Below are 72,089 nucleotides of genomic sequence, written 5' to 3' on the forward strand. Positions count from 1 at the left end.
TGCAACTAGGGGTTCAGCTGATCCGTGCTTGTCAATTTGCCAAAATTTTCGGCTATCTCTGATTGAGAGGGCAGCAGTCATTTCTGACCAATTTTCCTCATCCTACTCTATTTTAGCAGTACGTAAGATGGAATTATAGGCAAGCCGTTTTTCCCTGATCCTGGTTAGACTATCCCTTATTTTAAGTGACTCTAGTAGGGCAGCCTTTGCTCTCCTGCAGGAAGCATTGAACCACGAGGCTCTTTTCTTCCTAGATTTCTTCGTCCTAGCCACCGGGTTCAATACTTCTGCTAGGTCAGAGCATAACTCAGAGTGGATAACCCCAAGCGCAGAAAACTCAGCAGGGGTGGTTAGGGTGGTATTGGGTACCTCGGCTTCTTCTGGAGCTAACTGCGGGGTAAGAACCTCAACCTTTTGTAGCGCGAGGACCACTGCTGGATTACAGCTTTGTACGTGCTGTAAATGTAATCAAAGGTTGGGAAGGTATTAGCAAATGTAGCCCCTTAGACATGAAAGAATCCATGGTCCCAGGGAGCCTAACACGTGTTAGCACAGTTACTCAGTATATATCTTGTTAATGGAAGAAATGGTGAGTCTCAACTACTCAAAAGTTCCAGGATAGAATTAAACGCAAAACGATCTATTGAACACAAAAATATGTAATGGGCCTCAAGCGCTCCTCAAAATATAAAATGGAAATATTCAAGGACAATTACAGGGGCTAAGCGAAAGCATACCTTCAAGCTCGATCAAAGTCACCGGACCTCTGGCGGATCTCTGAGCATTTACTGCATTGGTTAACGAAGGGCCAGTCACCCCATCCATAAGCTAGTCCAGGCATAAAGGTGTCTTCCCTGGCACCAGATTCAGAACACTTTTTGGACCAGAGAAAGAATAGAAGAAGACTGGGCCTGCTGTATGTGAACTAAGAGGAGCCCTGGGGAATGGACTTGCTCACTCTCATTCCTAGGACAAAGACATTGATTCAAATGATCATGAGACTGACCTACACAAGCTACAGGAATACAACCAGATACAAAAGGCATTGTCTGCAATTACCCAACTGATTAGTTCCAACTGTACCTTTTTTGGACCCTGCTCTTGCCTCTACGGGAACAGGTCCTGACCCCCCTCATGTGCTGTTTCTGGGGTTCTGGAACCTTTGCCTGTGTCTGAATGCATTTCTCCTACCTCTAATGAAATCGCCTCAGCAGGACCTCACGAAGGTGGTATCCAGCCTTGTGGAGTCCTCCTTGGCTATAGCCTTTAGCCTTGTCCTACTGACGGATTCTGAGCTCCGGAAAAGTGACTACGTTCAAATATAGAAATGTTGACTGGATGAAAGCACCAAAGGTATCTGGCCAGTGAGGAACTTTCTTTGGGCACAAAATTAGAATCTCCCTCACTCTGAGCTTTAACACCAAACACCAATGACTTCACTGGAACCACGTTCAACAACTATTTGAAATTGTGGGGCCTTCATCCGCTATGGTGTTCTGCCTTGACCCGCTGAAGATTTGTTACTTCTATTTTTGAGTCTAAGTCACGCAGTAAAACTTCTGATTTGGTCTACCCTGATTCCTGTTTCCAACCCTCGCTCTATTGCAGCCGGCTTCAAAAGATGCTTAAATCACAGTCTCCCACAACAAGTTGACCACAGTTGGTGTTTAAAGCTTTTTGGCACAATTTTTATTTAAAACTTCAATAACTCATATATCTGGTTTCCCTTATAATTTTTTGTTGTGTTTATGTCATTTTATTTATTAAAATGTACTACATTTTTCTAATTCTCTTTGTGAATTTTATTGTATTCTGTTTTCACTTCATCACTGCTTTGATACGGCATAAATGATTAGCACCTTGCCCTAAGTTAAGTTTGAATGCTCTGTGATGTAGCTAGCTGGTGTTTGGGATTAGGTTAATTTAGTGACTTTGAGGGCTCACCATCAGAAGGACTGTGATTAATACTTGAGGTGGGTAGTCACTCCCCTTGACAAATATCCCAATCTTTACATTCACTATATCATTATTAGGTTATGCTGATCAACAATATAGATGCATGGCTTAGCAGCACCCCCAGCAATACATCTCCCTTGCATGTCCAAGTATTAAAACACTAACTGGCCCTCTGCCACACCCTTCCACCAATCTTGGTAATTCCTCCCTCATCTGACCCAGATATTAAAATAATACATTCCTCAGACATCTTCCAACTTCCCACAGAGCCATAACTTTCCTCCCTTTGCAGGCCATACCTAATGCTGCCAACCTAAGAACAGACAGGTGACACTATTTTGTCAAGGACTCTCACTGACTCCTGACAGCATGGATTGAAATCTGCTTGCAGCCATGGGGCTGACACTGATACACACCAGCATGAATTGAATATCCCTTGCCTCATGTGTATTTGTGAAATCCTGAGTATAACATGATAATTGACTGCTGGCGACTCCAGAGCACCGCACTCATTACTTGGTCACCCTCATATTTGCTGAGACCCAAGAGAGGTGGGTGAGTGGGTGGCCCTCCATCTGTCATTCCTCTGCTTCACTCGAATCTCTGTAGACCCAGGTGAGGTAGAGTGAAGGCCAAGGAACAGATTGCTTTTCCATGCTTCTTCGTGTTTTCAGACATGTGGAAAAAAACTTGTTTTTAATGTTGTGATGTAATATCGGTGAATAACCAGTTTTTGAATCTTGGTGAACATATCAATGACCATGAAAAACAAAGGTTTATACTAATGCAAATTTCAAATTTCTCTTTGGCTCATTTATTGTCATCATTGGTGTCCTCAATACATTTTGGTTGCCACACTCAGTGGTTTAACAAAACGTCAGGGTCCCCCCACAAGATGTACTGAAGGGGCCCATCACACACACATCAGTAGGGGCTGAAGGGGTTCCCTTCAGTATGGGTAAGCATGTGGGCCCACCGCATCGCGAGGGCTGCGGAGGCCTTTCTTACACCCTGACCACACTGCAGCCAAATGTGTGGACTCATAGTGCTGTGATCTTGTTAAATTAAATCCCTCACTATGAATATAGCCCCAGGTAAACATTTAAATGATATTCCTTGATATGATATGATATAGATTATAATTATTATTGTATAATTGTAATATTTTCGAACGGATGGATGTTCAGAACTGGAAATTGAGTTGCTGGTCACTGTTTTGTGTTACTGCTCACTGGGTATACCTAAACAGCAGTCATGGTCCCTTTCTATGGGCAAGGTCAGTGTTGGTCGCTTTGAAAATCAATACTGTCTGGCAAATACTTGAACCTAACTGAACCTGTTTTATTACGCTGCATTGGATGCATATATTCAGGCCTTGATGGCTTCTCTCCATGTTTGATAGAAAGCATGAATATACATGGATTCAGTTAAATAATTCCTAATTCCAGACTAAACGAGTTTTAATACATAACCTGTGTTTCAAAACATAGCCTTATTGGTACACAATTCCCTAACCTCTTTAGCAGACGGAGGCTAATTACTTTTAAAAGTCCCTGAACATTTGCACTTCAGTTTGCCTGGTTAGAGCTCGTCAGCGTGCATCCTCCCGCGGCTGCCCTCCTACCTCCACACAGTTCCTCCTGCATGGCATAACACGTTGTTTATGTTTCCATAATTGGTTTTCTTGTCCTCTAGTCATGAAAAATGTAGATTAATTTTGATTGCTTTAGTACCTTTTCAGTTCTTATGTTTGAACACGACAACAGAGTGAGCATTTAACCTTTTTATCAAACATGCCCGTTTCCAAATTACAACGCTTTGGGTGTTTCATTGTATCCATTTTGTATAAATTGAATGTCTTTATTTATTTATAAGCTTTTCTATGTGGACTATTGAACATAGTACAAACGGACATTAATAGTATGAGTGGTACAACCTAATGTTGAGTAACTTATTGGAATACACAGCCAGCAAATGTAATGCTACACACAGTACACAATATGAAGAATGGATCATACCCCACTATTATTACGGACAGGTTTTGGTCCACATAGCCTAATCTGAGAGTTAACATGCAGCTTAATATTAACCCCTTCGCTGCGGGGGTTATTCCCCCGCTGTGCTGGGGGGAGGGGGGCGAGGACAGCGCCTGCAAGCTCGTCATGAGGCACGGCGCTCCTGTGCTCATGACGAGCTCAGCTCGTCACAGGTGCATTGGCTCAGTGGAACGTGCAGCACAGGAGAAAAATTCTCCCAGCACCTGAGCGTTCCATGGCTCGCTCGTCATGAGCACCGGAGCGCCGTGGCTCATGATGAGCTCATCATGAGCATGGGAGGGGTTAAGGGCCTCATTGATGAGGTTTTGCCGTAGGGAAGCGCAGCAGGCCTGCTGCGCTTCCCTACGGTAAAAGAAAAGGGCAGGAATGCACCCTATCTATAAGATAGGGCGCATTCCTGTCCTCTTCCCCTGCGTCGGCACACAATGGGCTGCCTGCGCCAGTGCAGGCACCTTTGCACAATGGTGCAAGGGTGCCGATGTTGCGTGGATGATTATTTTTGTGCAGGAAGCGAAACCTCTCTGTATAAAAATAATCACAAGAGGCTTTTCCGTCTTTCTATGTGTGCTGCAGAATGGCATCTGCCAGCCACCAAAAAGCTGGGTCACACTGTTAGATTTTTGTTTTCAAGTAACAAATGCCCGCTTTTGGAGTTTGCTTCTTGAAATGAACAAGCTTTACAGAGTGGGTGTTTAAACAAGGAACCAACTACGCAAGGCAGGCAGGAAGCTCCAAATAGGGCAGGTGGTCTGCCAACACGGGAAGAATAAGTCAACTCTACTGATGGCCTAGCGGGGTTGCAGGCCACCCATCAAGAGCAAATAAAGTCAAAAGAGCCTAATTACAAGTTGAGTGGTTAATTCAGTATCGTGCATAATTTCATGTGTAAACCCAAGTGGGCCGTAAATACCTCAACTTGTAATCAGGCCCTAAGTCTTTGAACTGTACATTAATGTTTTGTAGAGCAAGCAGAGGTCTGTCTGTTGAATTTAGAGAACCCCCACAACGAAAGCAGGAATGATTTAACAAAGTCATCAGTGTGGCTGCTCCACTGAATGACTTACTTACTTTTGCCTACTACCCGTCCTGGGGTATAGACTATCAACCAGAACTTTCCAGCCACCCCTGTCCTGGGCTTTTCTTTCAGTCTGACTACAGGTGTAACACATCTTCTTGCAGTCAGATTCGAGACATTTATTTATTTAATGTGTTTTTATATAGCGCGGACTTTACCCAAAGGTGTCAGAGCGCTTCACAATAGGAACAGTAGTGATGCATGAGGAACAATAACAAGTCAGCATGTTACAAAAGCAAACGTTACGTTACATAAGGCAATAGTGACAATTGTGCATGTATCAAGAGCAAACAAAATACAAGAGGTAGCAAACGATACACTACAGGAGGAAAAAAGTAACATGTGTGTATGTTACAAAATCGTACAAAGTACAAGTAGAGGTATAAATCTGCACAAACTGGCAGATACTCAAAACACAAGAACAAACGGTACGTTACCTGATGCAATGGTGGCACTTGTGCATGTATCAAAAGCAAACAAAATAAAATACAAGAGGTAGCAAATGATACATTACACAAGGGAAAGTGACGTGTGCGTGTTACAAAGGAGTACACAATGCAAGTCGAAGTATAACACTGCAATAAGTGGCAGACACTCAAACCATAAGAACACATTAGTAAGGCACTTCTATAGTCATGTAGAACAGAATTTCCAATAATGAAAGGGCTTCCTTCGATAATAGAGAGGGCGTGAATTAAATTTAGAAGTGTCATTGAAGGAGGAGAGCTTTGAGGTCAGTTTTGAAGGCCTGGAAGAGGTGGTGGTCCAAGGCTGAGGCTGAAAAGGATTGGGCCATCGATCTTTCCTTCTTGAAAGTGGGAGGTTCAAGCAAAAGATTTTCCGCATTACGTGATGGACTTGAGCATCCAGAGAGTTTCAGTTCATTCGCCAGGTAGCGAGGAGAGGAGGAGTGAAAGGCTTTGTGGGTGATACAGGCAGTCTTGTACATAGATCTTGCCTCGATGGGAAGCCAACAAAGGGTGGATAAAATGGGTGTGATGTGACCGCTTCTTTTGGCCCTATGTATGAAACGAGCTGCTGAATGGAGAACAGATTTAAGGGGGGACAGGTGGGATTTGGGGAGGCCAGTAAGAAGAGTTGCAGTAGTCCAGTCTGGAGGGAACCAGCGATTGGACCATGGTTTTAAGGTCATGCTGCGGGAAGAAGCTAAGAATCCCCCAAAGAAGGCACAGTTGGTATCGAACAGACTTTTCAATGGAATTAATGTGGGAGAGTAGATTGAGTTTTATGTCGAGTATGACACCAAGGGATTTTGCGCTGTCGACAATGATGGGTTTATTGTTAAGTAGATTCATCTGATCCATCCATGATTGAACCGGGGGAGGAGAAAGTGAGGAGGAGAGGAGGAGGAATTCCGTTTTAGAGGGATTCAGAATCAGTTGATGAGTTAACATCCAGTTCTGAATGGAGTCGAGAGTAGAGCTTAGGATGGAAAGATCGTGAGTGGATGCCACCTTGAGGTAGATTTGAGTGTCGTCCACAAAGAGATGATAGTGGATCCCGGATTTACTTAGGAGATTTCCCAATGGTTCTGAATAGAGATTGAACAATGTGGGTGCAAGTATAGACCCTTGAGGAACACTTTGACCTACCGCCAAAGGAGATGAAAGACTATTCGCTATTTTGATCATTTGGGATCTATCAGAGATGAAGGAAGCAAACCATTTAAGCACAGAGCCCTACAAGCCCATTCTCTGTTGAAGAGTCGTAAGGAGAGTGTTGTGACTAACAGTGTCAAAGGCTGCAGAAAGTTCAAGGAGAATAAGAAGACAAGATCCCCTGAATCGAGTATCCGCAGCGCGTCATCAATCACTTGCAGCAGGGCTGTTTCAGTGCTGTAGTTTTGAATGAAGCCGGACTGGAAATTGTCAAGAAGAACATTGTCCTTGATATGAAGAGAGAGCTTTTTCGCTACACATCTGTCTGTGATTTTCACAAGAAAAGGTAGGTTAGTGATGGGGTGGAATTTGTTGAGCTCGTTCGCCTGCCCAGTTTTGAAGGAAACAGGAAGGGAGCCTTGACAGAGGGAGAGGTTAACCAGAGTGGTCCAATAGGACAGAGAATGGGTATAGAAGTCAATGGCAATGACACTAGGGATGGAGTCAAGAGAATGGTTTGAGGGCTTTGTTTCGAGGATGCATTTGAGGAGGACATCTTCTGAGATGGGGTCAAAGTTTTTGCGCTCCTCTGGGGGGGGGGTGGTAGGGGGGGTAGGATGACTGACCTGATCCACAAGTGATTTCACTTTTTCATCAGAGAATAAAGCAAATTCCGCTGCATTTTTTTTAGAATCCCCAAGTTGGAGGTTGGGGCGATAGCCGTTTGGATACTTGATGAGATCGAAGTATTTTGGGTCTATTTTTGGCAGAGTCAAGGATGGCTTTGAAGTGCGCCCCTTTTCCAATGAAGATGTGCTTGTGGTACTCGGATCTAGCTGAACGCAGCGTGGCCAAAGTATCAGTGGAGGGCGCTTGTCTCCATTGTTTCTCCAGGAGTCTTAAGTGCTTCCTTTCTTCAAAGAGGGATTTGTTAAACCAAGGTGCTGAGGGAGTGAGCCTTTTCTTTTTGCTTTGGAGTGGAGCAACGGTTTTGATTTCTACTGCAAGGACTGTGAGGCATTGGGAGGTGAGTTTGTTAACATCTAGGTTCTGGTCTATCCTTGGAAGTGGTAGCAAAGCTGATTCACAGAGGGTACCGAGGTCAATATTTTTAGTGTCACGGAACCAGGACGTAGCCCTCTTAGGTTGGCCGAGAGTTATAGAGTGTGACAGGTGAAGAGAGAATGGGATGAGGAGGTGGTCAGACGAGTCTACATGAATAGGGGTAGTGGTAGTAAGCATGCCTGTTTTCGAAATACCAGGTATATATTGTGAAAAAAGAGTACAGTGAGTGTTACTGGTCCTTGTAATTGGCAAGGGGCAAGCACTATGTGTTTTTAAAATACCCCTCACACACTATGATTCCCATAGTGCCATGCTTCATCATAGGGGTCTTCCCGTCCCTATACGGGGCGGGGCGTGCTGCGACCTACGAACTACGTGGGAGCACTTGTTGTTTTGAAGATAGGCTATGTGTGCTGCAAAAATCGTGTGAGTGGTAGGGGGTAGAAGGATTAAGTGCAGAATATGAGATGTTAAAAATTCCCTGGCTAGTAGAAAAAATTATTTATTCACTTCTCTAGCTGGAAATGTTAAAAAGGGGTTATGGTAGGGCTATTTATTATGCCCTACTTGGTCAACATGTTTCATAAGCAGTGCCCCCCTGCTTTACTCATCAGGACCTATGTTGATGCTTACTACACTAAAAAAACTAACAAAGGCTGGTCTATTTGATCCAGGGCTTGAGTTGACCCTTTGAAGAAAAAATTAAAAATGATGACCAAGTTTGGTCTATTTTTTAATGTTTATTGTGCCCCATGAGCATGGCATCAAAGGTGTATTCCTATGGTCATTTACCGCTGGAAATACCTCTCTATTATGCCTCTGTGCCGCTCCGTGGCATACTATACCTAAGTTCGTTTTTGATTAAATTGTTATACACCTGATTAGCATTTTTAACTTACCTATATTTCCCTAATATATGGTAGAAAGTGTAAACAGGGCCTGGAATGTAAATGTCACCAGTGGCGTGCAGCGTCTGTTGTGCCATCCAATACAGTGGCAAGTAAAATTTGCCTCAGGGCTACAAGTGAAGTCTGACTGTTGCACTGTAAAAACTGCAATTGGACTTGTCAAAATAAAACCTTTTGACAGGTCAGAATCTCCCTTCTAAATATTAATAAGTCACCCCTTTGTATGTCTTGTTGCTCAAAAGACAGGTTGCATGGTATTTAAAGTAAGACATGAAGACATTTAACTGTCCTTACATATGTTCTTACAGTGACTAGCACCCAAAAGCTATTTTCACTGTGGCAGGCCTATCTGTCCTGTGTAGAAAATCAGAATGCAAACTGAAATCCTAATACAGTGACTCAGGAATGGGAATAGCTAGAAAAATAATTATACAACCATTTGTCATACTATTAAAAATCCAATTCAACAGTGAAGTCAGATTTGTAATAAATAATTAAGGAAAAGTAAATTTTAGAAAGTTACCTTTTCCCTGCGTGAAATTCATAGATGCTAAATTTATATTTGCTCTCCTACACCAGCCAACCAATAATTGGCATTTTGAATAGATGTAAAAAAGGTCCTAATAGCTTTCCAGGAGAAAACAATATGCTGACCTGATTAGGCTGAAGTCACTCCTCTGAATCTGAAAGAATATGGAGGATTGAGCCATGAGTGTCCTTTTTAACATTACAGTGCCAAATCCTGCTTCCATGTTGAATGCTGCTTGATAGAGCAGCTGCATGTAAGTTGCACACACAAATGTATTGGAAAACAGGACGACAGGACCGTTCTTGTGTATTCACTGCCTGTTTCCTGAAAACGCAACTTTTTTGTTCTACCTCACCTATGTCTCTAGGCTTTGCATGTAACACTGAGGACACTTGAGAGGAAGAGAAACAGGAAGCCGAACAGTTCTTGTGAATGGGCCCTCTGGTTGCCATAACATACTCCCCACATATACCCCAGCCCTCAGAGCCCAAGTTTAGTGTGGCCGAAGACCTTCACTGTCTGACCCAGAGTGAATAAGGTTTGCCCCAGGAACGTTTATCCAATTGGTCACTGCCAGACCCAGAGCGAATAAGGTTTGCCGCATGAATGTTTATCCAATTGGTCCCCAATAGCATTTTCTACCCACTATCTCAAGTAAGCATGGGCGGATCTAGCGGATCTCGCGTACGCGAATTTGCGTATTTACGGATTCGCAATACGCAAGATCCGCGAACTCTCACGGATTTGCGGATTTTTACGTTTTTTGTGTTGGCGAGCGTTCGCGAGGATTTGTGGACCATTTCGCAATTGCAAACTTACTTTTCGGCTCGCAACGGCCGCGACTATGTTGTTTCTACGTCTGGTTTATGATCACAGGTTCACAGCACCCTCTGTTTCACCACTGCCACCCTCTGGTACACCCATGCCACCCTCTGGTACATCCTCACTGCCACCCATTAGGTTTGTTTATCACTGTAGATTATGGGGGTGAAAAAAAGCAAGCACACCTGCCCTGCTTCAACTGCCATGAATTAATTTGGGGTTGATTAATGTGTTAGTGATTTTGAAAATTCCAGTCTGGCTGGCACCTGCTTCCTTCCTTATCTGTAATTTGCTTTCTGTTGCAGTGAAAGCAAGCACACCTGCCCTTCTTCAACTGCAATGAATTAATTTGGGGGTGATTAATGTGTCAGTAATTTTGAAACTTCCAGTCTGGCTGGCACCTGCTTCCTTCCTTATCTGTAATTTGCTTTCTGTTGCAGTGCAATTGTTTTTCACAGGACCTTTATGGTCTACTTGTAGCTATTCTATGAGCCTGCTGTTTGGGTCATAGCAGGGTCATGGAATAGTTGCAAATAGGCAACTGAACTCTGGAGGGGCCCCTCAGGAAGCACTAGAGTGAATGGTTACTAATGTTAAGTTTGAACTTTTGCACCTGCTGATTGCTTTCAGTTTAGCAAAAATCGTTTTTCTGCAATTTCGCGCGATTTGCGGGCCGCGAATCCGCGCGAGATCGATTTCGGAAGCCGCGAATACAATTTTTTTTTGCGGCGTGTATGTTCGCGTGATTTTTTGCGTGTTCGCAAGGCGCTTGTAGCTATACGTTTGCGAAGATACCCTAGCGGTCGGACACGGGCGCGGCCATCTTGTTTGCGTGACGTAATTCCGTTTCCGGCCGCTATGTGTAATCTCGCAAAGTGTGCTGCTCGCTAGTACAATTTCGCGCGTGATCGCAAAGAAAATCTCGCGCGAACTTACCCACGCGGTCGTGAATGGGCGCGGCCATTTTGTTTCTCATTCATTGCTATGGTTCTGGGCATGCTTTCTGTATCCTCTCTGAATCTCTGCCATCCTTTGCTTTTTTTGAAGTTTATTTGATCTATTTTACTTATTATCTATCCCTCTATTTTTCTAGCTCTATATTTTTGTGTTTTCTGCTACTTTTTGTTAATTTTAAACTACTTTTTTAAACTCTTTTATTTTCTTCTTCCCTATTCTATTTCTTCTTTATTATTTAACTCATTTCTGCCCAGACCATGGTAAAGGGAGCCGGGAAGCACCCTGAGAAGGGGAAGGGTCCCGCACCCCGTGCCCGGCTCCCATGCGGGCGTTTGAGGGGGGAGCAAGTGATGCCACGGGAGATCTTTAGCGCGGAGGAGGTGGCCGCACTCATCTTCCACGTCCAGCGCCGCCTCCCCAAGACGATCCTGGGAGGCGGCAAGATCGCAACCGGCTATGGCATCCGGGAGCGCCGGAAGCGGTGGGAGAAGGTGTGCCGGGCCATGTTTAAGCTCTCTGGGGTCCGGCGCACCTATAACCAGGCCACCCAGCGCTGGACGGATGTCATGGACCGGGAACGGGACTTGCTGGACGCGCTCGGCGTAGAGGTCCCCGGGCTTGGTGAGTATTAGTAGCCATTTCTAGCTATTTCATCACTAATCTGTTTTATCCGGCTCTGTTATTTGCAAATCTTTGTTCTTTACCAAGAGCAATAATGCTGCCGATTACATTAGGTAAATTATATTTCAAAATCTTCTATGCATTTCAGGTGCACTGCTCTCCTTCTCAGTAGCCTTGCTTGCTACTATGCCTATTTGTTTTGTATTTTGTGTTCATTTCATTGGCCTGAGAAATTATGTATGAGTGTAGTGTAAAGAACTGCGTAATGCTAGACACTAAGGGTCATATTTTCAATTACCGGCGCATCCCTGCAAAGTAGCAGGGATGCGGCAGTAATTGTGCGCCATGCCACCACCACCCATTGGCCCAAAACGTCACAGAAGCCTTACGCATCTGTGGCGTAAAGGCGGCGCATTGCTGCAGTTGAGTGCCAACGATGGCGCAGCTCCAGCAATGCTCTGGGGTGCCCTATCTCCCCAATGCTGCATCAAGCCGCACGTCGGCTTCAAGCAGGCGCAGGGTTTGAGTCACGCATCATTGTCCTAAAAGTGACTGATTGACATCTTGTAGATTTCCCTCACCCACTTTTAGGATTCATTCCTGCGCAGGAACGCCCTCCCTTGCGCCGGAACGCCCCCTGATGGTGCAGGGCTTTACAACGTGATGCATCTCCCATATGCATTTTTTTCTAATATATACGTCGCACCATGGCGACTCTTTTGTTCTGCCGCTGCGTCACAAAAGTCACGCAACAATGGAGGAAAATGAGCCGCAAGGGACTTCTAAATCAGCCCCAACAGACTGAAGTCCAGTCCTTCCTTTAGACACATGGCTATAAGAAGAAATAGTGGTGGTGGTCGGTGGATTGATAGTTTGAGTATTCACTGATCTGAAAGCAGGATGGACTTTGTCTGTCACTTTGCGTGCTGCGGACTGCTGCCTGCCAGGCCTAGGCAAACCTTTTTAGTAGTCTGTTTATTGAGTTACATAGGAACTTTGAAAGTCAACGGTCCGCAAATCAGGCAAAACGAATAACGTAGTATACCACATGAGATAGGTCAATATATCCCGTGGAATAGTTGTCTATCTATTTGCTATTTCTCAAAAATATTTTGTTATAGTTCTTTTGAAATGTTTGATTTGGTTGACAAATCTCATCCATGTTTTCTGGTCTTTCTTTCTTTCATGTTGTACATCAGCTCCCCCCAAGGGCAATAGGACACAGGAGGAGGGTGCTGTTCAGGAGGATGCAGGCCAGGATCGGGCAGGCGAGGGCTCCTTTGCTGGCCCCAGTAAGTTTTAATTTTAATAAAGAGTACCTATTTTTTCCTAGCGTTCCTCATTCGATTTTTTCTAAATCGTCTTTGATCTTCTTGTAGAATGGATCTAAATTCTTATCCTGCCTCGACTATGACTCCCTGTGGTATTACTAGATTATTCTTATTAGTCTGTGTATGTAGCTAACTAAGATTGCACATTTGGCAATTCCATTGGACTCCCATTCTAGTCAGCAATAGCTCTATGCACTGAGTGCAGTCCTCTGGGATTGTCCATAATGTCTTTTCAAGTCTTCTAAATGTTTATGCTTTGACAATTGCCAACAATAAAAAGGTGAATGACCACCAAGAAAGAATAAGATACTACTTTACTTTTGTTTTGGATAGGAGGACAATCCATTCTACTACTGTTGCAGGGACAAATCTGCACAAACCGAACTATGAACACTAAATAGTGCATTGTTTATCAATTATAATAGGCGCAGGTAGACTTTCTTTCCACATACCTCAGTGATATCAGACTTTGAAGAACCCCCAATCTCCTTACTGACTAGATAGTGTGGCAGAGTCATTTAGCTCCCTAAGTCACTGATGATTGATCCCCAATGATCATTAGATTATCCTACGCAGGGCAAGAGTACGGAGTCACAGTCAAGAAGTGTCAGAGGCACTCATGCTTGCAACAATTCCAAAACCTTTAGCTCATCCACTCTAGTCTGGAGGACCAAAAACCACAGAGTCTATTTAAGTTTAAAAGCTTTATTAAAACTAAACACATTTATTAAAATCAACGTTGTCATAAAAGTAACCGTTTAACTGAAAATGGAAAAGTGCTTAGTGCTAACGATTAATTGGACACATTTCTTGTGGTCGAGCTGAGCTCTCACCTGGTTTGAACTTGAGCTTGACCCTGATCGTGTTCTTAGAAGTCAAGCTTCTGTTAGGAGAAAAAGTGTTGTGTGTTAAAAATAAAAAGCAAGCATTCATCAGTTGTGCCAAAAAGTGCAGCAATACAACAGCCTTCCCTGGAAAAAGGGACATTTTTACTGTAGAGTATAAGTTACAAATTATTGCATTGTATTTAGTTTATTTTTAACTTTCTTTATTCCTCCTAGACCAAATATTATATAGTAGTGAGTGGTGTTTTCTAACATTCTTAAATGTACTTTGTAGGTGGAACATCTGGTGGCGGGGCCAGCGCGGAGGTGGTGGATGAGGAGGAGAACACTTCTGGGGAGGAGGCGGTGCGAGTGCCGGACGACACCAATGTGCCTGTGAGGGTTGACACGGTGGTGGCGGGCACAGGTAAGCTATATATTCGAAAAGCGAAAGAAGGGTGTAAGTAAGTGTGGAAGGACGAGAAATTTTATGATGGCTGGCAAAGAAGAATGATATGTGTTTGCTTGGCCCCCGAGGTGGCTGGGAAGGAAAGAATATGGTATGGTGCATGGCTGGGTCAATGATGAAGCAAGGATGGGTGGAAGGACAACAGCCTGGGTGGGTGAAACATAAACTGTATGTGTGCATATACTTTGAATGGATGGATGCCTGGAGCATGGTATTATCTGACTCTTAGATAGCACATGTGTATCTAGAGAGAGTAGATGGTCACTGGATGAACTAAGTGTTACCTTGAAGAGCATGTAACACCGCACCCGCACGTCCGTTCCAGTGTAGGGAAGGCAAGGAAAAGAAATTGTAAATTTGTCCAATACTACCATGAATAGTAGCAATAGTTTGTATTGCAACTGCAAGCACAGCATATATCCGGTTATTACGGTGGACACTCCGTACCTCTCTTAATAACTTTAGTTTAGTAGTAGTACGTCATTCATGTGTGGGTGTATCACTGTTCACTCAATAATAAGCAAAGCACCTAATGTCATCCCATATGTCATCAAATAAATCCCATGTGAAGTGATAGATAATCTAATTATTTAGCTTCTTCATTTTCCTTTTCTAGTACTCATTTGCAATGTAGGGTGAAAGGTAAATTAATTAAGCAGTAGCCCTTGTAACAGAGTATTCTCAGTGCCACCCGTAATAGAAAAGTAATAGCTTCACCACCTGCATGTACTCGACCGGTACAGTAACGCAAGTCTGTCTCACTCATCATGGTGTGCGTCTTTTTTTCTCGGGTGCAAGTTCACTGCGCTGTCATTCTGCCGGCTTGCATAAGATAACGTACCAATTTTCCGAAACAAGAGAGAAGAAGAAGAATAAGACTGGTGTACTGTCATAGTCGACTGTAATGGAAGTCCATAGTGGTCGTAGAATTTGTTCATTAAACTACCACTAATGTTAGAGCAAGGATGCAGAAGTGGGAGGTTAGATAGATACTGTCCTCAATAGTTATGTACTGTGCTTTCAATTTGCTACTTGTACTGTGACACAACTTTCGGCTCAATCACTTTGTGTTATTAATGTTAAGGAGCATTGGTTACAGACTATGTCTTTCTTTCTTCATATAGTTGCTCCTTCCAAATCGACATCACGGAGGGAGCAGGCTCGAATGGCCCGGCAACGGAGGCTGGATGCCACTGTCGCGGAATATCGGCGGCTGGTGGCCCTGGAGGAGTCGGAGGACACGCAGTCGACCAGTGCAACCACAACATCCTCGACTGGGACAGCTGCATCCTCCTCCGTGACCCCACGGGCTGCCAGCCAGCGCAGTGCTCCAGCGGTACGGAGCCGGGCTAACAAAGCCAACCGCCACCGCCAAGCAGCAAAAAGACCAGCTGCCCCCCACAGGAGCTGCAAGGCACGCCAGCGCCGCCTAGGAGTGAGAATTTCCTACCTGGAGCAGGAGGTCCATAGGTACAAAAACTTGGTGGAGGGCCTCCGCTTCGAGCATGCCACCCTCCGCAAGGAGTATGATGCCCTGGCCGCAAAATTCACCAGCACCCTCCAGTAGTGGAGTGTCCCTTGCCCTTTTTTTAGAGACTTTTGGGGGGTGGGATTTGGGAGTTGGGTGCTTTTTGGGACTTTTCAAAGACAATCGTTGGGGTTAGGGAGGGTCTTGAGGGAGATTATTTTGTTAGGGCTACATAAATATACTTTTTTAAACTTTATCTGACCATACCTGTTTTTTACTGCTTTTCAGTCTGGTGGGTGGGGGTGTAACAGGAAGTTTGTTTTCCTGAAGAGTCCTAGGACTTTAGTAGTACTACCGTCAATCTCTCGTCTAGTCCTAATACTCCATTATACTACCTCCCACCAAACGCTTATCTTACCTGTAATTTGTGTTAGAAATTAGGGCTAGGCCCAGGGCTGGCTCCACGTGAAATGGGGATTAAGGTTGGCAATCCTGGGCGGATGAAATTTCCTCATTGCGGTGGTACTAGTGGTGTGACACAGTGGCAGTTGCATGCCTATGGAAAAAAAGAAAACGAAACCTGGTTTGTCCTTACTGTAGCATTACAACGGTTACGGTACGCTCGAGAATATAGCAGGTGACAGTACACTAGAACAGTGCCACAATGTAGCCTAACAAATGGTAAAGTATTGCAAGTATAACTAGTACTTGCATTGAATTTATTTGACATTGGCTCCTACTACTACAAGAAATAGTACTGAAGCTGAGTAAGTCTAGAATATATCCTCGTATTCCTTCACCAGCCTGTTGCTATGACCTTATCCTCCCCGGCAAGTGTGTGGAATTATTGATGTCATTTAGTCAGACATCAAGCAAAACCACACAGCCCGGGGGAAGAGGGTTAGGGTTTGGAAAATGGATGGGAATGGGGGTTTCTTTTTGGGTAGGTTTTGTTGAGAGAAGAAAAAAAAAGAACATCATGGACAAACAATAATTGAAGATAAAGAAATCTTTGGGTACAAACTAAAGCTAACCACATGCAGTCACACTCATAGAAGAAAACAATGGATACTGTATCTGTATTCTGTATGTTGTTGGAGTTGTCCTGTTGAATTTAGTAAGTAAGTTGCATGCAGCAAACAATTCCTCTTATTAGCGGCACTCCTCCATTCCAGCTGACGCTTCGTCCATCAATGTTGGTGACCACTGACAGAAGACACCCTGTCCACTGCCTGCCTGGCGGATATTGACTGAAACCCGGCCTGTAATTATTGAACGGAAAACAGGAAGTGCTATTACAATACCACTGCTAAATAAATATAAGGTATGTACGCTGTGTGGTGCAAAAAGTCACACTTTGATTTCCCTAATAGACAGTACAATATTTTTTAAATTGCGTACTCTGTCTGAGTCACCTTTTTAAGGATAAATAAGTATGGCCAAAATATTATAGCGGATCTTTCCCCTCAAGGTAGGTGTACTGTAAACTGTGTTTTAGAACAAAATTTGACCTTCCCAGCAATGCTCCCACCAAGACCCTTACTAAAGCCAGTCGCAAATGTAGAAGACCCCCAATCAGATCTCAAAAAACGAGGCCTAGCAGAAAAATGGTGACAAAACGTACTTTAAAAGTAAAAGTAGGCCCAAATACACCCTTACCCACCGTGGATTGTATTCAAACCACTTGCAAGCAAGCAAAAGTATCCATAGCCAGCATCGCTCCAAGAGTGTTCTAAAACCCCAGAACTGAGTTGCAATAGAACACTCCGAAACACATGCAATCCTGCTGCTAGGGCTAACCCTAACGAACCCTAAGTTACAAAAAGTGCCAAAAGGTTTTGCCTTATGGATTTTGTCCAAAACACTTCTATCCGGAATTAGACCTTCCCAGGAATGCCCCAAGACCCGCCAACCCACCCGCAAAAAAGCACGCGACAACACCCCCAAACAGCAAAAAAGCAAAATCTCATACTTACAATATCTCTCGGCCTTCTGTCCAAACGCGCTGTGCAGCTAGGTCATCATCATAACTCTTGTTTTCCACCACGGATTTCCTGAAAAGCAAATGCAATCAAGATTAGACTGTCGCAGCAGTGCTTCGACAGAGACCCCGCAACCCACCCACAAACACCAGGAAGCCCCCCAAAACGCTACATTGAGCAAGATGTCAGAAGAAATAGCAAAAAAAAGGCTTTTCCTTATGGATTTTGTCCAAAACACTTCTATCCGGTATTAGACCTTCCCAGGAATGCCCCAAGACCCGCCAACCCACCCGCAAAAAAGCACGCGACAACACCCCCAAACAGCAAAAAAGCAAAATCTCATACTTACAATATTTCTCGGCCTTCGGTCCAAACACGCTGTGCAGCTAGGTCATCATCATAACTCCTGTTTTCCACCACAGATTTCCTGAAAAGCAAATGCAATCAACATTAGACTGTTGCAGCAGTGCTCCCAGACCCCAAAACTCACCCACAAACACCCGGAACCCCGCCAAAGAGCACCTCAAAGGCAAGCAAGTCAGCAAAAACGGCAAGAAATTTCCGCCTCATATTTGGTCCAAAACACTTTTATCCGTTATTAGAGCTTCACAGCAAATGGCCCAGAGCCGTCAACTCACCCGCAAAGAAGTAGAACACCCCCACAAGTGCTGAGTCTTTCTTCATTGGGCGTAATCCAGCCCTCTGCTTTGAGGGAAATCGGAGTCTGGAGGAGGAGGATAGAGGAGCATGTTCTTCAGAACTTGTGAACATGAGGAATGTAGACTGCGGCACCTTCAAATCAATAAGCAAACAAGTGAAGACAGTTCTGCTGATGGGCTTGTTTTTGGGATTAGGTGATTAAAGTTTGAATTAAATTAACTGTGCAAAACAAAGAAAGACAGACACACAGGAATAAAAGTGAATAAGGACGAAAAAGAAAGTTATTGATTCATTGTCTAATTTTCAGGGCTCGGTGTCAGGGAATAAGAAGAAGATTTCGTCATCATACTCTGCGAATTCAGGCAGGATGAGGTCAGTGTCACCGAACAGAGAACAAATCCCCTCATCTACGTTGCCGTCCTCCTCGTCTTCATGCGGCGTGCTTTCTCGTACTTTGTAATCTGGTGGTATGAGGTGCTGATTCATCTTGATCATTATCAGCCGCTCCACATTTTTGGGCGAGAGGCGGCTCCGTTTGGGAGTTACAATGCCACCAGCAGCACTGAAAATACGTTCAGAAGACACACTTGCGAGTGGGCAAGACAAATAGTTTATAGCCAGGTTGGAGAGCTGTGGCCACAATTGTTTTTTCCCATGCCAATACTGCAATGGCTCATCATTAAGAAAGACCTCTGTTGAGTCATTCAGATAGTCCTGCACCATCGACTCAAGGTCCTCAACGGTTCCTCCACTTTGCTTACTTTTTGCTGTGCCTGTGACATTTTTTCGAGAACCATACCCAAGCAAAGTTAGCCAATCCTCTACAGCAGCCACTGTTACTGTTGTGTGTGGTGCAGATGATCCGGTTGCCGGTGTCTTTAACGGCTGAGAGGTCACTTGTGCCACAGCCACAGGTGCAGAAGTGGATTTTTTTGACTGGGGATGGCCTGCTGATGCTGATGCTGATGTACTGCCTTCTCCTTCAATATCCTGCCATTCTTTTTCAAACCTCTTGGCTGACCATGCTAGCCAACGTTTGTACTTTTTAACATCTTCATCAGCAAAAGGAAAGAATGCTTGGCCTGCCAGCGCCTTTTTGTAGCGTGGATCCAGAATAGTAGCACAAATGTAATGCTGTTCTGAGTTGATCTTTTTAAGACGTTCATCACCACGTAGGCGCTCTAATAATTTCTCCGACAAAATAAAAGGGTCTTTTTTTTTTCATCTTTTTCAAACTCAGAAGACACCGCCTTCAGTTGGTGCTCCAGCATGCACAACAATGGGATAGCTTTTCCCAAATTACAGTCCTCCTGGCTGACTGCACGCTTGAAGAACTCAAAAGGACGAAGCATGTCTGTCAGGCTTTTAACTATGTCCCATTGCGCCGCACCCATCCGCAGGTCCTTCTGAGCTGTACCCTCTGTTAAGAAATAGTGATCGAGTACCGTATACTGCTCATACAGACGCTCAAGCATGTAGAAGGTTGAGTTCCAACGTGTTGCCACCTCCTGGATGAGTGCTTTCACTGGCATTCGACGTTCAAGTAGCAGGCTCCTCAGATGCTTCCGGGCCTTAAAAGAATGGCTGAAATGGTTGCACATTTTGCGGCAGGTGGCCATTACCTCGAACGCTGTACTGTCTCTATCACTCAAGAATTTTTGAACTACCAGGTTGATACAGTGCACCAAACACGGCACTCTGAAATATGCACCAAGCGCCATGGCCTTAACTACATTGGCGCCATTATCCGTGGAAACATAACCAATCTGGCGTTTTTTTGGGGACAGCCAGTGAAAGACCTTTTTGTTAAACTCGTCCAAAATGTTTTCTGCTGTGTGATTTTTCTCCAAGCCAAACATGGCTAGTGTTGCATGTTTCCGAGCAGCTTTAAAAACTTGGTCCGGGTCAACACCTTCATTTAGCTGTGCTTTAACACCTGAAAAAGAGACCCAGTGTGCAGTGATGCACATGTAATCAGCGCCTGCGCCACTGCTCCACATGTCTGTTGTCAGATGTTTAGTGTGAACAGCACTCTTCTGCAAAGCTGCCCCAATCGCCTCCAGCACACCTTCATGTAGTGCTGGAACCGCAACTCTGGCAAAATAGAACCGGCTAGGAACCTTCCATTTAGGGCAGAGCGTTGCCACTAATTCTAGAAAACCTACCGCTTCTACAAAAGAAAAAGGGAGAAGGTCCACAGCTAGCATTTTAGCTAGCTTAGTGTTATACAGACGCGTCAGTGGGTGGTTGCGTTCATATGGCGCGTCTGAAGAAAACATGGTTCTAATGTTGCCCTGGACCAAGCATTTACGGGATGATAATGACTTCGTTGACCCAATTATGCTCGCTGGTGAACTTTTGCGCGTTGGTGTCTCAGTCGCTCCAACACTCTTAGTGTGCCTCACACGGGGTGTGCTGCTGACAGGGGTACTGGGTGTAAGTGAAGTGTTTGACACGTCTTCTTCCTCCTCGTCATCATCAGATGCAACATCAACGTTTTCTTGACTTCCAATTCGGGCTTCCTTGATCGCATCTAGGTGCGCAAACCATTGGACAGTGTGCTGTCTCTCAAGATGACCTCTCTGGCCTCCGGTACCATAGTTGGTACCTGACTTACCACGACTAACTGCAAGCTTACAAAGGGTACAAATGGCGAACTTTTCCCTTATTGGGCAAACAGTAAAGAAGTCCCAAACTGGGGACTTGAAGTGTCTGTGGGGCCTGGAGGAGGCGGCGATACTGGTGGTGGTGGTCATGCTGCTAATGCCAGATGAAGTGGAGGATCTGGATTGCCCAACTTTTGTACGTTGTGCACTTTCACCGCCACTAATTAAGGTCGAGGTGGATGGAGGTCCCTTCTTGCCAGAAAGAAATATGGAAGCGGTACGAGTTGGTGTACTACTTAACTCCAATGATTGTGGTGGTGTTTCCACTTCCTCCTCGTCGACAACATCATCATCATCACGCTCAGCAGCTTTTCGGGCTAGGGTCAAAATGTCTGTTTGCTGCATGCCCGCTGGGGCTGCAGTGACCTTTATGATGACTGGGTCGTCGTTGTCAGAGTCTTCATCAGCAGCAGTATCCGCCACTTCTTGTTGAGCCTCATCATCACACTCCCTAAGTCTGAGACTTTGGACGAGCTTCCTTTTACGCTTAACTACCTTTGTCAGATCATGGTGTGCCTCACTCTCAGACGGCAGTGGTGCTGGTTCCCAATTTTGATCCGTATCATCAGAAGGAGGTGTGCTTGAAGAAGATGTAGACACCACCCTTGATTTCTTCCTTGCTAGGGGTGTGGAAGACAATGAATGATCATCAGGAGGAGTGTATTCCTCAAATGATACCTCGCCTTGATTGTCGATTTCCTGATGTGCCCCTACTTCGGGAGGAACAACTATTGTGGGCACTTGTGACCCTCCATGCACCTCTGCTTGCGCATCTCCTTGCGCTGCCTCTCCTTCCACATGTACTTGGGCTTGTACTTGCACATGTGATAGTTGTTGCGGCTGTGGTTGTTCAACACTCGTCAGATGAGCTACAACAACCTGTGTTGATTTAGGGACATTGCTGCTGCTTTCTAGCGATGAGCCAACATCACTGGTTGATGGTGATTGAACAACTATACTGGCTGCCTCTGCAGCACTCAAGGGCTTGGACTTAAGTTGGCGTGGTGGTGGTGGTGGCACTGAGCCCAATGGAGCGGGGGTGCTGCTCCCAGCTTGGTCCCCAGCAGATCCCGCTGCTGCTGCAGGCATACTTTTTTCTTTACTCCCAAAAAAAGGGGCGGCCGGCACACCAGTCTCCTTGGTAACTTGCTTCTACTGCTCCTTACTGGCACCTTTCTTGCTAGAGGAGCTACGAGTAACTTTTTTTGGGGCCATCTTCTTCAGAGCAGGTCAGAACAGCAGGCAGCAGTTGCACGAGTTGCAGAGTTGTCTGTGTCCAGACGTGACGTCGCGTGACGTTATGCTGCACACACACACCGCTGCAGGACTTCTTCCTGGCACTGGTGGTTCTCTTGAGTCTTGTGCACCTAAAAGCAATGGAAGACATAGGAACATCAGTTCAGTTATACACCCCAAAAAATCGACAAAACACAGAAAAATCAGCACAATCCCATGCCATCCATGATGTTTACATTGAAGACACCCCACAGAAAGACTAGGGCCATGCAAGTATGCAACACTCACTACCCCTGGGCATAATGGATGAAAAGTAGGCAAAATAAGTGCAGGCCTCAGACGCTGCCTCTCTTCAAAATGGCCCCTGACACCCCAAGCCAGTCCACATCAACAGTACACCCCAAAAAAACTGAAAAACAGCCAAAAATCACCACAATCCAATGCCATCCAGGATGTTTACATTAAAGAGAGTGAGACCACACTACAGGCACACTCAGTCCATGCACCACTACCCCTGGGCAAAAGGCCACACCAGCAGCCCCAAAAAAACGACAAAAACAACAAAAAACAGCACAATCCCAGCCCATCCATGCCTCAATGGTGTTTAAATTCAAGAGGACACCCCACAGAAAGACAAGGCCCATGCAACACTCACCACCCCTGGTCAAAGGGCCCCACCAGCAGCCCCAAAAAACGACAAAAACGACAAAATTCAGCACAATCCCAGCCCATCCATGCCCTCAATGGTGTTTAAATTCAAAAAGACACCCCACAGAAAGACTAGGCCCATGCAACACTCACTACCCCTGGGCATAATGGATGAAAAGTAGGCAAAATAAGTGCAGGCCTCAGACACTGCCTCTCTTCAAAATGGCCCCTTACACCCCAAGCCAGTCCACATCAACAGTACACCCCAAAAAAACAGAAAAACAGCTAAAAATCACCACAATCCAATGCCATCCAGGATGTTTACATTAAAGAGAGTGAGACCACACTACAGGCACACTCAGTCCATGCACCACTACCCCTAGGCAAAAGGCCACACCAGCAGCCCCAAAAAACCGCCAAAAACAACAAAAAACAGCACAATCCCAGCCCATCCATGGCCTCAATAGTGTTTAAATTCAAGAGGACACCCAACAGAAAGACTAGGCCCATGCAACACTCACCACCCCTGGGCAAAGGGCCCCACCAGCAGCCCCAAAAAACCGACAAAAAACAATAAAATCAGCACAATCCCAGCCCATCCATGGCTTCAATGGTGTTTAAATTCAAGAAGACACCCCTCAGAAACACTAGGCCCATGCAACACTCACTACCCCTGGGCATAATGGATGAAAAGTAGGCAAAATAAGTGCAGGCCTCAGACACTGCCTCTCTTCAAAATGGCCCCTTGCACCCCAAGCACATGTTGCCTGTACCAGCCAGCACTCAAGATGGCCACCACCACCACCCACATGGCCAGTCCACATCAACAGTACACCCCCAAAAAACAGAAAAACAGCCAGAAATCACCACAATCCAATGCCATCCATGATGTTTACATTAAAGAGAGTGAGACCACACCACAGGCACACTCAGTCCATGCACCACCACCCCTGGGCAAAAGGCCACACCAGCAGCCCCCAAAAAACGACAAAAAACAATAAAATAAGCACAATCCCAGCCCATCCATGGCCTCAATGATGTTTAAATTCAAGAAGACACCCTACAGAAAGACTAGGCCCATGCAACACTCACCACCCCTGGGCAAAGGGCACCACCAGCAGCCCCAAAAAAACGACAAAAACAACAAAAATCAGCACAATCCCAGCCCATCCATGGCCTCAATGGTGTTTACATTCAACAAAACAGTTGTATCATGCACCCATAACCAACCCTGGTCCTACTGGATACTGTGGCTACCCACAATATAATTTATTTAATGTTCTGAAAAAGTTCAAAAATTGTAGTTGCAGCAACTGTAATGCCCCAAACAAACTTACTTGTGAAAGTTGATTTCTAATCCAAAAGTGATCCAAAGAAAGTCAAAAAGGCCTCAAATCCAAATATCCAGCAGCACCCACAAAAAGTAATCCCTCCAGCTCCAGATCCAAATGAAAGTGACCAGGAGATGGACAAAGCACTGGGAGGAGCCTGCTGGACAGGAACAGGAAGTTGGAGACTGTGGGGCACTTCCTTCCCTCCCCCCCCAAAAAAATGGACTCCTTGCAAAAAAAAAGGCCATGCAAATGTCAACCTGAGGAGTGATTCTGATAAAAATCATCATTTTATGAAGGTTTATCCTGTTTGCTGGTGGATTTCTTGTGCAGAATTGCAAAATCTCTATTTCGCGAGTGCGAGATTGTTCCTTTCCGCCGCAACTACGTGTTCGCAATTGCGAACTCTCGCGAGGTGTGCTGTGCAAGGTGGCAAGCCGCGATTACGTATTCGCGGGCGCCAAACTCCCGCGGGATCACGCAGCAAGATCCAAAATGGCGCGGCACTCGCAAAATATGATCGAGAAAAACAACTCGGCAAACGCTTAATGACGGAAAGTGAACGCCGTGCAACACGCCACGCGCCGCAACCAAGCAAAAAATCCGCCGCGACCGGATTCACGGATTTTCGACAAATTCGCGAGAGTTCGCGGATTGCGAATTTGCCGAAAATCCGAAAAATACGCGAGCGGAGCGGATTTTACGCCCATGCTTAATCTCAAGCCAGGCATACATTTGGCACCTCCAGGCAACCACTCAAAACACTCCCGAACCCAAGGAAGTTTCGAAGAGGACTAAACCTGCTGTCTACAACCTGAAAAGAGCACTGGAGGCCTGGCCATGCTCTTTCTTGTACCCTGAATGGCCATGTGGACATAAAGGGTCATAAGGCTGACCTATTCAAGCTACAGGGTCACAACAAGCTAGAAGAGGCCTTAGCCTGAACATATCCACCTGCCCATTGGCAACTGGAGCTAGGCTGGACCCTGCTGTTTGGCTCTGCCTGACACCCCCAGAATTTCTAGGTATATCAATCTGAGGTCCTGGGGTATTTAGAAGTGTACTCCTATGTAGGCCTGGGCGGAGTTCGGCGGAGTGACAAAAAAAATCCACGGAGTTCTGCAAGCGGCAGAGCACAGGATGAACTGCCAGTCATGCTGATCTTCCTGCTACTCTGAAATTCCACCCAAGTGGCAGTTCGTGCTCTCCAACCGTTGGTGAGCGCAAGTGGGGAAAACATTTTCTGCACTTCGCCAGCTCCGCAGCGCATGGAGTGCAGCAAACTCTGAAAGCTCTGCGAACGGAGCAGAGTTCACCACCCAGGCCTACTCCCATGGTGGATTGTGATTTAAATGACTAAAGTCAGAAGGAAAAGGATGAACCAGGTTGGTGTGTCCGATTTGCGCGCCATAACAGTCAGCGTAAAATTGCATGTAGGTCCCAAGTCTCCCATGATCATTGTCTATTATTGTCACTTTGGGCTACTTACTGCTATTTCTACTTAAAACTCAGAACATTTATATCTCTGGTTTCACTTTTTTGATTTTTGCTATTTTTTGTGTCATTATATTTATAAAAATAACTTTCTTTTTCTTGTTTGGTTTGGGATTTGTCTCATTTAGCATTCCAACTTTATTGCACATTTGGTACTGCATAATTAATTTACACATTGCCTTATATTAGCCTGTCTGCCCTGTGCCATAGCTACCAGTTGCTTCAGCTCAGGTTAATTTAGAGACTTTAAGGGTTCACACTGACAAGAGATGTGATTATTCCATGAGGTGGTTAGTCACCCACCCCAAACAAAATCACACCTGCTTTTGCTACAGCTGCTTAATACATTAAGGAAGAGTTAAACTTGAATTATTTTCTGCCTACAAAAGAGAAGAAAATTGAGACATTATAGGATTTGAGCATAAAGACAAGGACCAAGAGCTACACAATATATGTTAAAACACTCTAGGGTTGTTTTCCATGTCTTAGCTGCGTTTCATGCAGCTAAATAGTGAAATAGGGCTAAGTGTTCTAGCCCTATACACACAGTATTAGACACTGCTTAATGTATAACTCTGAGGAGTCTATTTAACGCCCTGTTTGCATCACAAAAGTGACGCAAAATGACCTACATTTTTTTTTACTAAATTGCTTTCCAGCACTAAACTTTTTTAGCACTGGAAAATGCTTGAAAGTAGCATTTGCATTACTTAGCACCAAGGGGACATATCATGGGTGGTGCATGGGCATTCCAATGAAACCACCCGAAGTTTCTGATGCTGAACCCCAGCTTCTTAAAAAAGTAGACAGGGTTTAGCATGAGAAAATAACATCCCATTCAAATAGGCGTATGAAGGAGAAATGCTTTATTTCTCCTTTCTTTTCTGACTTTGTATGTGTGCTGCACTGTACAGCACACATACAAAGTGGGGAAAGGTTTCATGTTAGTCTAAGCATGACATTTTGTACTTGAAGGAAAACCTATGCTAGACTCATGGAGACACATTTGCGGTGTGTCTGTGGTGAACAGCAGCATATTTCTGCGCTGGCGCTAGGGAGCGGGGAGGAGAGAGACATATTTCTGTATATATGGAGCTAGCCTGCTCTCACCTTCTCATCCAGCGCTGCATTTGCGGCTGCGCCATGTGCTACATGACAAACCAGTAAATATTCCCCTAAATATGTTACCTTCTCAATTTGTTTATTCTGTGGTAGCTGTTATGCTGAACAGACAACCTGACAAACCAAACCAAGATTTAATGAACTGATTTCATATATTAGAACAAAAGCTAAAGTCAAAAGGAACTTTATTGTAAAGACACTTAATGTACCTCGAAATTACAGACTACATTCCAAAATTTAGCAGAGGTGAATATGAAGATAAATTACGGCAAGTAATAATTCATTCTGGATTGAAACATTAGACAGCCTTAATCAGAAAGGGATGAACTAGATTATTGATCATCTGTGTATCCTTTTAAATATAATCACTATTGTAATATAATCATCATTACAATCATTTGCATGGAAGTCAAAAGAGACTTCAATAATTGTTGGGGTAACATTAAATCATGATACTTTCTAAATAGCCAACAAACAAGTTCTACGGGGCATATTTACCAATGTGTGAGTTGCCCTTGCCCAAAAAAAGGGTGCCACAAGGGCGACACAACAATAAAGTTGTAAACAGCTGAGTTGCGTTACTCTGCCCCAGGGAGGCATTCCATGGGCAGAGCTTGTGTATTCCCGCACATCCACACATGGATTTTGGGGCATTCCCAGATTGACAATTACTGGTAGAAGTGTGAATGTGTCAATATGCCACGCCTCCTAGAAGAATCATAGCTAGGAGTTATACCTTTATTTCTCCTGGTTTTTCCTATTTCTTTGTGTGCTGCATTATGCTGCACACACTAAAAGAGGGAAATGCCTCACAGGATTGTTTTTGTACAGGAAGGTATCCCTTACTGCACATAAACAATGCTATTTACAGCACAGGCACCCTTGCACCAGAGCAGAGAAAGGACAGGAATGTACCGTATGATGTTAAACACAGCATATTCCTTCCCTTTCTCTTTTATGCAGCAGAGCAAGTTGACTTGCTGTGTTGTGCTGTGTGAAATATTGACAAATGTGCCCCTAACCATGATGTCCCAAATGGACCCCTTCCCTTTTGTGAATGCATTACAATCCCAACTCAGGAGTCAATAGTTGCTCAATATTTTGTGATGTGATTTCAGTTTCTAAACCTTATTACTCCACATAATAGTTCACAGTTTGAAGGGATGCCTTCAAAATGGCCCTTCCAAAAGGAGACTTAGGGGCCCATTAGGATGTATGGCGGATCGCCACCGCCATGCGGGCGGTGGCGATCCGCCAGACATTCTTACCCACCCGCCACCCATTTCCCCCCACCATATTACTATGGTGGGGGGGACCGCGGTGGACGGAAATGGATATGGTGCCGTTGTCTATCGGACACCACCAGCCATATTAGCATAGGCTAAAACAGATGCCTTTCCGTGGCGGCAGGCGGTCTCCACTTCGGGGGCCCCCTGCAAGCCCCCATGGTGAAGGCGAGGTGGCGGGTGCACATGGGGGTACCTGTGGTACCCCCCTGCATTTGCATACGCAATGGGGCAGGCACCGCGAGGTGCCTGCCGCTTTGTGTATGCAAATGCATACATGCATATTTAGTATTGTGGCGGGCGATGCTGAGAGAACCACCCGCCACAATGTTAAAAATGCAGGATGCGCCCGCCACTGTGGCCCCACGAGGGACCCCCGCCCTTATGGCGGGCGGTCTCATTATCCGATAGGATGGCGGGCAGACTAAGTCCGTCTGTCATCCTAATGACCCCCAAAGTATCCATTTGCAAACCCTTTTTAGGAGTAGGTAAATGTTTTCTGACTCTGAAATTGCTTTAGTGCATTCAAACTTGTATTTACATAGTCACAAACACCAATTAGAAGCGTTTGCAACCATTACTTGGAGACATATTCATGAATTAGTGGCACAGTGCAGTGCAGCAAGTCATCTTGCTGTGCTGCGTCACTGGGAAAGAGCAGGAGTGTGCAGTATTTCAGGCACCACAAACTCACAAGGGAGTTACCCTAATTGAAAGAAAAGGGACAAAGTATATGTATGAACAAGAAAAAAGGATCCCTTTTCACCTTGGGTGTTAACCAATTAAAGTAATATGTTTTACAAAACGACAGCATAGATGGCTGAACCGTTGTTATTGAGATGTGGGATCCCAAAGGCAAACAATTATTTAACTATAAATAAAATATAAAACAAATGAACATTAAGTTGCAAAATGTCACAATACTCTCAACGAAAAAGCTAATAATCACATAAAACTATAAGTATGTAATTGTACGTCTGAATGTTTTGTTTTTCAACAGCAGTTAAAAATCTATGTTGTTTACGAACACAGAATACATATCATGAAAATAGATTTTCGAAAGTGCTGGTGCAAGTGATACAAATCTCCTGAAGGACATCACTCTTACACATAATCATATACATTGGTGCAGATAAAAAACTTCAATCATCAATATCACACCTATTTTAAAAACTATTTAAATAACAGCTTTAAAACTGTCTGTATAAAAAACTGTAGAAAACTGTTGATGCAGCCTTTCAGTGAAAGATCAACTATTCTTCAGAACAATCACAAAATATTTAAAAATCTCACTTATTATGATTGAAACAGAAAGAAAAAGTGTATTACATCTCTCTTTGTTCAAGGATCAACTTTCCGTACAAAGACGCTGAACGATTTCTACCTAATCAATTGATAATAGGTGGGTTATAATTTGGAAATATAGATTGATAAAATCAAGTGTCCATCCAAAACGTTTCTTGTTAACCCGAGGTGTATTATTAACACAAGTCTGGGTGTCCCTTAGGTGACAGCAATATCTGGAGTATCTACAATGCTCTCAGTTGACTACACTCCAATATGTATCCAATTGTTTCAATCGACTAGATACTTGCATAAAAAGGAAACAAAGCTGGTTCGCCTTACGATGGTCCGTATCGCAACCCACTTACTCAGTTCAAAAACTGTGATTGAAACATTTTATTTATACTCTTCCAAGGGTCCTGTAAAGAATGGGAAGATTGGCTTTTAAAACACTGAATCAGTATTTTGTTCATGATCCCTGAAATTGTATCCACCCCTACCATACTCCTACCATCGAGGAAATCCAGCCCTAGCTTTCTGTTTTGTGTCTGTTTTTTGTGCTTTTTCTTTTACTGAAACCTAACACTCATTTTTAGTTTTGAGTTGCAGTTGTGGGGCATAAGTACCTAATGTATATTGGCCTAGAGAAGTATATACTGCCAAAATACTTTTAGGATGTTCACATACTTGAATGGGAACAGCTGCCATCGCTGACACACTGAAAAAACCTCCACTTTTGAAATGTTAATGAGAAGTATTGAAGAGAAAGTTTGAAAATTACACTTTCATACCCAGCTCCACAGCCAGCCTAACTCCACGCTTATTTTGTATTCCTTGTAATACCTCCAGTAACATCGCCGGTGAGGCTGTGCTTTCATAGTAGTGTAAATACTAGCGGAAATTATCCCACATGTAATTGAATTCTTTATGGAGGGTGCTACACCAACGGAAATACACATAGTTAACATTCTATTATTGTTGTGGGGTGTAGTATGAGGAATTGCTCCCTCCAATTGATTAGTTTTTTAGCATTCTTATCTTGCTTTGTGTACTTTATCCATTATTGCATAATTAGTCTGTGTACTTACAGTTTAAACTGTAGCATGCAGTTGTGCAGCAGGAATAACCAAAATACAATCCCTTATGGTCTTTAGAAGATAGATACTGTTGAATCCGTCTATATGTTGCCACTAACTGATATAGTACATTTCTTTATTCTGGAGTGGTTAGATTTCCTGCATCAAGATGTGGAGTATAATCAGCCAACATGTTGCTCTTGGATTCCCTAAGACACCCATTCTAACATTCTGCACTACATGTGGTAAATGTCCTCCAAACCATGTTTGATGCTCATGATATCCTTACTGGATTTTTGGGTTTTACCAAGGTTCATGTTAAATAGAAATATTTGCAGCTCTAAAGGTGTGAAAATGCCTAGTTTTTGAGCATATAGGATCCAACTCCACACATGAGAAAAATATGTGAAAGTGGTATGCTGCGTGTGGATTTACAACAAAAGTTACTTCACCTCCCCTTCAGGAAGTTATTTTCTTGTTTGGTGTTGTGTCAATGGTGTCCTAACGTTTACCCTTATCACAACAGGTGCCATCATTGTAGGACATGTAGGACAGAATCAAAATGAGATTTAAAAAGGCTGTCAAATTGGGGAAACCTTTTACTAGTCAAGTACCTAACAAACCCTTCAGCAGATTGCACGCTGAAGGGTTTGTTACGTTTTACAATGGGTGCTTCTGATATTAGTAACTATTGGTATATTGTTCTGTGTGCTCCCCTGGGTTACTTAAATCTCCATCCTGTGAGGAGCGCCATGAAGTATTTTTTACACATTTGCAAAATATGGCTCAGTTGTTAGAAACTCCAGTCTGTGTGGCCAAAGCACAGGTACAAAGCAAACTTACTAACTTGAGTCTGGTGGACTGTAACCCATTGACCAACAATGGATCACGAGAGGCTCTTTTTTCTGCGCAACGATAATTCCTATGAGACTTCAGGATTATTTCAAAAAATTGTGCTAGGGAACACTAACGGTCCCATTACAATGCCACCATTACGGAAAATGGGACCAACCACCATCGGTGCGGCGGTCCCGTGGGGCAATGAGGATGTGACTGCCATGCTGGCAGTTGCATCCTGCATCTTTTACATTGCGGCGGGCAGTGCTGCAAGCAGCACCCACAGCAATGTAAAAGTGGCATGTTGTGCATTGATATGCTCAACGTGACAGTCACTGCGTGGTGCCTACCACCTTGTGAATGCCAATGTAGGGGGGTAACATGGGTACTCCCCAAGTGCACCCCCACACCCCCAACACCCCAGGGGCCCCCAATGCAAAAGACTGCATGCCTTTCCATGGCGGCATCGCTTGCCATGGAAAGGCCATAATCCGCCCACATCATAATTTGGAGGGTGGTGCCTACTAGGCACCACCACCATATTATGGGCCAGAACCGCACAGCAGGCAATCGTAATGATTGCCAGCCTGCGGTGAAGCGGCGGACAATATTCCAGTCCGCCGCTGTACCCCGCCATTGTAATATGGCGGGGGTAATTGAAGGGCGGGCGGGGAAAAATGTCGGGCGGATCGCCCGACATTTTAATGGCCCCATTAATCTCTCTCATGGCCTTTCAAGCTCTCATTTCTGGAGCTTCACAGGAAAAAAAATCCCACCACACAGCGATTGGTGGAATTTAACCAGAACTATATATTACAAAGAGTAACACAGAGTCACCAACTTCTGACAATTCTGTGGGCAGAATGAAAAATTCACTGCATCCCTAATTATTTGTTGTATGGAAGGACACTCACAAGAAATCCACAATATATATTTTTTAATAATTTGTTCAAATTATTGTCTTAATCTAGTTCAAGTGATATGTATAGATGTAACTATAAAGATGAACACAATAGTGGTGATGGAAGCAATTAATAAGCAAAATTATAAAAAGAATTCAGCATTGTGGTTGTGTATCCTTAATTTATTGCATCAAGTGATGGAACCAGTCTTTGGTAACCAACCACTTCCTTCTAGTCCCTACCTAAGGTGTCTTAGAACCACAAATGCCCTTCCAAGTTACTTTGTGTGGCTTCTTGCATGCATACCTTCGCTTAAAAAAAGGTTTGTTGTTTAGAGAGCTTTTGTGCTTGAAGAGGGAAACTAACTGTCTCAGTTATGGTTTTCCAGATCTGATTAGGACCTCCTGGCTCTGAGGAGCTGGTGGTCTTTGCTAGGGATGTTTTCTGCTCAGATTGCACAAGCCAGTCTCCCCAGAACCTGAAGATTCCTCTCAGCCTGGTACTTGTCTGTATCCTACTTAAATACACGTTTCTAATTATTTTGAAAAGAGCAGACCAAGTGATGAATGATGTACAATGCACCAATTAACATATGCATTCTACTGCCCTTTCACTAGATTCAATCACACATTATAATTCATCATGATACATAGATTAGCATAATTGATAAGCTATCAAACTATAATAACATCCACTGTATATGTTGTACATGTGCAATCAACTCTGGATGGAGCGCAATTCTATAAATAAAAAATGGGCACCCAGATTAATGAATAGACAAATATGTGAAATGCAATTGGTGCACATAGGCAGAAAACACATCAATGGCGCGTCCACCCAGACAGAGTCATCAGTCTACCTCAACTGCACATGAATCAGTAAGCCTCTCAGAGATCTTGTTGTAAGGTTTGGTGGGCTCAGCAGAGGTCTGCCAATAATGAAAGGCATCAAGGCTTGTAACAACTTATAATCCTAGAGCAGGGTAGTTACCAAAGGACGGCCAGTGAATCCTCTCAGTTGAAATATCCAACCAGTCAGGTTGATTCGATCAGTCTTGCCCTCCTCAGAGATTATTGGAGGGAGATTTGTAAATTTTATCAGTTGTATTATTTTTGGGTTGGGTGACGTGGGAGTAGTAAATGTTTTATATATTTATTTTAGCACTACATGTATTACATTTTATAATTTATTTTATGCTGTTATCATTTATATCATTATGATTTTGTTTATTTAAAATTATAATATTTGTAATTATTAATATTTTTAATATGTAAAATACTTTTTGCTAAATTTAAAGAATGTTAAGTTGTTCACATTTTTTATTCCATTTTATCAGTTTGTTTTTTAAAGATTTATGTTAATGTTATATGTAAATATATATATTTATTTGTTTTTATATTATTTTTTAATTATAATATAAATCAAAATTATTAGTTTAATACATTTTTTGTAAGTAGATGTATGTAAATATGTATATATATTAAGTATTATATATGTGCTTACATTTTTAAAAATGACGTTTATTTGTTATATTTTTTAAGATATATAAATTCAGGAGCCAATTACGATCTCATCGGAGTTGCCTCTTACCGACACCGTCTCGGACTCGGGATCCCCCGACCTCAGGTAAGAGGTTCCAACCGCCTGATTATGATGCGACCAAACACAGTTTAGTCAGATACTCACTTTTCTCTATGGGAGCTTATGTCACGGCCGTAAACCGGCCGTAGTTCAGGCTCCTATAGAGAAATGGGTGTGTGTGTAAAACCCTGCACCCTGTGGTAGGCACACCATGATGCCTGCCACATAGTGCAGGGTTTTACAAGCTGGCTGGTTTACGTTTCGACCGCCGACATGGTGATTGGGCGGTCTGACCACAAACCAACCGCGCCAGCTGGAACGTTTCCGACTAGTGGTCAGAGGCTTTCCAACAGGCATTGACATCGCCCCCTACATTTTTTTTCAATTAATGTTACTATTTAATATATTAAATATTTATTAATGTATTTTATATATATTTAAAATCGATATTTAATACAACTATATTGATGACATCAATATTTTTTTCAATATTTTGGTCATGACATTTTGGTATGGAGATATTTTGAGGGTTGATATTTTGTCAGTGAACCATGTAGCTCATTTTGGAACTATGGAATTTCTAGTTTATTCTTCTGAAACTCAATGGTTACTAGGTATGTTTACATGACTGCTGTTCAAAAAAACAAAGAGGAGAATGAATAATGTTTGCATCCTTAATAGAACTGAAACATCCTGGCCTTAATTGTTATACATTTTTTAAATTCTTTAGAGACTAATAGCGTTACTTGCATCTTGATCTACTAGCAGATAATAAAGAAAGAACTCTGAAGCATCTGATCAACCTGGAACTCTGGTGCTGATGAGGCTTAAGAATGAAGCACTTTAGGACCAAGGGATAGGCTGGTGTTTATGCTGATCTGGAGTCTGTAGAGATTGACCCTGAAGAGATACTGCTGCTTCTTGTTCAGAAGCTGAAAAGGCAAGCGGTGGAATCCAGACTGGGTGAAACTTTTATACTGAACCACACCCAAGAGCTGGTGCCACAGGAAGTCTCACAAGCGAAGAGAAAATTCTAGATCTGAACAGCTTTCAAATACAGGTCCACACAGAAATGGACATGGCATTTACTGACTTCACTCCTACCTATCTAGCCAACACCAATAAATTCCCATGGGTATCTCCACTTTCCCCAAGATGCTTATTACTTAGTACTCTTTACAATACAACATTGGGCCTGTTTACGATCAGTCAGTCATCGTTTGGGAACTGGGACCAAACGATCTCCTGTCATCGGTCTCAACACAGCAATTAGGATGCGACCAAAAACTGTTTGGTCGCATTTCTATTCTTTACAATAGGAGCATGCATTTCGACCGGAATGCATGCTCTTATTGTAAAGAGCTGAGGTGTAGTTCATCCCTTCACCCTGTGGCGGCCCCGAGTGTAGGGTTCACAACAGGGCCACCATCCAGAGGCTTTGCACCATGGGGGCCATGCCTGGGGCCCCAAAAGTTGGATTTCCACAACCTTTCTGTGTCTGAAAGGCCAGCACAGAAATGCTGTTGGAATCTGCCATTGCAATCCCTCGGGCGGAAAGTGCCGCCCGAGGGATTACTGAAGGCTTTCTGAATGGCAGACGGGCTCTCTGAGCCTGTTGTCAGCCATTTGGAAATCTGGTTTGGAATACTTTCTGACACCCCATCAAAATCGGACAGTCAGAAACGAATCGGAATGGGACATTTCAATGCGGTTAGAACGGCGCCAACCGACGGTCAGAGCTGCTTCCAGCTGCATTGAAATCGAGCCCATTATCTCTAAGGTATTGCAGGTGTATGCATGTTGTCAGGAATGTAAACATGTCAGAGGAGTAGCAGTCATTAGGAATATGGTGAGCCCTTACAATGTGTTTTATTTAATACACTTAAATGAAGTGCTAAAAATAACGGAGTAAGAATGTCAATTTTTAGTGAAAATGCGAAACGCCTCCAAATTGTAATGGAAAGTAGAGAAAGAGATTTCACCTCTTAGGAAAATAGTTTTGTGCTAAAGAAACACAATGATTAAAAGTTATATGCCTCTCAAGGCACAGTGGAGTGTGTAGGCAGCCAATTTGGCCATATTTCTTATTAATAGGCTGTCTTAACCGTTTCCTTTTGAATTTTAGCCTCTTAATCATTCTTTTAATTAGTGCAGGTTAAATAATGCTGTTTTAGAATTGTTTCAGTTGGGGGGACAATGCAGGATCAAGTTATACATTCAGTGTAATGCTGAATTAGTATTTGACTGCTTGCACTTGCACGCTGCCACTATTTTAAAGTCACTAAAATTGCGCCCTGAGCATGCTGCTCATTACAATTTCTTACCGCTCCTGTCAAAGGTTCTTGTCCTTGCCTCCCTTGCCTCTTAGATAAGCCAGGAACTAGAGGGGCAGCCAAAAGTTCAGGCATTTCTACTCCTAGGGCAGTCTAGTAATTGGCGGGGCACACAGTATTTAGGGTCCGATGTAGGTAGCCCTTTACCGGTCGGTAACGGCCCAAAATCGGTAAAATCGGCCGTTACCGACCGGTATGCAAAAAAAGAGAAGTAGGAGTCAAAAATATACCGAATCGGTAAATATGAATCGGGAAAATACCGATTCTGTATTTACCGAATACATAATCACCGATTCGGTATTTACCGATACCTTATTTACCGAGTCCTTATTCACCGAATCGGTAAATAAGAAATCGGAAAAAATGCCCAACGAGATGTAGAAAAGGCCAAAATACTGAATTCAATGAAATTCGGTATTTAAGAGTCAGTATTTACCATGGACTGAAAGCAGGTGGTAACCATGTGCAGCCTATAAAAATGGGCCCAAAATGCAACAGTGTTGCAAAAATGGCGGCACTCCATGTGATTGCGAGGAGGCGAAGGCTACAGGGTGCAGGTCTGAGGGTATGGCAAAGGGAGGAGCAGGTATACAGGCAGAGGATCACTCTGTTCCAATTGACTGAGCCTGAGATACTCCAGAGGTACAGGCTGCACCCCAGGACCATCATGGACCTAATAAGGGACCTCCACCCATACCTGGATCACCCAACACCCAGGGCCCATGCCATCCCACCCCATGTCCAGGTGCTGTGTAGCTTACACCTGCTGGCCTCTGGGAGCTACCAGAGTGTGATAGCTGCAGTAGGAGGTGTATCCCAGAGCTGTCTGTCCCGTTTTTTCAGGAAGTTTCTGGATGCCATGACGCAGAGGATGGGACATTACATCCGGTTCCCTGACACACCTGCGGAACTTGCAAAAACAAAAACTGATTTCTATGGACTGGCACACTTCCCGCATGTGATAGGCTGCATAGATGGCACCCACATTCCCCTATGCCCACCTGCAGCCACGGAACACATATACAGAAACCATAAGTGTACGCACTCCATTAATGTGCAGGTGATATGCAATGCAGGCAATATCATCACCAAACAGAACAGCGGAATATACACACGGCTAGTTGCTGGAGATTTTGGAGATGGATATCTGCTAGGTAAATATGTGTAACACACCCTGTAATGAATGGCAGCTGAATGTGCAATGTAATTGTAACGCATGTACCTCTAATTCCCTCCCAGGTGATAGTGCATATGCCCTGCGTTCCTTTGTGCTCACACCGTACCTCAACCCAACCAAAAGAGCTGAAAGGAGATACAGTGTGGCACACAGGTCTACTCGCAACGTAGTGGAGCGAACATTTGGACTCCTCAAGAGCAGGTTCCGCTGCCTCCACAAGAGTGGAGGTGCTCGACAGGACACCCCCATCCTGTGTTGCAAGATAATAGTGACCTGTGCCATTTTGCACAATCTGGCTACCAAGGAAGGCACAGAGGTGGAGTTAACACATCACGAGAACATCGATGAGGACCAAGAACATGCAGAGGCCCAGGCAACAGGACCAGCAGCACTAGATGGTAGATTGAGACGGACAGAAATTACACGTCGATATTTCTAGGTAATGTATGACACATAGACAGGTGTAGTGATTGACAAGTGTAGTTTAATCTGCACTACATCATCATTGTCACATCTGAAAGGGCATCATTTATCAAAGTCAATGTCTCTGGCTGCTCCTGCTCAGTTGCCGTCACTGTGTGCAGTTCAGTAAATCAGCACCATAGGTTAGTGCTTACGTCCACGCACCACATTGCGCGATTTTTGTGCCTGGCTTTCAGTTTCCCTACTGGGGCCGGATTCTGCATGGCTGCGCCTGCCGCTCCTGCGCACCTCCGGTACTGGTGTGCTAGCACCACTCCTGCTGCTTGACGCCTCCGTCTCCTCCACACCTGTGTCACCAGCATTGCCAGTGTTGGTGTTGAGCATCTGCTCCATCGCAGACGTCACTCTACCCATGCCCCATGTCAAGTCTGTGCAGCAGTGCATTACTGCATCCTGCATGGTAATAGAGCGTCTGCACAGTAGTGAGGTACTCGTGGCAAATCTAATCATCGCCTTAGTTTGTTGACGCATGTACTGTCGATCCCTGGCACGCTGCAGATGGTCCCTGTCCAGCTTATCCGACAGTACTCCCATGCCTGCTGCTGTCGGTGGTCTTGCCCTGTCAGCCACAGGTGCATTCTTGTGGGGGATGACATCCTCATCCTCCGAATCAGAGGTTTGCAGGATCCTCTGAGGGGGCTCCTCATGCCTACTTGCCCCTCCCGGGATGGACACCCTGGACATTGAAATGGGTGTGGTTGTCAGTTCAGGTGATCCGAACAACAGAGGGGAAAGTGGGATAGGTGTTGTGGGTCGGTCTGGTTATGAGGCTGACTGGGTGGTGTTGTTGCCTCCTTCTGCCGCCCTGTGACCAGATTGTCTCTTCTCTTTCTCCCCTTTCTTAGGTGCTGGTGCCCTCTCCTCCCTCGGTGGTGCTGAACTGCGTGAGGACTCTCCTGTGGAATGAAATTAACATAGGGTCACTGTTGTTGTTCATCTGTGTGTAGTTCTTAAATAAATAGTCTACACATCTTTGCCCTGTGCACATTGTGTGTTTGGTGATGTGTGTGGCATGCCTTGCTGGATCATGTGGTGGATGCTTTGCATCTATGTATGCATGACTACGTCTACCATGATGCATTGCTGACACCGAGTATGAGTTGTTATGCAGTATGATTAATCTACACAGTGGAGTACGGGGTCAGGTTGATGGGTGTGGATTAGGGTGCATGCCTCTTACCTTGTTTTTTTGTAGCTCTTGCTGTGCTGTCCATGTCGCCTATCCCATGGATTCATTCAGGCTCCATGGTGGTTTCCACTAGCTCCTCAACTGCTGTCAGCTTAGGGGCTTTGCTCCTGCCACCTCCAGTCTCACCAGCATCCTTTTTCTGGGCATCAATCTTCTTTTTTGTCATGATGCGCAGGTCATACCACCAATTTCTTATGTCCTCAATCTCCCGGTGGGTCACACCAATGGCATTCACTTTGCCCTGTATGGAGATCCAAATTTTCTTCTTCACAGTCTCTGCAACATGCAGAGACTGCCTCCCGAAAATTTGGATGTAGTGGCTTACAATTTCCTCTACAGCCACCTGTAGTTCCTCTGGGCTGAATTTGATTTTTCGTTTTCTCTCCCCACCATCCTTTTGGCCTACAGTTGACTCTATCCTGTAGCACTGCTTGCTTGTGGCTGCTCTGCTCCTCTCACCTCTGCTGAAATGTTTGTTCTGTTGGTTTGCACCTGCATGGGTGTGGCCACTCCCAGGTACTGGGGTGGAGTGCTTCAATCTGATTGGTTGGATTCTCAGTGCCTTGGTTGTGGGGTGTGGTGGGGGTCCCTGATTGGTTGGCAGGCTCACATGGCTGTTTTCAAACTCACGATTCGGTAATTACCGATTCGGTAAAATCCGAATCGGTATATTCCGAATCGGATTTTTCCGATTCGGTAATTCCCATTCATTCCTATGGGCCAGGAGGCCCATAGGAATGCTTGGGTTTCACCGACTCGGAATTTACAGACTCGGATTTTCCCGAATCGGTATATACCAATTTGGGTTACCGAGTCATTCCGAATCGGTACCTTTTACCGATTTTTTACCTGCATTCCATTTACCGATTCAGAAACACCGATTCGGTACGAGTCGGTATTTATGAATCGGTAAATGGAAATTACCTACATCGGGCCCCAAATGTGCAAACCAACGCAGATGCGCAGCGGATCAAGTTAAGTATGTAGGCAGCCAGTTCTGCCATATTTCCTATTAATCAGCTGTCTTCACAATTTCCTTCTGAATTTTAGACTCTCGATCAGTCTTTAATTACTGCAGGTTAAATGCTTTTGTTTTAGAATTGTTCCAGTTGGGGGGATATAGCAGGATCAAGTTATACTCAAACTGTAATGCTGAGTTTGAATTTGACTGCTTACACTTGCACGCTGCCACTATTTTAAAGTGACTAGAATTGCGCTCTGAGCACACTTCTCATTACAATTTCTTTTCACTCCTGTCAACAGCTCCAGTCCCTGCCTCCCTTGCCTTTTAGAGTAGCTAGGTGTTAGAGGGGCAGCCGAAAGTTCGGCCATTTCTACTCCTACTGTAGTCTTGGCAGGGCACACAGTTTTTAATGTGTGATGCCCCCGTTGACACGCGTAGCAGGTGCGGTGTGGGCACGCCAAAGGCAAGCCCGTCTGCACCCGTCAGTGTTCGGATAGCGGTCATTGCCAGAAATGCTGCCCATTTTGGCTCAGGTCACTCCTACTCTAGAGAATCGCTTGTAGCCCTTAATAAGCCTGGAAGTATATGTCACATCCTCTTAGAGGCAAACAAAATGAAAGGCCCAGTAACCTGTAGGGGGTGTAAATATGAACTGAGTTTCTCCCCGTCAATTACAGACCATACCTCTAATCAACTAGTAGGAGGCCTTGTGAACGCAAGGTCCCTCTTTAGGAGTGCATTACATATTTTTGAGCTGATCTTTAGTTTCAATTTGGATCGCCTTTTCGTTACCAAACCTGGCTCAAAGATTGGTGTTACCCGGACATTGCTCAAGCCCTCCCATCACTCTACCTTATTCTTAGAAAAGCAAAGCAAAAAAGGATTCTATGCACTTAGCTTTCATTCATTTATCAAGTGCTTTTGACATTGTGAAGCATTCTAAGTTGTGGGAATTGGTAAACAGTCAGAAAATTGAGTAGGAAATGTCGACTTGCACTAATACTGAGTGCAAAATATAGTGATACAGAAATATCGACTTCCAGAATATCGTGGACAAGAATATCGAGTTTAGGGTATGAAATATAATTTTCCAAAATATTGAAGTCATTAATGTTGTTTGCAAAAATATAGGGGCCCCATTAGTATGTCAGGCGGATCGCCACCACCCGCCTGGTGGTGGTGACCCGCGCGCATGGAAATTTTACTCCGCCATGCGGGCGGGTCACCACCCGCATGGTGGTGGTGACCCGCCCGCATGTAAATTTTACCCTGCCCCATTACCATGGTGGGGGGACCCCGGCGGACAGACGGAAAGCTGTTAATAGCTGTTAATATGGTGGCGGTGTCTGGTAGACACCCAGCCGCGATCGGTAGTAGGAGTTTCTGCAGGGCGGTGATGCGGTGAGGGGGAGGGGCAGGGTGGGGGGTAGTAATGTATGGATTACGGAGTTTATCAGGTAAGTAAACATATAAATAAATAAAACACATTTCGTTGCGTGCACTGCATCACCAAATGCGATGCAGTGCGGGCAACGAAATTCGTTTTATTTATTTATATGTTTACTTACCTGTTAAACTCCGTAATCCACACATTACTAGCCCCCACCCTGCCCCTCCCCCTCCCCACGTCACCGCCCTGCAGAAACTCCTACTACCAACCGCGGCTGTAGACACCGCCATCTATAATAGCATACATGCGGGGACATGTCTTTCCATGGTGGTGGGCCTATAGCAGGCCCCCAGGAATTCTGGTGGGTGGGGTGCACATGGTGGGTACCTATGGAACTCCCCTGCATATGACAGTACAGCGTGGCAGGCACCATGCGGTGCCTGTCACGTTGTACTGTCAAATGCACAACTTGCATTTCTGGCTTTGAGGCAGGTGGTGCTTTCAGCATCGCCCACGGCCATTTCAGAAATGCGGGAAGATCCCGCTAGTGTGGCGGGCGCATCCTAATGGGATTCGGGGGACCGCCCCACCCCTAGCTGGCAGTCCCATTTCCTGGGGATATGACGGGCAGACAAAGTCTGCCCACCATACTAATGAGCCCCATAATTGTTAAAAATATTGTTGTTTTAGTTAGTGTTATGTATTTTAGTGTGTATTTTAAATGTATGTGCACGATTTTTTGATCAAGTATTGCATTTTTTTAATGTATGTGTTAAATTTCTTGAAGTTAGTCATTTTATTTTAATTAAAGTTTGGATTTTAGTTCCGTAGCAGGTTGTGGGTTTATAGGGGAATAGGGTGGGAAGAAACTTAATTATAATAAATTGAATATTCATATTATTTTAATTACATTTTGCGTTTTAGGTCAATAGTGGGTTGTGGGTTTATAGGGGAATAGGGTGGGAAGTAATTTAATTATAATTACTTGAATATACATTGTTATGTATTAGTATTTATATAATCTTTATTTTATAGTGTTATTTATGGTATTAAATGTATTAATAATATATGGCTGTTAATTTTTATTGCTTAATTAATAATAAACATGTTAAATGTGTCATCTTTTTAGGAGTGGGTTGTGTATTTATGGGAGAATAGGGTGGGGAGTAATTTAATTATAATTAAAGTACATTTTTTTTCATAATTAAAATGTATTGATTTAATATTTTATATTGTTAATTGTGTGGACTCATTTATTATTAATTATTTATAATTTTTTTATTAATTAGTCTTAATTAATTGGTAATTATGTTAATTGTGTCATTTATTTTGATAGCGGGTTTTGGGTTGCTAGGGGAGTAGGGTGGGAAGTAATTTAATTTTAACGAATGTATTATTAATATTATTATTTTTTATTTATTATTTATTAAATACTATTTTATAGTGTTAATTGTGTGTATTGATTTATTAATAAATATGTCTATTTTGATGGTTAATTGTTAATAATTAATTAATCAATTGTTAACTAATAATGTTAATTGTGTAATTTTTTATGAAAGTGGCGGTGGCATTTATAGGGGAATATGGTGTGAGGTAATATATTTTTAATTCATTCATTCTCTGTTAATTGACGCTAATTAATTAATTACATTTTAATTTTGTCGATTGTGTAATATTTTGATGTGTGAGTTGTGGGGTTGGTAAATGTTTGGAAGTAAATGTTTTTTAAATGAATTAATGATTTGTTATTAATTGATATTAATTTATTAATGTAAAATTACTTATGTAAATTGTTTACATATTTTTTAGGTGTGTGCTTTGGTGATTATTGGGGTATAGAGTGGATCGTAATTTAGTTTAAATTACTCATTACTTGATCATTAATATTCATGTATTAATTGATAAGTATTCGCGTTAATTGTTTTGTTTTTATTTTGTTTGGATATTTCTGTTCGATCTGAAACCACGGTGCAATACGGAAGAAGAGGATCTCTGCCAATCCACCTTAGGAACACCATTATTGATCGCTACCTATAAGATTGGTCACCTGGAACTAACCTCATCTATTAAAGAAATACCAGTCATCAAACCGGTGAGGCGCACCGGATAACAGTCATCTAGCTCTCCACCATCTTGGAATATCCCTTCGTCGTCAGAAAAATAGAAACATAGACCTCCATCCATGAGGGCAATGTACTAAGGAAATATCGCACCACGTCATAATTCCATATTATAGAAGCACGATATAAAGTAATAGACCATTAAGAAAGACCGGTTGCACAGTCAGTAAACCTCTAGTCCACATAGAAACAAGAATCTGTGGCCCGATTTCCTGAAGAAGGCGCTGTCCTAGTGCCAAAACACGCGTCAAATTAATCTCCGTCCCGCCACGCTATTATTGATTGGATTATATAATGACATCTTCTTATCTTTTTTTTTTTTAAAACAATGATTTTGATATACCATATATGACTTACGGAAAACTATTTGTCTAGAATTGAATGGGTTTTTATTTCCCTCATTTTGAATAAAATAGATCTTTTTTAATACAGTTCTTGCTTGCTTGACAATGTATTTCTATTACAATTTGAAGGAAAACAATAATCATTGATACATAACAACTCAGACTGTCTAGGAAGTTACCTACATAGTGTTTTACCCTGTCCTAGAAGTACACCGCTTCCTCAGGGGGTCCCTGTTATCTCATATATTTCTGTTCTATATCTGTAATGTTTTGTTAGTATATTCATTTTTACCTTTTCAAATGTGTTTTTTAAATGATTAATATTTGTATAAATGTTAATTAATTGTGTTAATTATGAGGGTACCCTTTTTTAAAATGTATAAATTGTCTGGTGTTATAGGGTAGGAAAACAAATATTACCTTTATGTAATTTATAATTTGTAGGATTCAAATACATTTTTGTTACAAGATAGTTATTTGTTTGTATTTGTTTTATTGAAAAAGTAATATTTTTCGTAAATGTTACATTTGTGCTACATTATATGTTATGTTATGTTATATTAATACAAGTTTTATATAGCGCTCAGCTACTCAAGAGAGTTTCCCGGCGCTAAAGAACCCAAAAGGAAGCGTAGCGGAGAAGGAGAAAAGCTTACTGAACAAACAGCCATGACTTGAGTTCTTTCCTAAAGGCTAAGAGATTGTCATTCAGCCTTAATGACAATGGTAGAGCATTCCATAGTTGTGGCGCCAGGCGTTTGAAAGAGCGGCCTCCGATGCGGGCGCGTCTGATTGTAGGAACAGAGGTCAAGGCCAGAGAAGATGACCTAAGTGACCTAGATGGCTGATAGAAGTTTAAACGCTTCCTAATGTATATATAATGTTTCTATGTTTTGTAAATTTTAATATTTTTATGTATGTTTTGTTTATGTTTTTTTTTACATCTTATAATGTAGTAGAATTTTTTGTTTTTAAATGTGATTTTTTTGTGGAAATAGCCATTTTACCCCTCTGCTATGCAACACTTTATCTACTGTTGCACTCGGTGGAGTGGGAATAGTATTTTGTACCCCTCCACTATCCAACACTTTCCCTACTGTTGCACTCAGTGGAGTGGGAATAGTATTTTTTACCCCTCCGCTATCCAACACTTTCCCTAATGTTGCACTTGCTGGAGTGGGAATAGTAAATTATTTCCCTCCACTATCCAATATTTTCGCTACTGTTGCACTAATTGGAGTGGGAATAGTAAATTATTCCCTCCGCTATCTAACAGTTCCCCTACTGTTTCATTCTTTGGAATGGGAATAGTAAAATATTCCGCTCCGCTATCCAACACTTTCCCTACTGCTGCACTTGCTGGAGTGGGAATAGTAAATTATTTCCCTCCGCTATCCAACATTTTCCCTACTAATGAACTAATTGGAGTGGGAGTCATAAATTATTCCCCTTTGCTATCCAACAGTTTCCACACTGTTGTATTCAGTGGAGTGGGAATAGTCAATTATTCCTCTCTGCTATTCAACACTTTCCCTACTGTTGCACTTGCTGGTGTGGGAATAGTACATTTTTGACCCTTCGCTATCCAACACTTTCCCTACTGTTGCACTGGCTGGAGTGGGAATAGTGATTTTCCCCTCTATGCTATCCAATACTTTCTCTACCATTGCACTCACTGGAGTGGGAATAGTAAATTATTCCCCTCATTATCCAACACTTTCCCCAATGTTGCAATTATTGGAGGGGAAATAGTAGATTATTCCCCTCCACTATCCAACACTTCCCGTACAGTTGCAATCGCTGGAGTGGGAATAGGAAATTATTCCCCTCTGCTATCCAACACTTTCCCTACTGTTGCACTCATTGGAGTGGGGATAGTAAATTATTCCCCTCCGCTATCCAACACTTTCCCTACTGTTTCACTCGCTATAGTGGGAATAGTAATTTTTTCCCCTACGTCGTCCAATACTTTCCTTAAGTTGCATTCAATGTAGTGTAAAATGTACTTTTAAAAACAATAGATATTTTAATATTTTAATTTATAACATACATTTTTTGTTTAATTTGTATGTTACAGGTGAATGTATATATAGATTTATTTTAAATTTTTAATATATTCCTAACATTGTATAGTTAGTTAAAATAATTATTTATTAATTATTATTAAGTAAATATATATATAACATTTTATATATGCTTGTTTAATTTATTTTTAAGCTGCTTTATGTCAGTCTGGGAGGTACAGCCTGCTCTAATATGTCACGAGGAACTTGGGAAGTCCTACCTGGAGGGCCTGATTGGGTTAGCCCCTATACCACTCTGGGTCAAAATTTGAGGATCACCAGAGACTGGCCTAACCAGAACCTGTATCACTACTGCCTGTTACTTAATAGGGCAGACCAAATATCATGGCTCTCATATATGAAGGAATAATTTGAGAACTGAGGTTTATTGGATCTCTATGAAAATCCTCACATAATCGGGCCGGAACATAAGTTATGCGTTAAAGAATGCTATCTGAAGCAGTTATATGAACATACACTTAGAAAGAGCCCAGGCTAAGAAAACGATGGCTAGATATTGGCAAGTGTCAACAACATGCTATATAGAGCCATATTTAGGTTGGATTATGAGCCTAACACATTACTATTAGCTCACTCTTTTTAGGTTGCACAGGCTGCACTTTAAATTTGCTTTTCCCACACTAGGGGCCTGGAAAAAGGACTTATCACCTTGTGGGTGCGATAATGTCTCAACTCAATGCACTAGTTACTGTATCCTGTTCTGCAATTTGTATTCAGGGCCAAGATGCTCTTCTCTGATCCCGATTTTGCGTAAGTCAAATGTGAGGCATTGTAAGGGAGGGTTAATAATCCTACTGTCCCTCAGATACCTAGAAACTTGCGATGGATTATTACATTTGAGAAAATCAGCTTTTTATATCAGGGACAGGTATTAATTCTAATATAATATATGCCAATAGATAATTATTAAGTTATATATGTGCCTCTGGTTTAATGAATGAGCCGTTTGCATAATGGAAATTATATCTGTTTTCGCGACACAGGTCTTTAAAGAAATCTTTGGGACATATTCTCATGACTTATCGCTGAGTTAGTGGCACTTTATCAAGGCCAAGTCACTATAAATATATAGCCCCATTCTCAAGCTGGTGCTAACAGCCCATAACACCAGTTTATCTGCGATAGCAGCTGCAAAAAACATCGCCACAGATGACCCTGACAACTAATGCTAATGATATGCAGAGTAGGCGTTCCCGTGCAAACAGCTGCAACAACACCATGTCACAACATTCTCAACAACCAGCCACATCTGCAATAAGATCACACAACAGGTGATAAGGCACGTTTACAGCAGGATTTTAAAACCTGCGCTTACCTGGTGTAAAGTCGGATGACAACCTGCACCATAAAAGGGAGCCCAGCCCAGAGCCACACCTGAAGAACAACAGATGACATGGAGCCAACGATCATGCAGCTCGGACACCTAAGAGGGCCACAACACCCACCGCCACCCATCCAGGACCCCCGCCTCCCCCCGGGCCCTACCCTGGGCACCCCCCAGACCAAGATATTGCACATCAACTTTACGAAATCATGATCAAAATCATTCGCCTGATGTCGCACAATTACAACAATTAACATTCATGTGTGGTCAGAAAACGGAGAATCATTCATTTACCATTGAAAGTCCAAACACAATATCACAATCAAATTTGACTTTAAACAACTATTTGGAAGAGTCAGGGTGGGTCATCTCTGGACAATTTGTAAGTTACAGCCTGCAAGACAAAAAAAAGATAAGAAGGTGTGTCAGGCACTCATCAAAGGACAGTGAAAGAGAGAAAGAGAGAGGGAGAAAGAGTGAGAGAGAGAGAGAGCTAAATAGGAGAGAGAGGGGGGGAGAGAGCGCGAAAGAAAGAGAGAGATTGAACACAGAGCGCAATGCCAGTCGGGCTCTTGGCTCATACATGCCAACTGTTGTGTGTGTATCGCTATTGGTGCACCCTAAGTCTAAGGCCTGGCATATATTGCAACGCGAAGGCCACATCACATTTCAGAAATGCAAGCAGTAGACAGACTAAAATTAGGTATGAAAGCTCCTTTGTCTCAATACACAAGGTAGAAGGACAACTGAACCTCCGACCTTGGTCTTGAATTCGGTTGGCACCCCCTGAGTGATATACCATAACCCTGAGTGATATACCAGATTTTGACGACTCCCACAACACGAACTCCGCTAATAAAAACCAACGTGTCCACACCCCCCACACAGTTGTCCCTGCCTGAGGTACACCTGCATGGGATGCCCTTGACACATAAGTAACAACCCATACGTCCAAACATTGCACACACATATGACTCATTGCTCCAAGCTGTGGCATATCATCCACATAACTGCCGCCAGTCTGAGGAGTGCCGGTGCTATGAGCCCAACAAATGCAATGGCAGGCCATCCCGGGCACCTGCACAACCCCTGCCAAGTGGAACTGTACCTGCACGAATGCTACATCTGTTGGGATCACTGCCACTGGCAGTCTTGTGCATCAGTTACCATCTGAGTTTCCGTCTTGCGTACATCACCTGCATCCAGCCCTGGTTCCACTGTTGATCATGCACATTTGAGTGGCCCAGGGAGGTCTGCCTGTCCAACACATCGGTAGCTGAACTGGATTATGACTTGTTTGTGCGCCCCCTGGCCCACGGACAGAAGTGTAACTGTGATACCCGTGCATGGGATGCCTTGATATTTGGCGTCTGTGCTGGCAGTAGTGGATGGGAGATTGCACAAGTCATCGTGTGAAGTGAGCACATCGAGGTGCTCCCCTATTGGGCTGCATTACGGATTGGTGAAACGGCGTGGATGGAGCACATCTGTCTGGACCAGTTAATGTATTGGCTCTCCCTCGTGTTCGCTGAACTCGACAACAATGTACTCTTGGAACTGATTGCCCATGAAGCTGCGCTCGCATTTATGGATGAGTAACTACGTTCCTGCAGCCACTACTGGTTGTCACCCAGGGCACAGGTCTCAACACCTTTTTGCATCTTGGAGGAATGGTCACATATCCCACCACAACAGTGGACATGTCTGCATTCGCTCAGACTCAGAATGCATGTGCATGCACCTATGTGTGTTGGTACACACATGTGCAGGGTGATACAGTCCCATGAGCAAACCTGCACAGCGTCGTTTGGCAACATTCCCAAATCTGACATACTGCTGGAGTGAGAGTATACACATGGCAATCTAGCACGACATGTGACCTTGTTGGGCCCTTTCACCTGCTCACTGTCAGTAGATTTTCATTTCGACAATGTGGCCTTGCATTCTATAAATCCTTGCGGATATACATGCCACTCCTTCCTCAAGAGCTCATATACTGGGCCCCAATTCAGTTTATTTTTTGATCCAATTGCCACTATGCTTCCTAAGTCATGGAAGATCGGTTGCTTGGCAACCCGGCTCGCAAAGCATATTGTTGCTGCATTCTGTAGCTTGTTATGTTAAGGACAACAAGGGGCCCCAAGTGAATTAGCATCGGACCTCGGGGAGCATATTTTGTGAAACAACAACGGTCCATGCAAAAGAAATATATGCAGAGCAATGAATATAGACTGAATCAGTTCTATATTTGGGGCGACATGTCCAGCCGGACAGAGGTCTTCAATTTTTTACTCAATTGAAATATTTCATACACAGGAATACCTTCAGCAAATCACCAGTGTGGGGCACAAGCCTGTACCCAAACACAGTCAGATCAGTACAAAAGGTAAACAGAGGAAAAGAGCAGGGCTTTTCAAGGCAAAAGCAGCGATTTCTGTAAAGTATTGAGTGTACAGAAATATCAGTTAAACACCATTACATATAACATATAAATCAAGCATTTGTATATGGTGTACAATGAGTCGACGGCGTTTCGGTCCCACTACTTAGTCATGGCGACCATCATCAGGACATTTATATTTGCCTTTAACATTATAAGCCTCTAATGCCTAGAGAAGGGAGAGAAAGAGAAAGTATGTTATGTTATTAAGATATTTGTTGAGCGCGCTATCACCGATTGGTTTCTTGAAAGTATATATAAATTTAATTTATGAACATTTAAAGCATATTATTGGCATATTTCCAAGTGACTTAAGTGAATGGTGAACCTGTTTTCTGTGAAGTTGCAGATCGGGGTGTAGACCGCGTATGCTAGTGATAGGGTGGGAGAGTGATTTAAAATAAGTGGGGGAGCTGGGCCAGGCAGTGTACATCTGTGTTTGAGATACCTCTTTAGTTTAAAAACCGGCAGTTTTGGCGGCGCATTCATGACATAGTTTAAAAAGCAAACCGTGCAGAAGGTGAAACATTCAGATTTAGCGGAGTGGTGTGTACAGCGGGTTCACGTTGGGCAAGTCCGAGTATGAGGTGATAATTACACTAGACTGCATGCGGCATGGAGATTCAAGGCGCAGTGGAGGAGTACGCATACGGTGTGACAAGGAACATTTATACTAAACATTCGGTGGGATTCCGAAATATACGTGCTAGTAGACACGGCGCAGTGGGGAAAGAGTGAGGGATTGCTTACCGGGGGGGGAAAGGAAAAAGGTTACCCCGATCGGCACGGGCAAGGGCTAAGAAATTGAAAGCCTGGGGAAGCAGCCCTGTAAGTCAAGGAGGACAAAATTAGAACAAACGGGGAACAAAAAAGGGTTCACAAGGGTTGGAAGCGGGCGCAGTGGGGCTCTTACCAGAATCGGGCGCTATTGAGGTGGGCTGCGCTTCATTGATTAAAATCCGCGGTACCAGAAGACCTGCAGGGAAAACAGGTCATTTAGGGATTACAGCGTGGTGGAGGGTCGGGAGGGAGAGAGCCACACATCACTAGACTTACCGGTTTAGTCGGTAGTGAAATCTGTTTCCTGGTTTCCTCAGGGGGAGTGCTGGGGGAGGGAATTTGAAGGACTGGAAGGATTCTGATTGGCTAGTAGAAACATGGGTGTTACAGAATCCCGGGGCATAGAAATAGACAAGGGTTTCAGTGCGGCGGCCATATTGGAGTGGTAGGGTTAGGGGAGGGAAAAGGAAGTGAAATAAAAGGTGGTGCATTGGTGCAAGTGATTAATACCCGGCGACAGTGAGCAAGAATTTTAAGGTTAATTCACAATAAATCTTAAAAGCATTACAGAAAACATTAAAGAAAACATCTGATCAAGCAGATCCACAAGGCAACAGAGAAGTCCAAAGCAGAGAACTTAGGAAGGGTCCTCAATTGTTCAGTGGGTTAGAGCTTAGAGGAGGGCAGTCCAATCCTCTTGAAGGTTGAGTCCAGTGTTTAGACTGTCCATTTTTATTATCCATGTAAGCTCTTCCTTATTGAGCATCCGCGTCAGGTCACCACCTCTTGGTGGTATGATCACTTGGCTGATTACAGTCCAACGTATGTCATTTTCCATATGACCTTTGTTGGAGAAATGTTCGACCAGGGGAGCATTTGCTGTACCACATCGAATCCGGCTCCGAAGTTGGGAGATTCGCAGTTTGATTTTTTGCTTGGTTTGTCCCACGTAAATTAAATCACAAGGAGAAAAGATTGCATAGATAATGTTACAACTATTGCAGTTAGTAAAGGTCTTAAGTTCATTCTTCACATCTCTGAATACAAACTCCTTACAGTCAATGGAAAAATCACACACTACACAAGAACCACACTTAGAATGACCTCGGAGAGGTGACAGTGACCAGTGATCATTAAGCGTGGTGTTCACTGTGGTGGAGGATGGAAGGGTTGCCCTAACTAATTGGTCCTTGAGGTTTTTGCTTTTTTTGAAAGCAAATAGGGGGAATTCCCACTGCAGTAGTCCAGAGTTTAGTATGTGCCAGTTTTTTTTAATACTTTGTTTGACTCGGTTGGAGACAGTGGAAAAGGTAGTGACACAGACCACTTTGTCAGTTGTTTGTTTGGGTTTAGGTTCCAATAGGGTCTCACGAGGGCAGTACCAAGCCCTTTTCATTGAGTTTTTAACTAAGCGTCTTGGGTAGCCCCTAGTTCTTAGTTTAGTAGAGAGGATGTCGGCCTCAGCAAAATAGTCTTCTTTTTGGTAGCAGTTTCTCCTAAGTCTTAGGAATTGGGAGTATGGTAAACTGTCTCTCAGGGCCCTGGGATGACAGATACCATAACTAAGTAGCGTATTTCTTTCGGTTGGTTTGTGAAACAAGGATATGCAGAGTAACCCATCCTTGTGTTGGATAGTTAAATCAAGAAATGGGATATGGGTTTTGCTATGGGTAATGTTGAATGTAAGACCATTACAGTTGTTATTGAGCCAATGCAGGAGGGCCGGAAAAGCATCTGGCTAGCCACCCCAAATGAGGAAAATATCGTCAATGTACCGTTTCCATGTTAGAATGCCCAGATGGAACGGGTTGCTGTCTGTAAGAATTGTGTTACATTCTAGCCAGTCCATGTACAGGATCGCTAGGGTAGGAGCAGAAATTGCGCCCATGGATGTGCCACGGACCTGCTGGTAATACTGGGTGTTAAACATAAAGAAGTTTTGAGTAAGACAAATCTCAAGGAGTTGTATTATAAATAAAGTGGGTACTATATGTGGGCGTGGTCTAGTGTTAAGTATTGTTTCCATGACTAGGAGCGAGTCTCTCTGAGGTATATTTGTATAGAGAGACTCTACGTCCAGGGTACATAAAGTCTCCTTTTCATGATCGAAGGGATGGTTTTCAATCAGGTTGATCATGTGCATGCTATCTCGAATGAAACACTTGGTTTCGGGCACAAAATCTTTTAGAAAGAAATTAACGTAGTGTCCTAGAGGTTCTAGAACAGAACCGCAACCAGACACGATTGGTCAGCTCGTCATCAGCCACGGTGCTCGTGTGCTGATGACGAGCTGAGCTCATCATGGCTGTTAGACCGCTCACACGCAGGGAGAATTCCCCTGCTGTGCTGAGCGTTCTAAGGAAATGGGTGTGGCTATGATGAGCTGAGCTCGTCATCAGCACACGAGCACCATAGCTGATGACGAGCTCAGCTCGTCATCAGTCCCATGGTGCTATGCACGCCCCCCGCCCCCGAGCACAGCGGGGGAATAACCCCCGCAGCCAAGGGGTTAAGAAATAGTTGTACATACCCAACAGAACTATTGTTTTTGTTTATAATTTATACCCAGGTTCTGAGGGACACAGGGTCGCCCCATTCTTTTTTGCACTCAGCAGAGCACACAGTTGGCGCAGTCTGGTGGTACAGCACTAGGCAGATCCCATGGGCTGTGAGTCGTGTCCCCAGACATGGGGCAATTAGCAGTCGCCAAACATCACATGACTCGTCCAGCAAGGCAAGGTGTGCTGAGTTCATTGCCATCCATAATGATTTGTGTTAATTTTTGCCTCCCCATTTATTGCACCTCGACATGTTCCTATGCTGCCTGTAAGGGTCTTAAGCATTTGTCTGCATGTTGTGGCACTTGCCTTGCCTGTACTGACATGCAGATAAAGTCTACACAACTTTACCAGTGTTCAACTGTGATGAGTGTTGATTAAAATTAAAAATCATGTGCCTCAATGAGCATTGTCCGTACACAGGGAGGGACTGACTGCCACATTTACATTGGGAGTGAGTCCCTATTGACAACTCCACCACTGTGAGCCGGACATTGTAGTTTGGATAGTTGCTGGTAGACCTGTGCTCTTACGTGTCTTCAGCAATGTGAGTATGGTGTCCAACTTCTTGCCATGTGGATCAATGTGATCCATCACTACATGCTGTGTCCACACAGATGTGTGTGTGTAGGTATGCGAAGAGATGTTCTGTTGTTGCCACATGTGATGGGGATACTCCTTCAGGCATGCTACTGATTTTGACATTTCTGCACACATCCCTAGTCAATACATGGAAGTGGGGCTACGTTGCGGTGGTTACGAGATTGTTGTTCATATGCAATGAGGCCACAGCTAGTTCACACCTTCACAGTCATGTAATTGGCCATGTGGGTCAGGTACAAACTTGTGCATTGATGTCATTTACCAGGGTGTACCTTGTAGTGCAATCAATGTCCCTACATTCATCCATACTTTTATTCTTGAGTGAACATAGGCGTGACACATCTGTGTGATTTTGAATGTTTTATTCACATTCTATGGAGTGTCAGAGCTGGAGTAGTACTTTTTCATGCCAAGCCCACATTACATGGTTGCCCAGTGGTGGGCCAACAAGGGTCCTTGGGGGAATGAAAAGTTAATCGAAAGAGGAAGAGTTCAGTCCGCAGCCGGATTGCTGTGTCATTGGTAACCAGAGCATATATGGCAGGCCATGTCGGGGTCCAGGTGAATGTCACAGAGTATTTCAGGGGACAGTGGGAGGTGTTGTTCCAGGGCATGATGCACAAGGCTGAACCAGGCAGGCACAGGCCATATGGTGGGAAGGATGCTAATTCCTCCTTCCTCACACAGTCATTACCATCCACATCTTACTCTTCTGATATGTCTTTTGTGTCCGGTGTGTCAGGTGTGTGGTGGTGTTATGGCTGCATCACTGTGTGCCACTGACACATCAGGGGGCAGAGGTGTTTTGGATGCATCACTGTGTGCCACTGACACATCAGGGGGCGAAAGTGGTAGGGCTGCATCACTGTGTGCCAATGATATATCGGGGGCGTTGATGTGTAAGTCAAAGGTCCTGCAGCAGTCATCTGGGACAGGCTCTGTGGCAGCAATGGCAAGATGAGGATCTGCAGGGCATGTAACATCCCAGCTACATCTTGCTGGTGTTCAGCTGTGGCAGTCGTACTTCCAGCCTGCATCGGCTCAATAGTCTCCATTGTCCTACGCCTCTGTGCCAACTCTGTGCTGTCATCTCTGGAGCCTCTCTGACTAAATAGTTCTTGTATCCGAGTAATGGCCTCAGCGATGTCAGCCAAGGATTGTTGGAGAGCCTGGAATGGACAGTGGGTGTCCATTAGGGACTGTAAGTGGTCCCTGATGGGATTCATACACCCACGTATGGCATCTAGTTTGGCTGACATGAGGTTGAACCCCACCCGCAGCTGATCAGCCATCTTCTCCTGGCACCCTAACACACAGTGTTGGAATGCCATGTGTTGGTTGTGGGGGTCCTGGGAGACAGCTGTGGTGGTGTGTGTTTCCTGATGTGTGGTCTGTACAGAGGGTGTGGTCACCTCGATGCAGCTGGGCTGACCTGATCCTGGAGGTGGGATGCCGAGGCTGTCTCCGTTCTGTTGGAGGGTGACAGAACAGATGACCAGGGTGTCCTCTTCACCCTCACTGAAGAGATGTCTGGTCTGCTCTGCAGGAGGTGTGGATTGTCCCTCTGCAATGTGAAGGGGAGGTGCATGTTAACAATGTGTCCCATGCATGTTGACACATTATACATGTTTCCATACAGACAGCATGACAATGTACATTGTGACTGTTTTGGAGCTGCTGGCTATTTGATGGGAGACAGTGGATATTTCGACTGCATGACGGATATGTAGTTGTGCTCGTACATTATCATCTCACAGTTTCATGCAATGTCAGATGTGATTGGCCAGTTTCTATGCACAAGCGGCACCAGTTGTGTCCTCTGTCCTGTGTTGTAAGTGTTGCACTTTGTACGACATTGTCGACAATGTTGATGTGCTGTGATTGCTATGTTTGTGTTCTGTATTGTGTGAGAGTTGCCCCTGCAGCTCTGATTTAGCGGCCCCTTATGCCTTTGAGGTGGTGTGCCTTTGACTTGTGTGCTTTTCGGGTGCTGAGGTGTGGACGACTTGGGTCATTTGTGCTCCTGGATGTTTTTTTTTACTCTTGTGCATTGTTTGTCTGCAGTTGTGTTGTTGATGTCAGGAGTTGGATGTGCACATGTAGGTGCCAGAGTGTGACCTGCTACTTTGAGGTTGTGATCCACACTGGGCCACCTCAGTGTCATGTTGTGCACCATGTCATGTATTTTGGCAGCCATGCTGTTGGTCATGCAGTGTCACTTGCATTGTCAGTGTGTCTCACAGAGGCGCAGTTTTGCTGGATTCAGCACATGTGCATGGGTAGGTTGTGGGATTGTTGATTGGGGGGGCCCCTTTGTGCACATAGTGGACGGGGTTCTACTTGGTGTTTGTATGTGTGCCAAGGGTATCAGAGACATGTTCCACAATCATTGTGGGTGTACAGTGTGCTATACAGGATTGTGCATGTGTGCCATTGTGCCCATCTCCCTCCATCCCCCCATGCACTGGCCGTTACTCACCCTGTTGCTGATGGGTCAGGTCATATCGAGCTGTGTCTGGGCTCCCGACTCCTTGCATCATCTCCACACTGATGACTATAGCCACCATTTCCTTCAGCTCATCCAGCTCCTCCTGTGGCGCAGGACTCCCACCTACAGTCGCCTTTGCTGCCTTCCTGTTGACAGCTAGTTTCTGTTTGGTTTGGCTTTGCACATCATGCCAGCACCTCTTGACCTCCTCCATTGACCTCCTCAACACTCCGACGGCATTCACGTTGTTGACGATGGACTGCCATATTTTCGTTTGTGTTGCCAATGATGCAGTGGAGTTGACGAACAGTTGTTGGTAGTGTTCTGTCACCTCCGTGACGATGATCCGGTCTTCCTGCGGAGTGAACCCCATCTTCCTCTTCTCCTTGCCCTTCCCTGAACACAGGGTTCCTGGCTGGTCCTCCGTGGGGCTTGAATACATGAATGAATGAGGTAACATTTATAAAGCGCGTGGGTACCCGGAGGCATCCCAGCGCTAACGGGCACCAAGTTGAAGCTGTAGCAGGGTTAGTTAGGGAAGAGCCAAGTTTTCAACCCCTTCCTAAATATAGTATGACTGGGTTCCTTACAAAGCTGCAGTGGGAGGGCGTTCCAGAGTTTAGCCGCATTATGTGAAAAATGTCAGCCACCATTTTAGGCCCTCCTGATTCTGGGAACCAAGACTAAAGGAAGGTCATCCGAGCGAAGCCACCTGCTTTTTCGGTGGGGTGGACCAGAGAGGGGATAATGGCTGGTCCCTTCCATCTCAGCATCCTGTGGGAGATGCACAGGGCCTTGATGTGGACCCTATCCCTGATCGGAAGGTAATGGAGGGACTTTAGGACGGGTCTGGCCGATTGGCGGCCTGAGATCCCTAAAAGGATCCTGGCGGCACAGTTCTGTACGACTTGGAATTTTGCCAGAACTGAACTAGGAGTGCCCAGGTATACGGCATTTCCATAGTCCAATCAAGATAATATAAGTGCCTGGACCATCAATTTTTTTGTTTGAAAAGGAAGCAGTGGAAGCACCTTACGAAGTAGTCTTAACATGCCAAACCAAGAGGCAACTACTGTTCTGGCTTGGGTTTTGAAACTGAGCTCATCATCTAGCCAGAAGCCTAGGCTCTTTATTTCCTTTTTAGGAATGGGCGCTAGGCCCATACATACTGGACACATGGAGCCGATATTGGAGGGTGAGTTATTTCCAAGGAGTATGAGCTTAGTTTTGTCACCATTTAATTTTAGATGAGACAGTGTCATCCATCTGGTAACCTATTCGAGGCAGGGTAAGAGATGGGAAGAGGCTCTCTCTGCATGATTCCGTGAGATCATCAGTTGAGTATTTGCATTTTGAAAGGGAGGACGCTGTTGGCTAAGGGAGCCATATAAGCCTCAAAAAGGGAAGGGCTTAAGGACGAACCCTGCGGAACTCCGCAATGGAGGGGCCGGGAGATTGAGATGGCTTCGCCCTCAAAAACTTGAAAAAAATCTATCCTCTAAGAAAGATTATAACCATTTCAGGGTATCTCCGGACACGCCTAGTTTGTGGAGTCGTTGGACCAAGATACAGTGATTGACGGTGTCAAAGGCCGCGCTGAGATCTAAAAGTATCATGCCACAGATCCTCCCGCCTCAAGGATCTTTCTAGTATCTTCCACGACAGCTAATAACACTGTCTCAGTTCCTTGGCGTGGACGAAAGCCCGTTTGAGAAGAGTGGAGGAGGTTGCCATTCTCCAAATGCCTAGAAAACACTGAATTAACACATTTTTCTGCCACTTTGCTAACCCATGTAAAAAGAGAAATGTGCTGGAAGTTGCTGAGACAACTAGGTTCAAACTAGGCTTTTTCAATAGTGTGAGGTTCGGATTGTTCTCTGCACTCAGTCTGGGTGCATCCATGATCCACTACGCAGTTTGATTTGGTTTTGGTGTGGTTTTTTTGTTGCTTTTATAGTGCATTTTCCCACATGATGCGTGGAAATTGCAGGCCTGACGCTCGTTGTCGCTGATTTTGCTATCGTGATTTGGGGCATCACAACTTTTTTCGCGTTTTTGTTTCACATTTTTTCAGAGTCACGTTGATTTTTACACGGTCATATGGCGCGTTATCCTGCTACTATGGCAAGGTGCCGCCGGGTTGGAAATACAACGTTAACACAGTGTTATTTTGCTGGGATAGACTGCGATGTGTAAAGTTGCGTTAAACTAATTTTGCGCTGGTTATTATAAGTTCTTGAGAATATACCCCTTTGCTTTTAACTCTCCTGTGAAAACTATCTCTTAAAATTCTATTTTGAGCCAAATGACGCATATTTTTAAATAGATTTTATTGATGCAAAATTTTATGATGTATGGTGTGTTCTATTGTTTTGCTGTGTTTTTATGGCTCCGGCGAAAAATGATTTCTTTGTTTAACTTGAAATGACAAGATAGTGTCTTATGAACAAGTATCCTTGCTTTAAACAGAACTGGTGCAATGATTGTTCTCTGAATGATTGCAGCACCTGCACAGATATTCACAATCTTTTGACAATTATTTTTATATTGTGGATTTTCTTTTTACTCTTAAAAAAGTTTGTTTTGATTTTCTCTAACACGGATACCTGTTCCGTCCTAAATCAGTTCTCTCCAAATTTGAAACAGTACTTTTGGAGAAGAGGCTACTGCAGTCTAAATTTAAATCCCATTGACTGCCTCTTGTAAACAAATGTAATTTATTCAAATGAAGATGCAAAAGCAAAGTGCTTATTATAGCGGAGACAATAGAGAAACTGTTTAGCTAGTCATTTTACTCTGCTCTTATGTACTATTACCATAATTATCATCTTGTTACTTTAAGCCCTTTTCTTTGTCTGTATATCCTGCCTGTCATACTCCGCGGTTACCATCACTTAGCTAAAAAATATTGCAATCACCCATATTCCAGGACAAACAAAAAACAACATTTAGATCTCAGAAAGGGAAAAACAATGCGATGTTGCTAACAGCAAGTTAAACGTGAACAAAGCATAGGACTTCTTGTCATTCAACGGTTTTATGCATTTATTTATTTTGCAAAAAATGTAAATGCGAACCCTGCCGCGGTGTTTGCGCTGGGTAATGATCATGTTAGTATTTCTGTAAGTAGCTATTATAGACCATGCAGCTGCTTGCATGTTACTTCCAGGTAAAAGCCTTCTTCCTACTCCGAAATATGTGTCAAATATTGGCCCATATAGACGAAATTTTAAATCTATATCATTTATGCTAGTGTTTGCAGTCTTTCGCATTTTTCCTTTCAAGGAATGTCCCCACAACGTCTCATAATATTGTTCTTTATTTTTTTTTATTTTTATTTTTTTTATTTAAAGTTCAAGAGATGCTGAAAGGTAACAACAAGAAAAACTAATTTTATACTTTTTTTTTACTGGATACAGTGCGTTCAAGTTAATCCAAAAGGTTTGTCAAGACCTGAATCCCAAAGTTGTTGTGATTTACTCCTGCATTCCAACAGAAAACCAGGTGTATCATGGTTTCCTTCATGATTACTCTAGGAATGGTTTTGTAAACTCTCCATGAGACAATGTGACACGGCTATCATCCCATGCCTGAGTGGGGTGAATGAGTGGGGTGAATGAAGTTCCTTAGAGAAGCACTGAGCTATGTGGGCGAATTTTATTGTACTTTGCTCTTTAGCGGACCAAGTTTGCATGGGTTTTGAGAGCTAATTGTGGCATCGATTGATAGTGTTGTATTAGGTTTTCAGATCTGTGCTATCGGTTTTATTCATACTGCTTTTTTTATACTGTGATGATTTCAAATAACTTGGTACAAAAGGGGGTGGTGATGGACGGAGCATCTGAACCAATCAAACACTCACACCCAGTCAACAGATCTGGGTTTAATCCATCACCGTTCTTTAGCCCACTCTCCCACCCCAGTTCAGACATGGCCATATGCAAATCAGTCTGACCCTGCGCCCTTTTGTGCCTGAACTGGGGTGGCAGAGTGGGCTAAAGAACGGTGATGGATTAAACCCAGATCTCTTGACTGGGTGTGAGTGTTTGAATGGTTCAGATGCTTCGTCCATCACCACCCCCTTTTGTACCACTTTTTTCGCCATAATTTGGCAGGGTATGCTCAGACGTGAGTCCCTTGCTCACTTTGCCACTGGATTCAATCAAGCCGGGCTGAAGACGGCTGCAATGCCAGAAACCGGTCCTCGGAAACTTGTTTCCGGTCCAGGGAAGGCATGGCTTGGCGGTTCGGGCTGGACTGTGACCATGAGGCACAGGGTCAGACTGATTTGCATATGGCCATGTCTGAACTGGGGTGGCTGAGTGGGCTAAAGAACGGTGATGGATTAAACCCAGATCTCTTGACTGGGTGTGAGTGTTTGATTGGCTCAGATGCTCCGTCCATCACCACCCCCTTTTGTACCACTTTGTTCGCCATAAGTTGGCAGGGCATGCTCAGACGTGAGTCCCTTGCTCACTTTGCCACTGGATTCAAGCAAGCTGGGCTGAAGACGGCTGCAATGTCAGAAACCGGTCCTCGGAAGCTTGTTTCCGGTCCAGGGACGGCATGGCTTGGCGGTTCGGGCTGGACTGTTCCCATGAGGCACAGGGTCAGACTGAATTGCATATGGCCATGTCTGAACTGGGGTGGCAGAGTGGGCTAAAGAACGGTGATGGATTAAACCCAGATCTCTTGACTGGGTGTGAGTGTTTGATTGGTTCAGATGCTCTGTCCATCACCACCCCCTTTTGTACCACTTTTTTCGCCATAAGTTGGCAGGGTATGCTCAGACGTGGGTCCCTTGCTCACTTTGCCACTGGATTCAAGCAAGCCGGGCTGGAGACAGCTGCAATGCCAGAACTGGTCCTCGGAAGCTTGTTTTCGGTCCAGGGAAGGCATGGCTTGGCGGTTCGGGCTGGACTGTTCCCATGAGGCACAGGGTCAGACTGATTTGCATATGACCATGTCTGAACTGGGGTGGCAGAGTGGGCTAAAGAACGGTGATGGATTAAACCCGGATCTCTTGACTGAATGTGAGTGTTTGATTGGTTCAGACGCTCCATCCATCACCACCCCCTTTTGTACCGGTTTCAAATAACTTGACACAATAACGTTTATCCTATCTTATCCAGGCATTCAGGGGTAAGACAAGAATACTGCAAGATTAATTTACAGCAACATATTTGCAAATAGATCTCCCATGAAATCGGTATTACAAGAGTTGAACACCCTCAAGTAGCACATTTTGTCCCACTGCCTGACAAGATTCAATAATTCAGCCCTTCCACCTACTAAAGTGCTTTTTAGTTTTGACATGAAATTGACTACAAACATGGATCCAAGCATAAATAGACACAGAGCCTGCTGAGGATTCATCTCTGCCTTCAGTATTCCCCCGCCCATTGAATGTGCTGAATGCACATAAATCACTCCATGTAAGTTTTGATTGATTGGTCTCTAAATATGGCTCGGGAGCTTGCATCCAGAGAGCAGTAGTCAGGGCTTGTTCTAGCCAAGCGGGCTAGAGACCACCCACCAAGCAATATTTTACCACAAAACAACTAACAAAAGATCACATTGTGCAAGGTCATCTCCTTGCATCAAACTAACATTAGGGAACCAAATGAGCATTTGCTGGGGTTAACTGGTCAGACTCTGAATTTAAGAGTGAGCTGCTCTCACCTCAGATTTCCTTAACAAGGAAATCATATACCGATGAAACAGGACAGCAGATTTCAATATTTTCAAAAACACTGCTGCCCATATGCTTTTGGATGTGACCTGTTCTCTGAGTCTTAATTTTCATTTGGGCTCCTGTAATGTCTGCAGTACCTGCGCTGCTTAGTGTATACGTTCCATCCAATGCATTCACATGTGTTTAAGTTTTAGTAACACACAGACCAAACTCAACACAGTAATGCCCAATTAATCAACCTTCTTGATAATGTACATCAGAACCATGCTTGATGCATCCTTTAACTCTCTTTTTTACAGCCTGGAGAATAGTCTTAAACATCTAGATAAAGGTGCTTCAGATTAAACAACATACAAACTGAGTGCATCAAATATCACAGCAGCAAATGGATTCATTTCAAAACTATATGAGTCAGTACATTCCAGTGACAATTCTTCTTTTAGTCCATTAATACACTGGAGCCAGTGATATAAAGTCCAAAAACATTCTATTTTTCAAACCAAGATTCTCAGACCACCCAACACATTCATCAGGGTTGTGAGCAAACATATGTATATTCTTAAAAACACACTAACAGCCTGATTCATCATTCACCCGTTTTGCGAGCCCCTAATAGCGATTCATAGCGAATCGCTATTAAGGACTAGCAAAACGGTATTCATGTAGGAATTGCTAAATAAATAGCGATTCCTACACATTCCTTATTTGCGAGTAGCAAATTGCTATTCGCAAATATGGAATAACTCCCCATTCATTCCTATGGGCCAAAAGGCCCATAGGAATGAATGGGGAGTATTCCTTATTTGCGATTAGCAATTTGCTACTCGCAAATAAGATAGCGATTTAAAGGGTGCCAGGGGTGTCCAAAGGACACCCTGTAGCACCCCTTAAATGCACATTTGAACAGGTGTTGCACACACACATGTCCAAAGGACATGTGTGTGTGTAACATGCAAAAGAAAAAAATGCACTAAAGTGCTTTTTACACTATTTTCGCAATTTACCACCAAGTCAGACTTGGTGGTAAATTGCGACCAAATATTGCGATTTTGCAATTTCTAATTGGTTGATGAATTGCATTTAAGGAATCTCTAGTAGAGATTCCTTAAATCCAATTCCTCGCAAATATGCGATTTCGGTAATAGAGATTTTTGCATTTGGGATGATGAATCCCAAATGCAAAAATCGCACTCGCAAAGGGCCAGATTCTCAGAATCTGGCCCTTTGCGAGCGCAAATCAGCTTGATGAATCAGGCTGTAAATCACTTAAAAACACCAGTACATATTTAAACATACCCATTACCACTTCGTTCCAACTCCTTCTATCAAAGCAGAATGAATTCACTGAATTCCCACTGACAAATTCTTCATCAGCCTGTCTGGCATATAGAGCTAATATATCCAGTATCCTCATCTATAACCATTAAAACTAATATATATTACACACCATCAATTATTATACAAAATGTAATTTCATAATAATAGACCTAATGAGGTATAAATATCATCAATGAATGCTCAAAATATCAGTTAGGGACAGAAAACATCCTGAACTGCATACCTATCACACAAATGAAAACATTGATGCAGGAAAAGGTAGAAATGCTAATGTTTGTGTATCCTATGCTGTCTATAAAGCTTTTTTTTTGCTGAGTGCCTCAAGTATGACTTGTGTAGGAATGTTTTTTTTTTAATTATGCGGGAATTACTGTGTGATGATGATGATGTTAGATAATTGTTATACTAGTTTCTCTTATGAATGTTTGTTTTGTTGACAGTGGTGTCAATTCAGTGATATTGGATTATTGGGGGTGAAAATGATAAGAATTGGAATGATTTTATGTTTGGGTTTATCAACTGGAGTTTGATTGAATTTGTATGAATGTGCTCATTATTTTTTATTTCACTGTTTTTTGGAGAGTTACTTGATCAATCATAGATTACATATTGTGTTTAAGCTTATCAAGTTTGCTTTTTATGGGGCATTGACAAGTTAAAGATGGCAACTACTGAAAAAATGAAGCCAATTAAGATATTTGTAAGCGGGTTTTGATGCTGCATTGTGTGTATATGTTTTGAATATAGAAATTATTATGGGGATTGTTTTTTTATTTGTTTTATTGCAAAGATGATTTAATAGGAACGATTGTTGGCTTTTGAATTGTGGTTTAGGTGAGATGTCTTATTAACATGCTGTTTCAATTTATTGAGGAGGTTTTTGTCTAGTATTGCTTAGGTTAAGATGGCGAACACTGAAAGAGAGGATTTGATTCAGAAGCTTGTGGTTTGTGTTCATGTTTACTACTGTGTGTTGGTTGGAGGAGTCCTTAACACCTGATTGACTGTAATCATTCAATTATGTGGGGTTTGTTTGTGAATAAATGTTGCGGAAAGTGTATTGTGATTGGTCTTTGTGAGATGTGGGAGCTGTGATTGGTGGGAGGGTGGTTTAAATTTGGCGATATTTTCAATGACCGCTTTTTATACTTATGCGAAAGCAATGTGGAACATACAGCTGTTACATAAGAAAAGTGAGGCATCACAGATAGAAATGATGGTATGAAACATGCTGGTTGTCACGAGGAACGTGGGTGAGACATTATGAAGCAGGGGAAGGATGTGGAATGTAACTGTGGGAGTATTCTGGTAAGCAGACAAAAAGGCTTGTTAGTATATGGTAATGATAATAAAGTATAAATGATGAATGGATGAAAGTTGGATAGGATAAATGACATGGCAGAGAGCTGATTAATTTTAAATAACATTTTTAAAGGTTGTTAAATACAGTATTTAGTTATAGTGTTGGTGCGGGAAATATGAAGAATGAGTGAGGTAAATGTTGGGTGTATGAGGGGAGAGTGTGACTAGATTAATCATTACATTGTTTGAAATATGATTGGCTTAGAGCATGAGGGTGACTGGTAGAGTGATGAATTCAAGTGCACTTGAATTTTAAATTAATGAAAGAGTATATTTCAAGGATTTGATATGTTTGTCCACATGATTAGATTGTGAATGTTAACACAAATATAACTGTAGCCTTTGGATGGAGACTGAGTTGACTATCAGATATTTCTATGTAAGTGATTGTGGAGCAATTATAAGACAAAAATGGAATGACAAACATGATATTAGCTGAGAATTATTATACATTTATATTTCTCTTGTTTGAGAATCTTGGTTTAAAAAATAACACGTTTTCTACTCAATGCCACTGGCTCGTGTGTATTAATGGACTAAAAGAATCATCATCACTGGAAGGACTGTCTCATATAATTTGGACTTGAGTGCTTGAAAATTTAGAATTTGTTGTTGTAATATTTGAATTGCTCCCCATGTCAGTTGGTATGTTCTATAATTACGGTAGGGGTCCTTGAGCAGTATGATCTTATGGGTGGAAGCTCTATTATTCTAGTGATCTCGTCTACTTTCACTTGCACAGTTTTCATTGGGCTATTACTGCACTTGTTGTAGTTGTTTGCTTCAGAGTAAAACTCATGCCCTCATCATTCAATGTTCACAAGTTCACATGTAACATGATTGATTACTTCTCAAATGACTTCAAAGTGAGGACATATTCCACCGCTTCATCCCACCAGTTCTGATGTGCACAGCTTTGGCCATGTCTAGCAACCTGTGGGCACAGGGATAGGTCTATTGATACGCTGTGCACCAAATCCATCAAAGTAAAACCAGCACTGAATGCCCTTCTGACAACCGTATAGACATGCCCAGCACCAGGCTGTTGGGTTGGTTAAGGATCTGGCCTGCGTCAAGACTCTGTGAGGAGGCACCAATCCTTCAAACAAGATACATATGAATTTTAAGCTAGGTATCATTTTATGGTGTGTTTTTACATTTTTTAATATTGTTTGCTTTTTAGTATGTGTATGTGCTTTGTATACGTTTCCTTCTTAGACTCTGAGATTACTTTTAATGTGTGTATCTTTTATGATCTTTGTTTTGAGATTGAATAAATTCAGAATTAAATTGAATTACACTGCATGTGGATTTTTCCAGTGACCATACCAATGCATCTTTAACTGTCCAACAAACAGCATGTTACTGCAAAGGTTATCCACCTCTGGTGAGAGCAACTGTCCCCGTGAAACATTTAATGCAAAATAATAAATCAATCAAGCAATCAATCAATCATAGAGATTTGTATAGCGTGCTACTCACCCGTAAGGGTCTCAAGGCGCTGGGGGGGAGCCTTGTGTGCGTGGGTGAGGAGTCTGAACGTGATCCTCTTGTTGACGGGGAGCCAGTGCAAGTCTTTCAGGTGGGCGGAGATGTGGCAGCGGCGCGGGATGTCCAGGATGAGTCGTGCTGAGGCGTTCTGGATGCGCTGGAGTCTTTTCTGGAGTTTGGCTGTGGTTCCAGCGGATAGGGTGTTCCCATAGTCCAGACGGCTGGCGACGAGGGCCTGGGTGACTGTCTTCCTGGTTTCGGTGGGGATCCATCGGAAGATCTTTCGGAGCATGTGCATGGTGTTGAAGCAGGATGACGAGACTGCGTTCACTTGCTTGGTCATCGTGAGGGAGGAGTCCAGGATGACGCCCAGGTTGCGTGCGTGGTCCGTTGGTTTGGGTGCGCTGCCCAGGGCAGGCGGCCACCAGGAGTCGTCCCAGGCGGAGGGCGATGATCCCAGGATGAGGACTTCCGTCTTGTCTGAGTTCAGTTTCAGGCGGCTGTTCTTCATCCACTCGGCGACGTCTTTCATCCCTTCCTGCAGGCTGGTTCTGGCAGTGGCGGGGTCGTTGGTGAGGGATAGGATCAGTTGGGTGTCGTCGGCATAGGAGATGATGTTGAGGTTGTGTTTGCGTGCGATGGCTGCGAGAGGGATCATGTAGACGTTAAAGAAGGTTGGGCTGAGTGATGATCCTTATGGTACGCCACAGATGACTTCGGTGGCCTCGGATCTGAAAGGGGGAGGTGGACTCTCTGAGTTCTTCCGGCGAGGAATGAGATGATCCACTCCAGTGCCTTCTCTTGGACTCCGATGTTGCTGAGGCGCTGCACTAGGGTGCGGTGGCAGACAGTGTTGAACGCTGCAGAGAGGTCCAGGAGGATGAGGGCCGCTGTTTCCCCGTTGTCGAGCAGGTATCTGATGTCGTCAGTGGCTGCAATGAGGGCGGTCTCAGTGCTGTGGTTGGCTCGGAAACCGGACTGCGAGGAGTCGAGGGATCCGTTCGTCTCGAGGAAGGCGGCAAGCTGTCTGTTGACGGTTTTCTCGATGAATTTGGCAGGAAAAGGGAGGAGCGAGATGGGGCGGTAGTTCTTGAGGTCGGTGGGGTCTGCTGTTGGTTTCTTCAGGAGGGCGCTGAGCTCGGCGTGCTTCCAGATCTCCAGGAAGGTGGCGGTGTTGAAGGAGGTGTTGATGATGTCCCGGAGTTGGGGTGCAATGATGGAGTCGGCCTTTTTGAAGACGTGGTGGGGGCAGGGGTCGGTAGGTGATCCGGAGTGGATGGTGTTCATTGTGCGGGTGGTGTCTTCGGTGCTGACCGGTGTCCAGGCACAGAGGGTGGTAGTGGGGGGCGTTGGTTCGGTGGTTGGGTGCGTGGTAGGTGCGCCGAAGCTGTTGTGTATATCGGCGATCTTGCGGTGGAAGAACGAGTCGCAGAGGTCTTGCAAGGGGGTGATGTCGTTGTTTCCGGCGCTGGGGTTGGAGAGCTCTTTGACGATGCTGAAGAGTTCCTTGCTGTTGTGGGAGTTGTTGTCCAGTCATTCTGTGAATGCTGTCTTCTTGGTGGTGCGGATCAGCTGGTGGTATTTTTGGGTGGCGTGCTTGAGGGCAGTCATGTTGTCTGTGGTCTGGTCGTGACGCCAGGCTTTCTCGAGGGTGCGGCAGTTCTTCTTGGAGTTCTTGAGTTCGTCGGTGAACCAGGAGGCTTTCTTGCTGCCGGGTCTGCTGGGAGGGTTCTTCAGTGGTGCGAGGTCATTTGCGCAGTTGGTGAGCCACTGTGTGAGCTTGCTGGCTGCTTTGTTGGGGTCCTTTGTGCTGGCGGGAGGGTTCTGGCGGAGGGAGGTGGTAAACTGCTCGGTGGTGATCTAGCTCCAGCTCCTGCGGGGAATCTGTTGCGGGTCGTGGTGGGTCATTGTTCTTCTGAAACTGAAGTGGATGCAGCTGTGGTCAGTCCAGTGGAGTCCGGTGGAGTGGCTGAAGGAGATGTGCTTGCTGGAGGAGAAGACGGGGTCAAGCGTGTGGCCGGCGTAGTGGGTGGGGGTGTTCACCAGTTGCTTGAGTCCGAGGTTGGCGAGGTTGTTCAGCAGGGTGGTGGTGTTGCTGTCCTTGTTGTTCTCCAGGTGGAAGTTGAGGTCCCCTAGGAGGATGTAGTCAGCGGAGGGGAGGGCGTGCGGGCTGATGAAGTCTGCAATGTCTTCGCTGAATTGTGTGCGTGGTCCCGTGGTCTGTAGATGAGGGTGCCTCTGAGGGTGGTCTTGGGATCGGTGTGTATCTGGAAGTGGAGGTGTTCGGCGGCGGTGAAGGTGTCGTCGGAGTTGGTCGTGATGCGGATGGTGTTCCTGTGGACGATGGTGATGCCTCCTCCAGTCTGGTTGATGCGGTCCTTCCGGGTGATCTTGTATCCATCCGGGATGGCTATGGCGATGTCAGGCGCTGAGGAGGCGTTCATCCAGGTTTCTGTAAGGAAGGCGACGTCCGGTGATGTTGTGTCGAGCAGGTTCGAGAGTTCGACGGCGTGTCTGTGGACGGAGCGGGTGTTGAGCAGGATGCACTTGAGGTGATTGCTGCTGGTGCTCAGTTTGTCGGGTGCGGTGCTGGTCCAGATGCAGGTGAACTTGCAGACTTGGCAGGTGAAGGGTCCGTGGGTGCGTTTCGGGGTGGCTCGGTAGCAGGCAGGGTTCTGGCCAGTTTTGAGTGCGTTGAGGGTGGCGGCGTCATAGGTCCGTCGTGTGGGCTGGCATCCTCGGGGGCCAGGGGTCCTGGCGCTGGGCGCGGTCCAGGCGCAGATGGGCGCAGACGGGCTTGCCTTTGGCGCGCCTTCGACGCACATTCGGCGCACCCGCTGCATGCGTCCGCTGCGCGTTCGCTGTGCGGCCTCCATATGAGGGGCTGAGGGAAGGAGGAACAGCTGGGAGGCGGGAGAGGGGAGGCGAATGGGAACGGCGGGGGGGCGGCGCCACAGGGAGCAGCGGCGGGAAGCAGAGGGCGAGGCGGGGAGCGGGGTGGCACAGAAGGCAAAAGAGGGGGCGAGGGGGACACAATCACGGGTACAGAAGGCAAAAAGGTGAAAAAATCACAGGGTACAGAGGCGAAGGGGAAAGCAATTACAGTTAAACAGAAGGCAAAAGGTAAAAAAAAAAAATGAAAAAAGATAAAACACGGCGCAGGTTACCACGGAGAAACTCAGGAAACAGCGGTCAGAGCGTAGCACAGCGCACAGCACACAGCATGGGGAGGAACACGCGGTGGCTAGGGGGGCAATTTACCTGGTTACAGGGTCAAGGGTCGCTCCCTTTACCACTGTGCGGCCTCCATATGAGGGGCTGAGGGAGGGAGGAGCAGCTGGGAGGCGGGAGCGGGGTGGCGAATGGGAACGGCGGGGGGCGGGGCCACAGGGAGCAGCGGCGGGAAGCAGATGGTGAGGCGGGGAGCGGGGGGGCACAGAAGGCAAAAGGGGGGGGCAAGGGGGACACAATCACGGGTACAGAAGGCAAAAAGGGGAAACAATCACAGGGTACAGAGGTGAAGGGGAAAACAATTGCAGTTAAACAGAAGTCAAAAGGTAAAAAAATGAAAAACGATAAAACACGGCGCAGGTTACCACGGAGAAACTCAGGAAACAGCGGTCAGAGCGTAGCACAGCGCACAGCACGGGAAGGACCACACGGTGGCTAGGGAGGTGACCTACCTGGCCATACTCAAAACAGGACTCACACTCACAAATCTCCTTCAGCCGTGAATCTATTGGGAGACCACAATCAGTAGTGCTCCTAGTGTATTCTGCTACAGTGGCCCAAAGATGCTGTTCTTCCAAGACAGCAAAGATTGATAACTGTTAATTTTATTCAAATATTATATATTTTTTTTGTCCAAGAAATGTTGCTTCTCATGAGCTCTACAGTGGAGCACACTAGGCATTTAGCCCTGACTTTGTATACAGCATAATAATCAAAGATCTGTATATTCTTACCTGTCTACGACACAGCATGTTACTGCAAACAGCATTACCCTGTGGTGCGAGCCAATTGCCCGAAGAATCATTTAATGCAGATCAAACTCCACATGTCTACACATTATAAAGCAGGATTGACACTCATCAAAAAGCCTTCAGCTGTTATTCTCAGTGAAATCAGACTCAGTGGCCTTCCCAATGCTCTCCTGTAATGCAGTCCATTTTTTTAAACTTGTAGTTCTTCCAACTGAGCAAAGGTTGATGACTTACTTCAATTCAAATATTTAATTTTTCTTAGCTCCAGGCACTTGTTTTGCTCTTGGTGAGCTATTTGGTGAAGCACAGCAGGTATTGAGTGTAACATGTGTTTGCTGCATGACATTGAAAGATTGGTACCTTCTTAACTGTCCATATACAAACTATTAATGCAATTGTTGTCTCCCTCTGGGGCTAGACATTTGCCAGAGGAACAATTTTATGCAGAACTACCCCAATGTGGCCACACTCAGAAAAAAGGACTAGCAGATACCAACTGCCTTCAGGTGTGAGTTTCAATTGGAACCAGACTCAGTAGCCCAGGGAGGTTGTTTTGCATAAAATGGATTTGTTGGATGAAGAGTCTGGTGGGACTCCAGGCCTCTCAGGCAACCTCCACTGTGTATGATGGGGGATCGCCACTTGTAGAGGGGTGGGCGCAGGTCCTAGCCAAAGGCTAAGCCCTGCGTGAAACTTGTTCTAGTTATGGCTGAAGATAGTGTACAGCGGAGGTTTGATGCTTGTGGAGGTTTGGGTGCAAGCCTTGCCAGAGCCTAGGCACTGAAATCAAGTTGTGATGCAGAGTCTAGCCGAACGCTATGATGAGATATCAGGAGTGATGTCATCAATTATGTCATTTAATATGTCAAGCATAATGTAATATGTGTGGTCATAAGCAGTGTCTGGTGTTGGTGCAAGTTATAGTTAGTTCACTGAACTATAGCTAGAGTATTGCAGTGTTTTGGGGATGTTTAATATCATTCAATGAATTTCTGGGAATTTATTGCCATAAGTTAAAGACTTAGCACCTCACTATAAACGTCGCGTCGTGTTTTTGATTGCATATATATATATATATATATATATATATATATATATATATATATATATTTTTGTCATACAAAAGAGGCGGCACAACCAGGATACTTTTTTAAGTCTGTTTATTAGACTTCACCCCACCAACGCGTTTCAGCCACAACTGGCCTTGCTCACGGTCGGTTAGTCCCTCCACAGTGTTGCTTTTTATACTCCCACAACTTGCCAATTATGAGGCATTGTGGGATATGTAGTTTTAAACGTGAAAATCAAACATTAAAAACAAAAGAAAGACTTAGTGTGCTTTTACAATTGTTACATTAAAGTGACAAATCGTCCACTGTGGCTATGTTTGACTTATTATTGGGTTTAGTACCCATGATCTTTTTCTCAGTCTTGAGTATTGGGTGTAGTACCCATTTGAATAAGAACATTAGTCCAGATGAACATGCAGGTCCTCTCCGAAATTCATCCCTCTCGGATGCTTTGTTCTGAGTCTGACAATCATTTTTGATTCCATTTGGCGGAGTTTTCGAACTGTGTCCCCGCCTCTTTCCGATTTCTCCAGCATTTTTATTCCGTAGAACTGCATCTGTCTCCAGTCACCATTTTGACATAGACTTAGGTGTTTAGCCGTGGCATATTGCATGTTAGAATTTCTCACCGCTCGGATGTGCTCCAATATCCGTTTTTTTAACATGCAGGTTGTGCATCCAACATATTTCATGCCGCATTTGCATTCCACAATATATATCACATTTCTTGATGAACATGTGATTTGTTGGTCAATTCTCAGTGTTTTTCCATCAGGTTCCTGTATTTCTTTCATGCTCTTTCCGATTTTGCAGGCTTTACATGAATTACACGGTTTGAAACCTTTCCTTTGGTTTTGCAGCCAGTTTGGTTTTTGTTTTTCTTGGAAATAACTTTTGACCAACAGGTCTTTCAAGGATGTGTTCTTTCTATAAGTTATCAGCGGCGCTTCTCCGAGGGTACTGCCTATGTCGGGATCTCCTTGCAAGAGATGCCAATATTTTTTCATGATGCCTGCAATATGACCACTTTCTTTATTAAATGTGGTTACAAACCTTGGAGACTTGCC

The sequence above is a fragment of the Lissotriton helveticus genome, chromosome 2_1, assembly GCF_964261635.1.
Source record: "Lissotriton helveticus chromosome 2_1, aLisHel1.1, whole genome shotgun sequence".
Taxonomy (NCBI): Eukaryota; Metazoa; Chordata; class Amphibia; order Caudata; family Salamandridae; genus Lissotriton; species Lissotriton helveticus.